Source organism: Vulpes vulpes, chromosome 11 (genome assembly GCF_048418805.1).
Source record: "Vulpes vulpes isolate BD-2025 chromosome 11, VulVul3, whole genome shotgun sequence".
NCBI lineage: Eukaryota > Metazoa > Chordata > Mammalia > Carnivora > Canidae > Vulpes > Vulpes vulpes.
Genome location: NC_132790.1, coordinates 57,367,112 through 57,438,845, shown reverse-complemented (window position 1 = coordinate 57,438,845; position 71,734 = coordinate 57,367,112). Strand labels below are relative to the sequence as shown.

At 45.3% G+C, this 71,734-nt stretch overlaps 1 protein-coding gene across 1 annotated transcript; it reads left to right on the top strand.

The window, feature by feature from the left end:
- Positions 1 to 12,184: 12,184 nt before the first annotated feature.
- DCLK3 (doublecortin like kinase 3) lies at positions 12,185 to 68,785 on the top strand. The gene is made up of 5 exons (XM_072726404.1): positions 12,185 to 12,277; positions 35,166 to 37,039; positions 62,947 to 63,079; positions 65,787 to 65,954; positions 68,177 to 68,785. Exons 1-5 carry the CDS (start codon positions 12,211 to 12,213, stop codon positions 68,368 to 68,370), a joined length of 2,436 nt encoding a protein of 811 aa, XP_072582505.1. The 5' UTR covers positions 12,185 to 12,210; the 3' UTR covers positions 68,371 to 68,785.
- The last annotated feature ends 2,949 nt before the right edge of the window (positions 68,786 to 71,734 follow it).

Below are 71,734 nucleotides of genomic sequence, written 5' to 3'. Positions count from 1 at the left end.
CTTTAAAAAAGATTGCTTTAATTCTAGGAAATCATATAAATTAACATATGAAGGAATAAAAATCATATGATTGTTCTAGTAGACACAGAAAACAATTTACAAAAATTCAACATACTGAGGCACCAGGGTGGTTCAGTCAGTTGAGTAAGCATCTGCCTTCAGATCAGGTCATGATCCCAGGGTCTTGGGATTGAGCCCTGCATCAGGCTCCCCATGGAAGCCTGCTTCTCCCTCTCACTCTGCCTCCTCTTCACTCTGCTTGTGCTCACCCTCTCTCTCTCTTTCTCTGTGTCAAATAAATAAAAAAAAATATTTTTAAAAATTCAACATTCAAAATAAAAATAATTTTTATTTTTAAAAATAAAAAATATTTTTAAAAATTCAAATTATGAAAAGCTCTTAGTAAACTAGGAATAGACAGGAATTTCTTTAATCTAATAAATGCCATCAATTAAAACTATAGCAAATATCAGACTTAATGATGTAATAGAGAAAGTTTTCCCTTTAAGGTTAGAAATGAGTGGGGTAACTGTATAACTTCTCATCCAAACAGTGCACTTTACTTTTTAATAAAACCATAAGTTTATTTGGATTTCACCAATTTTTCCACCAATGTCCTTCTTCTGTTTCAGGATCCAACTCACAAACCTATGTCACTTTTAGTTGTCATGTCTCCTTGGTTTGCTCTTCCAATCTCTAATGGTTCCTCACTTTTTCCTTATGTTTCATGATCTAGAGATTTTTGAAGACCACCAGCCAGTTATCTTAAAGAATATTCATCAATTTGGCTTTCTCTGATGCTTTCTCATGGTTAGAGAAAGGTTATGGATTTCTGGGAACAAAATCACAGGGGTGGTGCACAATGTGGCTTTGTAGCTCCTCTCTTCAAGAAGTGAAGTCTATGTATCCTCTCAGGAATCTGAGCTGGTGTTGTGACTTGCTGTGGACAATAGAATGTGATGGAAATGATGTGATGTCTAGGTCTCAAAAAGTCTCACACACTTCCGCATGTTTCTTGAGACACTGAGCAGCTACTATATGTACAGACCTGAGCTAACCTGTTGCGTGACTAGAGACCACATGGAGCAGAGATAAGTAAGCAATGCCAGCCAAGGCCATCCTGGGCCAGATGGCCTTCAGCCAATGTATCAGCTGACTGTAGGTGTATCAGTGAGCCTAGCAGAGATAAGAGGAACTGCCCATTTGAACCCAGCATAAACTATTAACTCACAAAATCATGGGTTGAATAAGTGATTATAATTTTAAGCCACGAAGTTTTGGGGTTATTTGTTACACAACAAAACTAACTAATACACTCATTTCCCAGCCTATAACAGTGTGGTATAGTAAGCAAACATAGACTTTGGTGTCAGACAGTCCTTGGTTCAAATCCTGTTTTTGTTGCTTATTAGCTGTGTGGTCTTGGGGAGTCACTTCATCTGATTCATTTTTGAAGTGGGAAGAACAATTTCCACAAATAGGTTGTTGGGAGGAGTAAATAGGACAATTCATACAAAGCTAGCAACACAGAACTGAATACATAATAAATGCTCTATAACTGAGGTTCTGTCTAAGAATCAAGGTGTTAAGAATCTTCTTAAAGTTCAAGGTGTAGGAGGTGCCACCTTTCTGGGAACTAAGTCTTCTGTCACTGATGTGTGTCATTTGCTTTCGTTTTTCAAAGAAAACATCCTTTAAACCATACCTTGACTGTTTTCATTACCATTTATTTCCATTTGCACTTTTCAACTTCTGTTTTCCTAAAGATATTTCCTTGGTGATAACCTTGTTCTGCACCAGAGATCTCTGGAGATCTGAGGCACAGAGTTCTGTAGACACGAAGGAACAAAATCCCACCCATTCCTTTAAATGAAAGTTATCATGCTGCCAAGTGCTGTGAAATTATATAATTATCAGTTTTGCTTTGTTAGATAATTGTCCTTTTTAAATGCTTTCCAGAAAATAGCTTGAAAAAAAAAAAACTACATTATTCTACCTTCTCTGAAACTTAGGGATAATGTGAGGGGGTTTTGTCCAGTTTTCTTGGTGCTAAATGCCGCAAGAAATGATGTTATTAAAAGTGAACCAGAACAAAGTTAGGACACTTTTTTCCCCCAACCTTAATTTTTTTTCAGTGACACAGAAAAGGCTGTTTCATTTCTCTGGGTCTCATGTTCTCCACCCACTCTCACTGCAAGTGGGATGGTCTAAAGATTCATGGAAGACTTGCAGCATTCTTGAAATTTCAAACCAGGAAGATTCTATGCAGCTGATAAACTCAAGGACTGCATACAAAAGACAATAGATATCCAGACCCAGCCATGACTGCCTGGCTTTCATATTGCAAATATTTGCTGCAGCATGTATTTTTAACATGCTTATTGGGAATTTATTCTGCTTTTTACTTTAGACCACTCATGGGGATTTGGATCATACCACTCACTTACCAACTTTAGGTTAAAAAAAAAATCATCACAATTTTCAAATATGACAAAGCATGACATTAAAAAGTGAAGATGAACAGCAATAGTTTAGATCACCTAGAAGAAGAGAGTTGTTGTTTTTCTCACAAGGCTATCTCTATCTGCCAGCATAAACAAAAGGTCAGGCTCACGCTCTTTCTAGCTGTTTTCTTACCTAACTCCTTATCTCTACTAAATCACAGTTGTAGGCACTTGGGATACCGGTGGGTATTTGATAGCTCTGTTAGTTTATTTGGATATTGAAATTGGACTATCATGCAGAAATTGCATGTTGAAGACTAAACCTCAAAGTCTGTTTGGTTGATGGTGGTATTGCACTCGGAGCCCCGGAGGGTGGATGTTTGAACTTGGAAGAGATTCCTTCCTGAGTTCCTGTTCTGCTCTTGCTTGACTTGGCCCAGGAAAGATTTTTTTCTTCATGATCTGGTGCAGTGTTTGAATGTGGCCTTTAAACCTGCTCAATAATATGATTATGACTTTGCCCTGATGAGTAAAGAAAAAAGAAAGTGTTGAATAAAAATCCTACTCAGTGATGGATTCATTTGTGCCACAGATGAACCTCCCTCTGGAATTATGCTATGTCATCTTTGATATTTCCAATTGTGATATATTTATTAGTTTTGAGGTGAGACGTTCAGCCTCTCTAAGATTCTATGTATGTCACTGACACCACTTGGAATCATAGAAGAGATGTTTTTTATGTGATCAATGACATGAAGAAACTACTTTTATAATCTCATCTTTATCTCTGTAATTCTCTGTAACACTTCTTGAGTGGTCATCCTTGAGAGTGGGAAAAGCAGAATTGTTCTTAGTGTTCACTGCTTCTCACAGCATGCTGAGAGAGCAGACCCTGAGTTGCTGTACTTTGATCATGTTCATGATTTTAGCTGTCTCCTTCAATGTGATACCAGGGCCAACAGGCATGCTGTTGACCACTGACTCTCCTCTTTGTGTGGATTGGCTCTGAATGTTCCTTTTTTGTTTCCCATGTGGTTGAGGCCCCATCAGTCCTGATCCCAACACTTGTTTTCCAGTTTATAGCACAGCTGCCAAAATAATCTCTTCTCCCGGAGCGTGAGAGTCTTTGAGAATTTTTCCCTCATGTTTGTGTCAAGAGCTGGATTACATTTTGCAGCGTTTTTGTCCAAATCTAGGCTGAAGTAACTTCTATCACACACGCACACATAATGTAGATGGCTCTTTCATCTCGTATCCCATTCATTTTATGTGACCCCCTGTCTCGTCGTTCGATAAGAGACTTTTGCCAATAGCCCTTTAGGCATAATTCTGTCTTCCTTGTTGTGGCTGGATTTACAAGATATTCACTCTTGTTTTTGCTGTGAGGAGTACAGCATGGGGTGACACACCTTGCTCTTTTTTTTCAGCAATTAATTAACAATTTGTCAGTTTCACAGTGGGGCACAGAACATTCTGGTGAGAGCCGGAGAAACTGGCTAACCTATAACTATGGCTCTGTCGCTGTGTTTAGTTTGAAAATGATGAAAAGTGTAGATGACTTCCCTGCTATTTTTTTTCAATGGGGGTTCAAGATAGACTGCTTTTGAGCATTGGGGTTCAGTAGATTGATGACCTGGTGATGTTCAGATTTTACATCTTCACGGTTGAGCCTCCTACTTGCTTTTAAAAATAAATAGCAAAAAACCCCACTTGTGTGTGTGAAACTGCAAGCCAGGCCCTAGCATCATTCACTTGTCACAGTACAGCCATCACATTTGATGCTTCTACTGGAGTCTTCATTACTTACATTGAAAGCATTATTTAAAAAAAACATTATTTAGATTGGTGATGTTTAAAATACTTTTTTCTTTACCACACTTTTAGGCTTCTATGAAAGGCTTCATACAACTATGAAGAGTCAGTGGAAAGAAATAGAAATAATTATCTTTTTTTAAAAAAATTTTTTATTTATTTATGATAGGCACACAGTGAGAGAGAGAGAGAGGCAGAGACACAGTCAGAGGGAGAAGCAGGCTCCATGCACCGGGAGCCCGATGTGGGATTCGATCCCGGGTCTCCAGGATCGCGCCCCGGGCCAAAGGCAGGCACTAAACCGCTGCGCCACCCAGGGATCCCTAGAAATAATTATCTTAAGAACCCAGAGCTGCCCCTGGAAATTTAAGATGCTCTGTCAAGATTATAAAATAAACTTCCAATATTTTAAGCTCTAGACAAGAGACATTGCCTATGACCATATGAAAGAATAATAACACCCAAGTTAGCACAGTGTAGTGAATGTGTCTGACTTACCACAGTCTGATAGATTCCATGTCGATAGGACAATAGAATTATGTCTGCTGTAGTAGTGAATAGAGATTCAAAGATAATCTAGATAAAAGAAAAACTGTATCATCTTGAGAAATTGCATCAGATTTTGTGAGCCACTTCTCTGACATCATGCCAATAGTCTATACCCAATGGATACACTTCAAAGGTACGACCTAATTACTCAACACCACATCTTTTAGAAAAACAAAGTCGTGGAACTATCATAAGGATATACTTACTCTTATTATAATTATTTTTTGGTTAGATTGTGGATTGAGGGGGATTCTGAAGTGGGAGATCACAGCAATCTTATTTGAAATGTATCTTATTGTGGCATCAGTCACTTTTCATTGTTTTTGAGGATCTCTGTGTCCTCATTGCCTGGCATGGTGACATGATGACTGAACATATTGCCTCATAATTATTTACTGGATGAATAAGTAGATAAGTTCATCAGGCAGCAAGACATGGTGGAAGGAGCATGGACATTGGAGTCAGACAGACCTGGATTCCAATTTGACCTCTGCAACTGACAAGGCTGCTCTGTGACTTTGGGTGAGTTTCTTAAGCTTTCCAATTCTCAGCTTTGCTAAGTGTTTAAAAATAGGGGACAGCCTCAGAAAAATGGTAAGATGACCCATCTCACAGAGTTATGAGGTTTAAAAGAGGCATCCCTCTGTGGAAGCTCCTGATAGTTCAGAAATGTTTGTTTCTCCTCTTGTGTTGGACTTATCTCCTTGGTAGGGTTTTTTTTTTTTTAAGATTTTATTCATTTATTCATGAGAGACACAGAGGGAAAAGCAGGGGAACCTGATGTGGGACTCGATCCCAGGACCCTGGGATCAGGACCTGAGCCAAAGGCAGATAGATGCTCAGCCACTGAGCCACCCAAAGGCCTCTCCTTGGTAGGGATTTTGAGAATGTTTAGAGAGGGGGTAAATCTACTGAGTGGTTAGACACTGAAAGGGTTAGATTAAACCAGAATGACTCACTTGAACCTGAGAATGAGGAGCTTTAGTTTTTTTCTAGAAAAGTTTTCATCATTATTAAACATACAACAAATAGGTACACTTAGTGGTTTGATTTTCTCTGTTTCATCCAAGGACAGACCACAGAAATGTTTTGACAATACAGCAGGGGTCTGCAAACTTTTTCTGTAAAGAATGAGGTAACAAATATTTTTGGTTTTGTGGAATACACAGTCTTTGTCACAACTATGTAAAAGCTGCATAGGCAATATGTAAAGGAACAGATGTGACTGTATTCTGATAAAACTTTACTCACACACACACTGGCAGGGGGCCAGATTTGGCAGTGAGTTCCATACAGTATATGCAGATCTCTGCCCTAGAGCAGCAACCTTTCAGATAAATATAAGAACCTGGAAAGGTCTGTCCACTTTCTGTTTATCTTTGAGGATAGCACCCATATCCCAGGTAATCTCTTTTATATTTGACATCTAGATGAACAGGAAAAATTCATCTAAGGCCATCCTAGTCATTGATAAATTTATTTTAAAATTTTATATAAGAGGATCTTAGTTCCTGATTTAGGAATTCCTTTACAGCTTTCTCAGTTTCAGTATATCCCATACATAGGCATGAATCATATATATGTGTGTGTGTGTGTGTGTACATTTTGCAAATGTGCACGGACCTATGTACGTTTTTAACTTGTGTGCCTACATGTCTTATTCTGGAAACTTAGGACCAGATATCATTTACTATTTCTTCTTTTTTAAGGGCAAGTGTGGTAATTCAGTAGAGATTACACATATTTTTGTACTATGGTCTAGCTCTCTCAGACTTTTCTCAGTTCAGTTTTCTAGCTATTGTATCCAGTTATAGGCATAGTGTTTTGAGAAATACTGTTTGTTTCAAAAGTAACCCTGTATCCTATGATCCTTGAAATCTTGTCTTGAGTCTACTGCTCTACCATAAGGACTTGAGAATGTTTTCAACTTTCCATTTATTACTATTCTACATTTGAAAATTGATTAGTAGTTTTGCAAATGGGTTTATTGTGAGAGTACAGAAACAATGATCTGCGTCTTACATTTATAGCACTGAGTGCCATATTCTTGGGCATCAGGAGGGCCCAAATGGCAATTTTAGCAGGTGTTTGTATCCAAAAAAAGGGGTAACATTTTAGATATATTCCTTCAATCATGTCTACACATAGCTGACACAAAGTTATCTGAGCTAGCCTGAGAAGAGAGATTACATGCATGAAGGATATCCACAGGAAACCCTGTAATTTATCTTAGGCAGTAGTTTTGACTTCTTCACTTTTGACACCTTTCATTAGTGTTGACTCAAGCCAAACCTGACGAGTCTTTCAAGCCAGACTGAGGCATTTGGGCTGACTTTAAGTAGATAAGAATCACGGGCTGGATGGAATGCGCCAGTGACTGGGTCAGTTGTCAGCACTGGGGAGAGATCAGATTGGCCATGCTGCAGTCACTTCAAATACCCTACTTTCTTTTCTTTCTGCTGTTAGTGAGTATGAATGAGTTAGGGCTTGAATCATGGCTTGGCAATTTATTTACTGTGGGGAGGTGATGCTGGAAGGGCTGTGCGGGGGCAGACGGAGCAGTGTATGGAAAAACATGGCAGCCAAGACAAAGCAAGGAATGTGTGTGAGCTGGAGCCCAGAGTGTCCAGGAGGGAATGGCAGGAGATAAGGGATGACAGGTAGATAGGATGAGAGGTTGAAGAGCCTTGAAAATCATTCTAAGGGATTTAGAATTTAACTCTCAGGATACATGGAGTCATTGAGGGATTTTTAGTGGAGAAATTACATAACATAGAGAGAAATGTTGAGAAAGAGTTCCTTGAGTCCAGTAAGGCTGATGATCCGGGAATAAGTATGGAAAGGATATAGCAGTGCAAGGGAGGTCTTGTGGTGGTCTGGATGGGCTGTAATCAGAGTGTGAACAAGGCAATGGCAGGTTGACAGGGAGGAGGAGTGGGGGAGAGGAGAGGGTTGGGTGACTGGATGTGGAGTTGACATTCATTCCTGGGTTTATGGTGTGGGCAACTGAATTAAATGAGACCACAAATCCAGTAGGAGGAACAGATCGGGGGGGATGGATGATGAGTTTTGTTTTGGATATACTATGAGAGGTGCCTAAGAGAGGCCTTATAGGAGCTGTGTAATAGGCCACTGAGCTGATCTTGGGAGAGGTGAGATGAAATTGGTCTGAAATTAGAACTAAGGCATTGGAGGATGAGATGAGCCAGAATGAGTCTACCAAAGTCAGGAAGCACAGCCCTAAGATGTAGCAATTTAAGGCCTGAATGGAGGAAGAGAGATGCACAAAGGAGTAAAAATGAGAAGGTGGGGTAGAATGAAAAGCAACTGGTACCACAGAAGCCAGGAGAGGAGAGAATTTCAAGACTGGTCACATGCCATGATGCGATGAAATAAAACAAGGACTGTATCATGCTCACTGAGTCTGGCAGATAAGGTTGTTAGCAGCGCAATTAAAGCAGTGATGCAGAAAGATAGGAAACAAGTGCCATCACAGCAGGTCTGAGAAGCTGGGAAGAAGGGAGGGACTGGAGATGGGGAATTCACAGTAATCTGTCAAAAGGCTGACTTAGGGAGGGACGGAGAGACATGGGTGGGGAGGCACCTAGAAATGTCCTATCCATATAGTAGGGAGAAATGTAAAGCATCACTGGAGAAAGTACATTGCAGAGTTGTTAGAATAGAGTTGGTCTTAAGATTCTGAATTTTTCTTCTTTTCCTCTATCTCAATCTGGAGTCATCCTGGGCAATGCTGGGAAGTAGAGCAATTTCTCTTAAAAGCTTCATGATCCCTTTATGTAGGTCTTTCCAGAAAGCTTCTCTGGCAGTGGTATTCCACCTGGGCTTGACCTCCTGGAAATTTTCTAGCTGTTTCCTCAACAAAGCCTACCCGGTGTCCTGGATACGTCACTTAAGATTTCCCCTGCAATTATCAGTTTCTCCTCTAGGCTTAGAATATCCTAGGCACAGCCTCTGAGAGGCCCTCATCCCACCCATCAGGCCTCTACTTCCATTCTACTTCCTCTAGCTGCTTTCCCATGGAGCCATGGCTATTTGGACCAGGGTTGGACACCTACCCCAAAGCAGCTGATCCAGTGATTGGCCAATGATGAAAGTGGCCTGGCTAGAATAAATTAGTCGGACTGAGTATATTCTTTACTGGAGAAATCAGAGTCTCAGATGCATCAAATGCATGGAACATTTAAGAGTCATGTCATGAAGTAGTAGCCAATCTGCTTTTGGATGTTTGTGAGATTTCTTCAGATATCCTTCAACTATCCTGTGCTCTCCTGAGCTACTTGAGTGGATTTTGTTCACTCTCATCAGATTAGCTCTGATGCCTTGACTAGACCAATGGGAGTATTACTCTTTCTCTTTAGCTGTGCTCAGTGAGTTGCTTGTTAAGTGGTTCACTTCAAGCATGATGGTTCTTTTCTGTTTTGTATTTGACATAAGTAATTGCAAATGTATGTGATCAATACTTCTATTAATATGAAAATAAAGTGATTTCCTTTTTGAGTGAATTGATACAAATAATCACGTAGCAGCTAATAACAGCAAACTCCTGACTATGGTGATTTAGGCATGCAAGGATTACTCCCTTCAAAGGAAAGTCCAAAGTTGATAGTCAAGGGGTGGTATGGTAACTCTATGATGTTGTAAGAGACTCAGGCTTCTATTTTTTGAGCTCTGCAATTTTTAGGGCTTGGCTTCCATCTTCAAGGTGACGGACCACAAGACCCAAGATGGCTGCTGAAGCTCCAGCCCTCATCAACCATCATGTTAGCTAGCTTTTGCCATAATACTGAGAAACAAACCAGCCCCAAACTCAGTAGCTTACAACAATGGGTAGGTCTTTGTCTCACTCCTAGTTCTGCAAGTCTGGTAGGGTAGCTCTGCTTTACTCTGCAAGTTGGCTGAACTCAGCAGTAGGTCCACGTTTAGGTATGCTGCATGTTGTTTGACATTTTGCTTGGACCAGTAGCTACCCAGAGGGTTGGCAGGAGCATACAAGCGTTAAAGCAAATCACAGGAGTACATTCCAAGCCTCTATTCACATTATGTCTGGTAACATCTCATGGGCCAAAGCCAGGAAAATGGTCAAGTCTAAAATCAAGGCTTGGGAAGTACAGTCCATGTACCATAAAGGATGAATTGTCTAATTTAATTAAGGGATAAGGTGAAAAGTTGAAAATAGTAATCTAATCGACCAGAGACATTATGTGTAAAATCCTGGACAAAAGGAGGAGAAGGACAAAGGAATGTACCTATTAACCACGTCAGAGTCTGTAAAGAGCTTATTAGAAACTCCCACACAATACATCCTCTTCTATTTCATTGGCCAGAAACTTTCCATATGACCATTCCTAATTGCAAGGGAGCCCAGGAAATGTTTTCTTTATTCCAGGCTGCAGGGTGCTCAGCTCAACACTGGGGTCTGTTTTTAGGTCAGAAAAAGGGAAGACACATTTAGGCAACTAGTAACGTCAACAAGATGCATCATATTTTCCCCCTCACTGTTGCAAGGTCATCTGATAACTTCAGTTAAGATATTCATTACACTAGTTTAACGTGTATCTAATTACCATAAATGATTATCTAAGCAGTAATTTTCTTAAAGATTTTATTTATTTATTCATGAGAGATACACAGGGAGAGGCAGAGACACAGGCAGAGAGAGAAGCAGGCTCCCCACAGGGAGCCCAATGTGGGACTTGATCCCAGGACCCAGGGATCATGACCTGAGCCAAAGAGAGATGCACACCCACTGAGCCACTCAGGCGTCCCAATCTAAGCAGTAATTAAACACTGCTGGATTGTAGCTTTTGCAAGAAGGAAAATACAAGTCATCAGCATTCTCTTCCACAAGTGAAATGTTTTTCTCAAACTCAGTTTCAGTTTTATTTACTCCTAGAATATAAGTGATAGGGTCAGGAGGAGTGGCTGTTGAAGGCTTCTAAGAAGAAAATATTTAAGTAGCCGAAGGGCACTTAAGATAAATTTCCAAATAGGCTCTTCCTGATTCAGGCTTTTGCTTTGAAAGTCACCTTGTCAGTTTCCTGACTACCCAGCTTGAAGATAACCACTTTCTTCTTTCCTTACTTCCTTTTTCTCCATATCATTTGTAACCATACTTGATTATTTCATTATCTGCCTCCCTGCCACTAGAAGGTGAGTGACTTGGAGGCAGGTCATTTGTCATCTTGGTCACTATTGGTGAATGGGATTGCTCACTATAGTACCAGCTAGAAGCAGAAGTTTCTTTTTCACGCAATGGCTTAAGAGGCTGAATCTGAGGAGGAAAAGGCAGTCTGTTGAGGGTGGGCATTTAGAAGCCTGGAGAGATACCTGGTCCTAAGCTCATCCACGAGAGGTGGAAACAGCCTTCTTTTAGACTTGTTCTGTGTGAGAAAGAAAGACAGATGCTGCCATGTGGGTCCTGGCCCGGTACTCTTAGCTCAGCCCCAGTGTTCTGTTGAACCTGAACAATTTCACAGAACACCCACATTGGACAAGAGGGCTCGGTGATCTGATGGATTAGGGCAAAATCAAGAGCACTTCTGTAATTTTGTCAGTGGCCACTTGGAGAGGTGTGTGTATGGGTGGTCCCCTGCCTTCACCGTCTCTCCCAGAAGAGGCCTGGGAACAGGTGCTTGAGGATGTGGGTCCCCTGGGCCTGGTCCCCTGACCGCAGCCCTGGGATGTCTGCACATACGAGGACTGAGCGGGTGGTACTCGTTAGGAGTGTAACAATACGGGGCGTCATCGAGCAGCCCTTGGATGAAGCCTGAGGGCTGTTTTGCAGCCTGTGCCTTAGAAGCCAAGGCTGTGGTCAGAGCGTGGGCAGGTCTCTGAATCTGGGGTCCCAGGATGTAGGTGGCTGCAGCACCCGGGGTCAGCGTGCCAGAGCAGCGGGAAGGCTGGGACGGAGGGACCGGCCGGGAGGCGCGAGGGCTGCGGGGTCCCGACCCGTCCTGGGTTGGCCACCTACAGAGCGCGTGGGCGAGGCGCACGTCCCCCGCAGGGTCCCGCCGGGCTCCAGGGCGCGCAGGGCGGGAACGAGCGCGGGGAGGCTGGGCCCGGGGGCCGCCCGGGGGCCCCCATGGGGCGGGCGCCGGGAGCGGGGTGGGGGCGCGCGCGGGGCGGGCGCGCAGAGCGAGGCTGCGGCGCCGCGCGGTTGCTAAGCCCGGCGCCCCCGGAGACGTTGCCGGTGGCTGTCGCCGGGCGCGGCGCGGGCCGGGAGGCGGGAGTGAGAGGAGAGGGGGCGGGCGCGGGCGCGGGCGCGGGCGCGGGCGGTGGCTGCTCCGTCGGCCCCGCCTCCCCGCGCCAGCCCGGCCGTCGGCCGTCGAGCCGCGGCCCCGCGCAGCCACCGCCCGCCCCGGGCGCCGGAGCCCGCCGCCCAGCCATGCCCGCCGCCGCGCCCACCCCGCGCCCGCCGCCGCCGCCCGCCCGGCCCGCGCCGCCCGCCCCGGGTAAGTGGACTCTCGGGGACGCCGAGACCCTGCTCCGTGCGGGTGGCGCCGCCGAGCCAGCCCCGCGGGGGTGCCCGAGCTCTGGGTGTGTGCGCGCGCGCGCGTCTAGACCCGCTGGGGCTCGCTTGCCTGGGGCCCGGGATAACGCTGTCGCGGCTGCTTCCTCGCCCTTGCCAGCGGGGGGACCTTCCTGGGGAGCGCGTGGGCGTTCTTCGAGGTGCCCTGGGGCTGCGGAAGCGTGCAGGCCCCCGGCGGGCAGCTGGGCGCACTGAGCATCTCAGGGTGCCAAGTGCTTTGCCTGGGGTTCACCACCTTCCATCCTTTTCATAACCTGGAAGGAAGGCAGCATTATCCCCATTTCTCAGATTAGCAACAGCCGTGCCCGCAACTCTTGCCCCAGGTCAAATGGCTTGGTAGCGGTAGAGCTGGGATTTGAACCCAAGTCTCCGGAGCTCTCCCACCGAGCAGAAAGGAAGCTCCTTAGAACTAGATAAACACACAGGAGAACTAAAGACCGGCAGGATAAAGGCTACAGGCGGGGCATTTGGGAATTAGCAGGAAAAAAATGAGTTCTGTGAAATCTCCCACCACTTAATTTCAAATCTAGGACCACATTTACACTGCCTTCCACATCTGGCTCTGGGGCCAAGTGTTGGGAGGTGGAGAGAAGACAGTACCAGCGCTGGGCAGAGGAGACTGGGGGCACCTTCTCAGAGGATCTGCCTGCTGGGAGCGGGGGGAGAGAAGTTGTGGAGGGAACTCACTTGTTATTCATCCCCAACATTAGTCATCTCTCCATCTCACCCCTCCCCGCTGATTCTGTTTCCTTCCTTTACTCTGTGCATTGTCCAAGATGACAGTGATCAAAATAAGCTGGTTCTATTGCCATCACTGTATTTCACGAAGCATCTTGGCATACGGTGGTCCTGTGCTTCGGTGACTGTCTTAGGAGCTATGAGGTCAGTCTGGGTTACTGCTAGGAGGGGTGGTCTAGTGGGCTGGTGTTGAGCTGACAACCACCATCACAACCAGTAAGGCATGTGGAGCCGTAGCCAACCACTGTGCTTTCCTTAAGGGGCTAAGTAGTAAGAAACCCAGCCCTTGAGAAGTCAGAAAGGGAAGACATGTTCAGTTTGCTCGGCAGCCCAACTTTGGAAAAGCACTTCATTAAAAAAAAAAAAAAAAAATATATATATATATATATATGTATATATATATACACATATATATATAAAAATTTATTTATATATAAATATATAAATAAATATATATAAAAATATTTATTTATTTATTTATTCATGAGAGACACACACACACATAGAGGCAGAGACACAGGCAGAGGGAGAAGCAGGCTCCCTGCAAGCAGCCCGATGTGGGACTCGATCCTGGATCTCAGGATCACGCCCTGAGCCAAAGGCAGATACTCAACTGCTGAGCCACCCAGATGTCCCTGGAAAAGCATTTCAACTTAATATTCAGATTGCTTTGGGTGGTGCCATAAAATGCTCCACTGGAGAAGGAACAGAGAGGCAGAAAATAATTGCTGAAAGATGCTCTGTAACTCACTTCATTTGGCTTGAAAAGATCTTTCTGAGCCATATTCTTTGATGGTGAGCTAAAAAAGTGTGAGAAGGGAGAGTCTCAGCATGAGAACCCCATGAAGCCCTCAGAATAACTGAGATGAAGTCTTAGTTTATTGTGGCCAGGCTGCGGGCAAAGCTTGGAGAGAGCGATGCTGGACTGTTGAGCTTCAGTGCTAGGCTCATTGTATGTGGGACACACAGTTTCCCCACCTTTTCCTTTGGTGGCCTCCTGTTAAATGTCTAAATTTGGGCCTTCGGGTGGTGAAGCAGAGCCCCTTTTGAAGATGCATATGTGGAGGTGTTCTTTGGAAAGGATGTTTTGTTAACTGCCTACTAATATAGGTCAGGAGAGGGAAATGCAGGGGAAGAGGAATGGTGCGGAAGAAGACATTCGTAATTCGTACTGGGAGTCAGGGAGTGGAGTTCTATCTGGGGAAGTCTGCGGCTTCCTGGTGACCTGGGGACAAGGCACTGAACTTCCCTGGGAATGTCAGCATCTTCAACTTTCTCTCTTTAAGAGTAATTGTCAAGCTGATCTCACAGGGTTGATGATCAAAGGGGAAATATTTTCTTTGACTCATCAATTATTGATTGAGCAAGTCCATAAAATCCCAACCCAGGGAGAAGGGGCAGTCTCTTGGGGACAGTGGTGTATGTGGAGGCTTCATGGTATAGGCAGTTAGTGATGGGATAGAGAGAAGCACCAGTTCAGTGGCTTATGAGGAGACAGGGGGGTCTCTGGGGGTGCTTGGGCTGGTCTGGAAAGCTGACTTTTACAGAACTTTGCAAATGGCAGGGTGCCTTATTGTGTGTAGTTATGGGGGGTGGGTAGAGCTCTTGACTCCATCAGAACTGCCTCCAAATACTTCCAATCTGTGTGATCCTCAGCAGAGTACCCACTACTCTGAGCCTCAGCTTTATCATTGGTAAAATGGGCATGATCAAATTATTCTGGGGATTTAGTGATGTAAGGCACTCAGCAGATATGATTACAAATGGAAAGTATTATTATTAAAGTTACCTTTTAGGCTGAAGAGATTCTATTTGGGTGCCTTGAGCCAGTGCTTCTCAGATATTCTCAGGCACGTGACTCATCTGGGGATCTTGGTAATGTGCAGATTCTGATCCAGGAGGTCTGGGGTGGGTCTGAGATTCTGCTTTTCTCACTAGCTTCTAAGTTCTGTAAGTGTTACTTGTTTGGAGACCACACTTGAGAGTACTAGGGCCTAGTACCCTAGTATTAGGCCCCTCTTAGGGCTAAAGAGCACTGTGCTTGGGGAGATGCTGGGGAGGGTTGGGGCCTCCTGGGCAGATCTGGTCTGGTTCTGGGGCAGAGACAGCTGGGACTTATTCCTTGCAGGGGTAATGGATATAACTTCCTTCAAGTGCCTTAGGCCAGCCCCCTGGAGGAAGATCTTCCTGGTCAAACAACCAAATGATGCCTACACCACCTGCATGCTGGTCTTGAAGGTGTAGAGATGAGTAAGCCACTGACCCTGTCACAATGTGGTTGTGGGTAGGATGGGGACAGACATGTAAATGTATGATTTTTACATGGTTAAGACAGGCATTCTGTACAGTTTGTGGGTAATGGTGATGGGGGTCAAAGGGAAGGAAGAGGAAGGAAGGCTTCTTGCTGGTACTAATATCTGATCTGAGTTTGGAAGGATGAATCATGGTGGTGGGTGAGGGAGGAGAGCAGAAGAGTAAGAACGCTGGCATTCTAGGATTAAGGAACAGCATGTGCAAAGGTAGGGTGTCATGAAACAGCTTGGTGCATTCAGGTCATTGAACTAAGAGTTGTCTGGAGCAGGAGTATGATGAGAAGGGCTTGGGCAGGGAGGCTGAGCTCTGTTTCCAAAGATGTGTTTGTCAGGATGAGCTAAGCTCTGTTGCAGTAACAAATTAACTGCACCGGCCTCATAGCTTAACCCAACCAAGTTTATGTGTCACTCACACTCTGTGTCCCTCACAGTTCAGGAGAGGGCCATGCTGGCAGGCATGCGGGCAGTCCCATCCTGTAGACACACCACTGGGAAAATGTGGCCTATGTAGTCACCAGTGCAGGAGGAGATCATGGGGAGAGCTGCTCTCTGGCTCCTCTCTGCTGGCTTCACTCTGGAACTGATGCATTGCTGCTCATGCCCGCAGTCCATTGGTCAGAACTCACTGTGAGGGGGCTGGGGAAGGGGGGGGTGGCGTGTGTGGATGGAAAGTTCGGAGAACATCACTGTCTCTCCTACATATGCCTTGGTATGGACCTTAAGCCTCAGTCTGAAGGCCAGAGTTTTTCAAATGGGAGTAATATGTGAATTCCTTTGAAGGAAACAAAATGTTGTAGATTCCTAGTGGTGGCTTACATTATTTTTATTATAATGCAGTTCAAACACGGAGTAGCGTGAAATAGGTTTATACTCTATGCTCAGAGCTCTCATCTGACTATAAAACCCAAACAGATATATACATAAAATAGCAACACAGCTACAAATCGGGAAATTCAGATTAACTTGATGAATTTTTGTGTGATGGATGAAGTTATTTTAGCTACCATGAAATCACTGTTTCTGATTCTAAAAACAACTGTTCAGGTCTTGCGAATTTGGTATGCTATGTGCTGTGCCACATGGGTTGTCTGATGGCTCAGTTCTCATTAGTGCTCTCTGTGGTAAGTCTGATTCGTTATTTTCTTATTAGCTGTGACAGTTAAAATATTTCTTGTTGCCAACTGTATCATAAATGTAGGAATACACGTGGTGAAATGATGTGGCAGCACTTGGTCATAGCATGATCCAGAATATGTTTCTGTTGATTTTCTGTGGATAATCTTTAAAAAAAAACAACTTATGATGGAAATGCAAGCACCAAGTTAAACAAACATAATGTGAGAGAACATGCAAATCCCCTGGAATGTGTCTGAGGATCCTCCAGAATTTAAGAAGCAGGTCAGGGGACACCTGGATGGCTCAGTTGTTGAGTATCTGCCTTCAGCTCAGGGAGTGATCTTAGAGTCCCGGGATCGAGTCCCACGTTAGGCTCCCTGCATGGAGCCTGCTTTTCCCTCCACCTGTGTCTCTGCCTCTCTCTCTCTGTGTCCCTCATGAATAAATAAATAAATTTTTTTTTTTTTTTTTTAAAATAAGCAGGTGGAAAAACCGCTGGAGTGTTTAATGAAGGAGGCAGATGACCAGCTTCATGTCTCAGAGACATCGCTTGCCCAGGTGTGGGTAGGTGGATGGTAGGGAGGAAGGCCCGAGACAGGTGGTTCAGGTCCCATGTGCCAAGGAAGTAAGTAGTGAAGGGAATGGAGAGGAGGTGTCTGATTTGAGAGCTATTTGGGAGGGGGAATCCACAAGATTTGGAGGTGGACTGACTGTGTGGGAGGTGGAAGTAGGGAAGAAGAGTCAGAGATGGCTCCTTGCCATGGGGTCAGGGTGGCTGGCCACTGACCAGGGTGAGGACCACATGTGTCCAGGAGGAGCACAGAAGAGCTCCAGGCCAGAGCTGTGCCGCCCATATTCATCATCCCATCTTTCTTGACTCACTTGAGCTTTCCTGAACCGATTTCTGAGGAACTGCAGCCTCTTGTGGGGTCTCTTTTTCCTCTCCAGGACTTTTAATTAGTGCTCATTTGGATGATGTGATTGGCGTTGTTAGCCTTTCTGTTGTGCCTCCTGCTTCTGACCCGCTGGAGTAGGTTCTGTGTGGCCTAATTAGGTACATACTTTTTGTCTTCTACGTGTTTCAAGAGAGTGAAAAATATTTGAGAAAATCGTGGATGGTTCTGAGACAGAAGCTGTCATACCATATAAGGTGAGATTAGTTATCTGCCTTCAGTTTTTAAGAGCACCAACTCTGTTTTTGGACGGAGATACTCAAAATTCTCTTAGGAGAGAACAGGCGTGGTGCAGGTTAAATGATCCCAAGGTAGTTACATAACAAGGAAAATGGAAACTCTGCACTTGGGGGAAGCCGAGGGCACCCAAACAGACACACAAAAATGTCACAAACTGAGGGCAAATTTCTGTGGTGGCCAGAGTGAGATCTTGTATTAATTCAAGTTACTGGCATGAAATAATTTAAAACATAACTTGATGTTTTCTTTTTGTATGAATTATTAACCTAACATTCCCTGCTGGAAGCCCCAGGAGCAAACTGCTGGAAGTGGCTTCCATTCTGTTTGTTCTCATTCATGACAAACTGCTACTTGTCTCTTGGCCTCGGCACAGCCATTACCTTCATGGCAGAGTTTCTGAGGTCCTCCAGGGGACTCGCACCCCACTGCATCTCTCTGGAATCTGTGATAAATGGTCTGGAAGCAAGTGCTGACCTGTCATCCCCTAGAGACCACATGCTCCCGGTGGACAGGCGCTGTGTCTTTTCATCTTGGAATCCCCCCAGACTAATAAAGCATTTTTCCTAAGAGTTGTCCACATACCCAAGAGCTAGTCCAGGGCACCTTTAAGAACTATTGTTAGGCCTCGGGGCTGGTTGGAGGAGCAGATGTCCTAGCAACACCGGCCTGGTTTTTGGAATGTCTCTTCTAGGAATGAACTGGGTGAAGCTGGTTGTTCAATTTACTTCAGATGCTGTGTTGATTTTAGATTGGTTATAGCCAGATCCTTGGGTCTCTACATCTGTGGCAGACAATTTGTGCTCCCCAGATACCCATGTGCTCCCCTCTTTTAGCAGATGCGATCAGACCTGCCCTTAGTTCTTGTTCTTATGGTTCCCCTGCAATCCACTGAAACCCTGTGTGAGGGCTTTCTCTGACTGTAGGGGAATGGTCTACCCATTCTAGGAGAATTCAGAAGTTCTAGGGAGTTAATGCCCCTGGGAGCCACCCTCACCCCCTAATGGAGTGCAACAGGTGGATAAATATCACGGTTACCTTGCCCCTGTGAGACAGCCATTGGGCATATTCTGTTCATTTTCCCAGAGGTTCCTCTCTGAGCGGAGCCCATAGCAGCAACCAGCTCTTCGCCTATGCTGCTTTACTGCCGCATTTCTTCACCCTCCTCCAGCACTTCCCAGGATCGCCTCCTAACTCAACTCAGATCCTTACCCCAGGCTCTCTCTTGGGAGAGTCCAACCCAAGACCTTTTTGGGTTTACTGGGGCCACTGGACTATGGTTGGAAGTGCTGTGTGTCCCTTCTCTTACAGAACAGGTAAGAGCCAGGGCACTGCCCTTGTGTCCGTCCCACTTGGAGTCTCTGAGATGGAGGAGGGCTGCTTAATCCACATGGAATTCGTATGGGCAAGAACTCTTCTTGTGGTAGCTGCTAAGCTTGACATGTATCGGTTGAGGCCCCTACCTACGGCCATGTGGCACCAGCACTGTCCCTTGGGGGTGCCAACACTGAAGTCAATCTACCTTCCATTTCCCCATCCTGAACTGATGCGTGAGACCTCGGGATCTTAATACTTGTGACCTCCTTTAATGCTTCCAATGTCCAAACTCGTTCTTGCTCTGGTGGTTTGATTAATATTCAAGTACAGTTTATTTATGTGTTTCTGTAGCTTTTGAATAATCTGGAATCTAGATTCATTTTCCTTCCAATTTATTAACCAATTGTTTCAATATTGAATAAAAATGATTCTTATCTTGCTGATTACTTTGTAATGATTTTGTATCACACGTTAAATTCTCATGCGAAGTGGTATCTCTTTTGGGGCTACTATTTTGTCTTTTCCTAAAATCCAGCTATTCTTGTGTAAGTACCAAGATCTTAAAATTGTAGCTCCATAATATATTTTACTATCTTCATTACTCATTCTTGTCTCCTGTCCTCCTTCAAAAATTGCATTGGTACTTAAATGGCATCAGACCTACAAATTATAATTGGGAAGAATGGATTTTTTTTTTTAAATTGAGAGAGAGTATGTGCAACTGGGGTGGGGAGGGTAGTGAGAGGGAGAATCCCAAGCAGACTTGATGCCCAGCACGGAGCCCAATGTGGAGCTTGATCTTGTGACCCTCAGATCATGACCTGAGCTGAAATCAAGAGTCAGACACTTAACCAACTGAGTCACTCAGGCATCCTGGAAGAACTGATATGTTTAATTGACTAATACTTTACATTCTGGAATGGAAAGTCATTTAAATTTGCTTGTCAGTGTCTCTAACTGGCACTAGACATCACTAGCCCCAACATCATAGTCTTTCCTTAGATAATTGACTCTTGTTAGTAATAACATGCTTATATTGTGAATCTGGATAAAAAGATAATGTCAGAGGGCACCAGCTCTTCAGTGATGCTAAAGATAGGCCTAGTATGTCAGTTATTAATGTAGAACAAAATAAAAGGGCACAACAGTCCTGGTCAGGGTTTCACCTTGTGTTTGAGTTAAGAAAACCAAAATCATTGGACATACTCATTTGAATAGGACAAAGAGACAGAAAGCAATTAAGTGCATTCTATTGAAGCTCCTTTTTCTTTTTGGAACTTGGAGTGAACCTGTGCGCAAGGGTTTGCAGACTTCCCCAGTAATGTAATTTTGAGGAAGCTCCTGAGTTAAGGGTTTAAGTCTGCAGTGCGCTGGCTATTTGAACTTTGGAGTGCTTTCTCCTTAATGCCATTAGTATCAATTTGGAATTCAAAGGACTTGATCATTTTCTATAAGAATGGCACAGCTGAAGGTGTCTTACTGGTTTTGAAGATGGTATTTTCCAGGGATGTCCCATCGTGTGAAAGGGAAATGGGTCCACAGTCATATTAAAGGAGAAATAAAGAGTAAATGAAAAAAAAATCTGAGAACCAGTTGAGAGAACCCCATGGTTCCCATGTTCCCAGGAACATTTGTTAGTTATCTGCTCCCCACCCCCCACCCCAGTTGCTTTGTCTACATTATAAAGCGAAGACAGCAGAGGCTGCCTCGTTCTCTTTTTTAGCTTGCTTTCTTCGGAAGTAGGTGTCTTTGTTAAGCTGTTTTCTTAGGAAAGTGGAGTGTTGGTGGAGAGGTGGAGAGGGGATGGGTAGGGAGACAGACTGATATTTATCTTTATCTTACCCCGCTCCTTCCCCGTGCCCCCTGCCCCAAATATTTGCATGACCATAAACACTGTGTGGTATGTGGGCTTTTAAGTAGTCTTAAGTGAGGATGTTAACAAAGAAAAAACATACGTGATGGGTTTTTATTCTATTGGGAGGAAAAAGTGGAGTTTTAAATACCTGCCCATCCTAGGAGGAAAAAAAAGGAAAGTTTTATATTCTCCATTCTGCCTTGAATAACTGTCAAAAATTCTCAGCAGTTCCTGGCTAGCCGGCTGCCTCCATCTGGAGGCTGGCATTGTGTTTTCTTAACCTACAATTAACTACCATCCGCTCAAAATTCAACCAGTAACACTTATATCCTTTCGTGGCTTTTTAAGGAACTTTTTCTAGAAGGTTCTTACAGTTCTTTTAATACCCTTGCAAGTATCAGTTTTTTTTTCAAATTTATTTACGCATGAGAGGCACAAGCAGAGGGAGAAGCAGGCTCCCTGTGGGGAGCCCGATGTAGGACTGGATCCCGGGACTCCAGGATCACACCCTGAGCTGAACTCAGATGCTCAACCACTGAGTCACCCAGGCATCCCGAAAAGTATCAATTTTTAGTGTAAAGGTTACAAAATTCGAGACTGGGAAATCACTGATGATCACTATAAATTACTTTTTCATTCACTCTTTCATTCTTTCATTTATTTAGTGAGGGTCTCCTATGCCACTCGTCTGAGGCAGGGTAATCTTAGTTAGTTTAAACTGAAATTGCAAATAGCCCCTGGTGGCTACTGTATTAGCTAGTACAGAGCTGGTGGGCTGGATGACGGTGGTTAGAGCATCGGGTACATATTGTAACACCAGTAATGGTAAACTAGGAGGGAAACAGCTACAGCGTTGGTGAGTGAGGGAGATGGAGTGGTTGAGGGCCTTCATGGAAAGCTGCTTGGATAAATGATTATCAGGTGATCAATTGCAGACTAGACCAAAAGTAGGAAGGATGGTGTGTATGTGAGAGAAATAGTTTGAAGGCACTCTAGGCATTTCTGGGTAATTAATTACGTTTTGTTTTTAATGAAACATGAAGGATGGGATGTCTTCTGTGAAAGACTTTGAAAAAAACATGCCACTAAATGCTCAGTGCGCATTCTTATTTTGAGATTTAAAGCCCTTTCATCCTTTTAGGCAATGATGTGGGTCCATGTTCCCTAGAAATAGCACCTGAGCAGGGGATTCTTGTGTATGTGATTTTGAGGGGAGAGCTGTCGGGAGCAGGGGACACAGCTAAGCAAGGATGTGGTCTCAGCTGGAGATGACCTCAGCCTGAGCCCACAGGAGTTCTGGAGCATTTACTGCATGTGGGCCCCCCTAAGCGAGGGACTGACTGGTCCTTGGTACCCTTCCCTTTCCCTATCAGTTACTGATTGTGGGCTGTGCTTGCGAAGGTGGAGGTGGGTATGTAAGCTCCTGGGTGGGGGACTCCAGTCAACAGAGGGTAATTCTGGAGACTAGAGTAGCGGTGGCCCTTTCACAGCCAACGTTCATAAAAGCTGGGGACCATTGCCTGGTAAGGGGATTGAGTTGGACACCGGCATCCATGACTGTTCTGGCCCTATGGGATATGGATGGCTGAGTAGCTTTAGATGGACTTGGGGGCAGAAACATGGAAAGTGCAGGATTGCTTTAGTCATCCTGGAACTTCCTGATGTTGTGGACTCAAGCGATAGGTTGCTTTCATTAACATTATTATGGATCTGTTGGATTCTTTCACGCAATACCTGTTTATTGCCAACCTGCCACCTGCCTGGCATTAGGTCTGTATGCTTGGAGTCTTGCCAAACAAGGTCTATTTATTTATTTATTTTTTATTGAGATTTTATTTATTTATTAATGAGAGACACACAGGGAGAGGCAGGCAGAGGGAGAAGCAGGCTCCATGCAAGGTCCATTTACTTAGTAGATGCCATCCCTGCCAATGATATATTTTTGGCAAATGCCAGGAGAGTGCATTGCAAGGGTTCCCAAAGAGGCTTAACCATAGAAACTGCAAGGTTTACTCCTATCAAGGCTCTGAAGGCACCGAGCTTTGCTAAAACATTTATAAATGATGCTCTCAAAAGACCTACATGCAGCAGTTGGGCTCTTTGAGGGAACTGTATACATTTCTGCCCACTGAGGCTGGCTTCTTCTTTTTAAAAAAGAGTTCTTTATTTTATTGACAGAGAGTGAAGGTGTGTGCATGCTTACATGAGCGGGAGGGCAGGAGAGGAAGAGAATCTCAAGCTGACCCGCCTGCTGAGCATAGAGCCCAGTGGAGGCTCTATCCCATGACCCCAAGAGTGAGATGCCCAACCGGCTGAAGCCATCCAGCTTCTTAGTATCCACCAAAGCAGAGTTGCTTTGGTGCTACTATTGTAAGTGTGATTTAACGATGATGTACCAAGTACTTACATGTGCAGGTGACCTTATGCCTGTCATCTTGTTGCAGCCTTCACAGCCATCCTGTGAGGCCAGGCTGGTGGTGGCCATGCAGGCTCCCATGGCAGCAAGGACCACTGGTACTCTGCCAGCAGAGGTGAAGGCAAGGTCTCTCTTGACTCTGGCACTCAGGGTGGTACTGGGGCCACTGCCAGAGCTTTATGGTGCCTGTTGCAGCCAGGGTCTTGGCCTGGTGACTTCCCTACTTTTCGATTAGAGGAAAACCAAACTCAGTTTGAGCAGTTTTAATTCCCTACAGGAAGAAAAGTTTATTTCTTAATCTGCTTTATACTAACATCACTCTTTGTTTGGAATCTTAATACACTTTGGGGAGTTGTGTTTTTAGATCATCCTGTCTACGGGGATATCAGGGAAAAGCTCACTTGTTTATTGCCAGCTGCAGGAACACTGTGTGACTTCATTTTGCCCAGTTGGGATGCTGGCTGCCTTAACAATTAGGGCAGAGCTAAACTGAGGCTGTTTTGCTTAGGTCCTGTTGAGTTGGCGTCCTGCTCTGTTTCCTCTCGTTGATCCCACGAGCTTTGCTTTATTCCATGGTTACAAATGACACCCCTAAATTTGTCTAAAGCCACTGATTGTATTAGTTCTTACTAACTGGCTGTGTGGCATTGGGCCCGTTGCTTACCCTCTCTTGTCTACGTTTGTATCTGAAAACAGGGTGTTGGGCTACTGGCCTATCAGCTCTAACATACAAAGAGTTTCACCCACACAATCTCTGCTCTCACAGCTTCCTTAGGATTCCCTTTGCCTCCTTCTTAGAATGGATCCAAGGCATTACTTTTGTTTACAAAGGATGCATATTTCCACGCAAGCAATTTCTGAGAATTTTTTACCAGTAAACCTAATCAGTCAAGTAATGATTATGTCTTCCATATTTATGGAAAGTTATTCCTCCATCTGATGCACCCAAACCTCAGGTAAAGAGCACAGTGGAGCCACTCAGGCTATTCATTTCTTCCAGAGAGATCTTTGGTAATATGCATCTTTCATGGAATCCATCCATTTTATTAAGTTGTCTTATTCATTGGCGTAAAATAATTAATAGTATTCCCTTATCATTATTTTATGTAAAAGGCCCCTGTATTTTTCAAATATGTCATCACTCCTGAATATGAGGGAAAACTGTGTGTTTTGGGGGAAGCATTTCCTCTTAAGTCGCCTTACCTGTTTGCTATTTAATTGTATGTTGTACAAGAGGTCAAAATGATTTAAATAGTGCTTTTTAAGGAATCTGCAGGGTCTGTGCCTCCTTTGTCCTGTATGATACTGCTTAGTGGAGGTGTTCACCAGCCTCACAGATGAGCAGCTGACAAACGAGGCGTCAGAGTCCACAGGGATATGCACGTTCAGATGGTTCAGATATTTTCAGTGTCTCCCATCAATCCAAGATCCATCCAAACCAAAGCATGAAGACGTAGAAATGGGACAGATGTGCTTAGTCTCTTTAGAAAAAAGAAGATGGAGTTTGTCCTTAGAATTATTTATGCAGGGATGCCTGGATGGCTCAATAGTTGAGTGTCTGCCTTTGGCTCAGATCATGATCCTGGGGTCCTGGGATTAAGTCCCCCATCAGGCTCCCGGTGGGGAGCCTGCTTCTCCCTCTGCCTCTCTCTGTGTCTTTCACGAATAAATAAATAAAATATATAAAAAACGAATTATTTCTGCAGCCTCACCTATAGAAATGGACTGTGGTGTAGCTCTACCTGGCCCAGTGTGTTTAAATGTTGTTAGGACACAGGCCAGTGGGGACTGGTGGTCTGAAGAAGGCCCCTGGGTGCCATAACCAGCCAGAGAAAGGAGATATGAGGTCTTGGAGGTATTAAGTCAGCTGGAGACTATACTTTCCCCTTCCAAACGAAAATACCCAGAGAGCCTCCCTGAACAGCACCGAGAAAAGCAAAATTCAGCCCAAATCAAGTTTCTTGAGTTGCAACAGACAATTGGGATGAAAAATCCAGGTCATAGACAGCAACAGTCTGGGAGCCATGCTCCATTGGAATTTTACTGAGTGAGAGGTGACACCCCAGGGATGAGATCGTGGGTGAGTTGGAGCATGTTGGGAGGAAACATTAAACCCAAGGGTGAGACGGGAAGATAAGCTGTCCCCAGGGGAAGCTTCATCAGCATTGGATGTTGCAAAGAAGGACAACAGGAGTGACAGGGTGGCATCTGATGAGGTTCAGCAAACATGGAGTCAAAGGGGAAAAGAGGAGCATAAAAGCTTTCTGTGATGAAATAATTTGAAAGCAGGAAAAGGGTTCATCTAGAGGAAAAGCTGTTGGGAGAAATGGTTATTCTTGTGGTCCCTGGAATGTCTGAGGCCTCACCAGCCATGGGAGCAAATGAGACCACGTTAATATTAATGCTTAGTGTGGAGTTCCCCTGGCGCCACCTGGTTACACAGGACCTCAGTGTTCTCTGAGTCCCCAGGACAGGATGTCACCTGTGCTTGGGTACACTGTGGCTCTTTTTCTTTCTCCAGTGGTTAAGTCACTCCTCACTCCCCCACCCCTGCTGTCTGTGCGTCCCCAAGGCTGCACTTTGTTTGCCCTCTTCTGCTGTGTGGCAGAAGGCAGGGCTGCTGCCTTTGCTTCCTCTAGGGCCTCATCACCTGGATCCTAGAGCCTTACACAGGCTTTTGAAACACAGCTTCTTTAGTGTCCCTCATTGACTCTGTGCTCCAAGGATCAGGAGGGCGGGTGCAGATGTCATTCCACTCACTGCCTCTTTTGTCACTATCTCTTATCCTCTTACCTCCTCCCAGGAGTCTGATGCCTGTGCATGAAACACCTCCTTCTTTCCCCTTTTCTCACTCCGTTGCATGCTCATTTGGCAGCTGGCGCATGTAGACTCCAGAGAAATAAACCCACCCCTGGGCCAGAGCTGCTCCTGGATCCCACTTTGGATCTGGTTGGGTCATGCTGCCATGCTTTCAGGGTTAATCAAATGGATATACACTAGTCCAAGGACTTTGTAATCTCTCCCGTCATGGTCTGCATATTTTGGTCCTGCTAGCCATTTTGATGATGCAAGAGGTAGTCTGTAGCAGTGATTCTTCTTTTTTTTGGTTAAGATTTTATTTATTTATTTGACAGAGAGAGAGAGAGAGAGCACAAGCAGGGGGAGCGGCAGGCAGAAGGAGAGGGAGAAGCATGCTCCCCAGTGAGGAAGGAACCCCATGTGGGGCTCAATCTCAGGACCGTGGGGTCATGACCTGAGCTGAAGGCACCTGCTTAACTGACTGAGCCACCCAGGCACCCCTGTAGCAGTGCTTCTTAAACTTGATATGCATCAGACCACCTTAGGATTTTGTTAAAATGCAGAACCTGATCCTGGAGATCTGGGCTGGGGCCTGAAATTCTGCATTTCCACGAAGCTCCCAGGTGAGTCCAGCGCTGCTGGCCCACTTTGGGTGGTCAAAGTGGTCACTCCTCCCTTCATTTCTGTGTGCTGTACTTAAATGAAAACTCTGGCAAGGAAATCCTGACTGGACTTTGTTTCACTGTACTGGTGATGTCATGTCTTAATTACATACCATATGTTCATTACTCACATTATGAAAATAAAGGTTCTGTTGGTTATGTACTACTTTAAAGAATTGGTTTATGGGCCACTTTGAATTTGCTCATAGGTGACCAGCATTCCCGGAAGGATACTCTGGAGCTTGTCTCTGTATCTGTATGTCAGAAGGTGTGGTCCATGAGCCATCAACATAGGTGCCACTTGGAACCTTGTCAGAGATGCAGAATCTTAGGACCTACCCTAGACCTTGACTGGCTGAATTAGTTCTTGCACGTGAACACAGTCCCCAGATGGTGTGTGTATGTACGCTAACATGTGAGAAGTCCTGCCCTATGGGACACAGTACATCAGGGATGGGAGCTGCTGGCTTAGCCAGTTTAATTGGACAACAAAGGAGGCACATTAGCGACAGTGGGGAAAAGTTCATCCCTTGGTCACTGGTCCTCTTTGTTATCCCTTGGTCACTGGTCCTCTTTGTTGTGGGGTGTCTTGGGATGTTTGGGGAGAGAGGAAAGTGCTTTCTGCTTGCATGGACCATGAAGGTTCTTCAGACAAAATAAAACCAGCAGAAGAGGAAGTGAGAAGTGTGATATGGTGATGAGGTGGGTATCGTGTGCAGGATGGGATCGGAGTGCAGGGAAATGCAAGGGCAAGGGGAGGAGCATTACCAAAGAGGTTGGGGTGAGCTTTGAAATTGAGGAGATATATAAGCTTGTTCACTTAAAAACCTTCCTGGGGCACCTGGGTGGCTCAGTGGTTGAGTCTCTGCCTTTGGCCCAGGTCGTGATCTTGGGGTCCTGGGATTGAGTTCCACATTGGGCTCCCTGCAGGGAGCCTGCTTCTCCCTCTGCCTATGTCTCTACCTCTCTCTCTAACTAATTACAATTCCAAAGTAGCTAGGACAATAAAGTTCTTTTTGTTGTTGTTTTGTTTAAACAACAGAAATACATTGTCTCCTGGTTACGGAGGCTAGAGGTCTGAAATCTGAAACTGGCAATGTTGGTTCCTTTTGATGGCATGAGAAAAGGAGCTGCTGTAGGCCTCTCTTCCTGGCTTGTAGATGACCGTCTTCATGTTCACACAGCATTCTCCCTGTACAATTGTCTGTGTCTAAACCTAACCTCCTTATAAGGATACCAGTCATGTTGGAGTATAGCCTATTCCATGGACCTCATTTGAACTTGACTGCCTCTGTGAAAACCCTGTCAAAATCCTATCACATTCTGAGAGACTGGGGATTAGGACTTCAGGTTACTTTAAGGGCCGGGGGAACACAATTCCACCCATAACAAGGTTGTATAGGCAATTGTTAGTTTTGCCTGGTCAGTATCCATTGAGCTTTCTTCTTTTTCTTCATTGGTTTTTTTTGTTTGTTTGTTAACTAAATACAGTTGACACACAATGTTACATTAGTTTTGGGTATACAACATAATGATTCAAGTAATCTATATGTTTTGCTGTGCTCACTACAAGTGTAGCTCCCATCTGTCACTATATATCACTATGACAATATCATTGACTATATTCCCTCTGCTATGCCTTTCATATCTATGACTTATTCATTCCACAACGGGAAGCATGTACCTCCCCCTCACACTGCCTCATTTTGCCCATCACCCTTAACCCCTCCCTTCTGGCAACTACCTGTTATCTGAATTAATGGGTCTGATTCTGCTTTGTGTTTACTTGGCAAATTCCATCTTTAAATCAGTGAGTAGCTTAGGCAGAAAGTATCAGGCATCTGTTAGGAGGGCTATAACAAGGACTGGCAAATAGCCTTCACTCAGAGATCATACAAGGTTCTTGTGCCAATACGCTGGGAGGCGTATAGGAAAATTGGCATGAGTAGGCTAGCAGATTAAAAGACAACCCTGACCAGAAGCACCTTTGAGATGACAGCTGGAATTACTCTGTTAATTACTCTGTTTCTGATGTCTCAGTTTATGTGCTGTTGGTAATAAAGATCAAGTAGTGACAGCATTAATTAGAGACTGAAGTGTTATCAGCAATGATGGCCAATAAATAGCAGGACGGGTTCATCTTATTACCTTACTTTTATTAAGTTCTCTAGCTTTGATCAATATGTACGTTGACCAGGCTTGCAAGTTACAAAACAGTAGCATTTTTGAGGCTTAGTGACTAGAGGCTGCATTCCAATTTTTTATTCATTTAGAAAACCCTCCTTGGGATGTTTGCATAATCAAATGTAAGTTCACAAATGTTTCTCCTGCCTCATCATCTGCATATGAACAAAATGAGTTTGTTCCCAAACAGCCCCTGGAAAAAGCCCAGGACAAACGATTACTCAGTGAAAGGGAAAATAATTCCAGCCTGTCCTTCTCCATCTTCTACAAAAGAATGGAAGTGAACAGTCTTTCAGCACTGTGTCCTGGGGCTGCACGTGATCAATCTGGTGAAACCACTCAGAAATATGAGGTTGATAAAAGGGAAAGTATTTTAGGAGGAGTGTCCCTGCCAGGAAAGGGGGTTATAGGAATTTTTTTGTTGTTGTATTGCATATTACCAGATGTTTTGAAATACCAATTTTTAAAAATATTTTATGTATTTATTCATGAGAGACAGAGACAGAGAGAGAGAGAGAGAGAGAGAGAGAGAGAGAGGCGCAGAGACATAGGTAGAGGGAGAAGCAGGCTCCATGCAGGGAGCCCAATGTGGGACTCGATCCTGGGACTCCAGGATCATGACCCGGGCGAAGGCAGGCTGGAATCACCTGAGCCACCCAGGTGTCCCTGAAATACCAATTTCTGTCTTTTTCAGTACTCATAATTTGTAAATGCTTAACAAGTGATTATGTATTACTTATGCATGATGTATTACTTAATCACACCTGTGAAATCCCATTTCTTTTTCTCATGTGTCCTTATAGCTCTCTAGGAACCAAGGTGAGAATTCCAAAGTTAGTGCTGACCTCTGACATAGTTTTTCTTTTCTTTTTCATTTTTTAGGATTTATTTATTCATGAGGGGAGCGGGCAGAGACACAAACAGAGGGAGAAGCAGACTCCCTGAAAGGATCTGGATGTGGGACTCAATTCTGGACCCAGGGATCACGCCCTGAGCCAAAGGCAGACGCTCAACTGCTGAGCCACCCAGGCGTCTCAGACATAGTTTTTCTTTGTTAGACATATGGGTTAGGATTTAAAAATGACTAGGAAGAGGTATACTCTTTTTGTTCTGATTTAAAAAGGCAAGTAGAAGATTAATTTTAGCAGGGTACTTTCTGTTTTTCAATTCTTGATCCTACACTCCATGATTAGCAGCCTAATCAAAGTATTATTAAATGGTCACACAGGAAACTGGATTGATGTGACTTCCCAGCATTGTGGTAGGTAGCCTGGTCAGCATGATAAGGTGTAGATCTGACCTTTGTAGAATCAGGTTATGTTAGCTCATCTGAATCATGGCAGCAGATATGAGATAGGATTGCCAGGGGCCAGAGCCGTTAGAGGTAATCAGAGCAAAACGCCTGTGTAGTTCCTGCCTGTCCTGGCTCGCACCAGTTAGAGAATCCTAGGATTGGTGAGCAGGAAGTTGATTTATCCTTCCAGCATTGCTGTATGCTTCGATTTGCTGGAGTGTTCCTCTTATGATCCTGTCCTTACAGGTTTTCTATTTCAATCACTGCATGGATGACAAATTCACCTGCTGAGTCACATTTAGCATCGTTTCCTCTTTGCTCTCGAGATGTACAATGGATTTGGGGGAAATACAAGGTTACAAGACCTGTTTTCTTTCAGAGAGGGAAGAAAATAAACACATGCCAGCCACCTTCAGCACAAGTGAGGTATCGTGGGTAGCAGGTGTGGAGACTGAGAGATTCTATAATTCTCCTAGGGTCACATGGCTAGAACCAGGGTTTAACTGAGGTCTCTGACCTTGTGTTCGGTGTTCTTTGCACGCCTCTAAAATGATGCTATCACAAACTCTGAAAAAATGTACTGCTCTCCCCTACTTGCATCAGCCCCTCTTTATAAACGCTGCTTTGGCAGATTTCCTTGTAGTAAATGGGTATCTGTGATGATGCTTTCTTCCACCTCTCTTATTTAATCTCCTTGGGAGGTCTGGGGTGTGATGTTTACCAAAGTTGAGAGGAGTAACACTCAGTTGTCTACAAGGAAAGCTGGCAGACCGAGACTTGGTACTTGTGTTGGATGTTAGGGTTGGAGTCTGGTTCCCCAAGTCTGCAGTGCCTGTTATTGTTATTAGGGTGCAATAGGGGGGATTTACACAATCCATGATGTCTGTCTTCGGGGGAGCTTATGTACAGTTGAGAGGGAGAATATTTACACCTGTGAAGATGAATTAACAATGAACTGAGATATACCAAAGGGAAGACCAGAGGTCCGGCAGCCAAGTGCCAGTATTGGGTCTCAAGCATTCGTGTGAAGTGTTGGTTTAAGGAACAGAGCTTCAGAAGAAGAGCTGACTGTGAAAATGATGTCAGGGAAGGTTTGGCAGTGGATGTGGGTCCCAGGTCTTACAAGATGGTGAGGCTTGGGTGGGTGTAAGGAGTGAGGGGTATGTGGGTTGGGTTGGGAGGGGGCTACTTTATTATGGAGGTTCTTACATATTGAGCTGAGGAGTTTCGGTTTGGCTCCCCAGGAAGATAATAAGGAGCCACGGTAGGTTCTTGAGCAGAGGGGTGGCTCAACGAAAGCAGTGTTTATTCTGCTGTGTGTGTATGTTAGGGGGTTAGATTGGCTCTGGGGTGAAGCCCTATAAACTTTTGTATTTAGGGTGCATGAAGCAAAAGCAGCGGTATTGCCAAGTTAAGGTCAATTTATATGTTGTAGGAACTTAAAAAGTTAAGGCCAATTCATATGTTGTAGGAACTTAAAAAACCTGAGTGCTACAAGAGCATCTTTTTCTGTGTCACTTTCTGGGAAAATGCAGACTTGGTGACTGAGGACTGGGAATTAGTGTGTTTACTTTTCACTATCTTGGCACCTGGGTGGCTCAGCTGGTTAAGCATCTGCCTGACCTGAGCAGATCCCTGGGTCCTGGGATTGAATCCCGCATCAAGTTCCCTGCTGGGCAGGGAGCCTGCTTCTCCCTCTTCCTCTGCCTACTTGTGCGTGCTCTCTCATTCTCTCTCTCTCTTCCCCCTCCCTCCGTCAAATAAATAAATAAAATCTTAGATTTTTCCCCTACTATCTGTACCTTCTTTAACTATTTGTGGTTGATGTAGGGACAGAGTGGGGATTATTATCCTATATCATTTTAGGTTGAGCCACATGAAATTTCCATTTATTTTTGCAGGTCAAAATGGACATACCAACAATTTCACATGATTCCATTTAATCAATTTTGTAAATTGTTGGAGATAAGTAGACACAGGCTGGTCTTTGGCTTTCTGGTTGGCTTGATGGGGGTAGGCACCAGGACACTGCTGCTTAGAGTTAGCCTAAATGCACACTGTGCTGTTGTCCTCAGGAGGTGAGGACTCTTGCTGGAGACTGAGACCCAAAGGTTGTGCTATATTCTTCCTCTCCCTAGTGATTGCTCTCTCTGCTTAAAGACCAGGCTTTCAGAGTCTCCTGATTTTATTCTCTCACTTTTAAAGATGAAAACTTTCCTCTGGACTAAGGATTTTTAAGGTGGGGAGGAGGAGGGCTTGCACCTTGCAGTTGTATTTTCCTAGTACTCCCCAGTAGTCTGAGGCAGACATTTGAATGAGTTTGTGATTGTCTGTGCAGTGGACTGAGCGTGCCTGATGGTGGTGGAACAGAGCTACTCTGTCTTCACATCCTTTGTGCCTGTGCCCTGGAATAGGGGCCACTCTGGTGGAGTCTCTCCTGGGTTTAGGGGTAGGGTGTTCCCAGTTTACTCTCCTAACCACCAGGAATCAGGGCTGGATCTGCGGTCAGGTCTGCTGAATCTGGCTGGGCACTGTAATCCCCAGAGTCTGACCCTCCCGCACCTAACTCTGGGTACCACAAGGCCAAGTCCTCTATCATCATACCCAAATCCATAGTTTCACTGTGACCTTGAGGCCACAGGTCCCATCACAACTCACCTCACTCATCCTTGGTCACCATTCAATGTGTGAGCACTACTAGTGTCTGTCCTGTTTTATGAGTATGCTTATACGGTTCCTTGGCATCCCGTGTTGGACCCCTCTCTGGGACCGTCCTGAACCCCCTTCCATTGCTAAATTCTTCCTGCAGCCCTAATGTATTCATCAAATCCTCTCTGGTCCTTCTCATTTTCCCCTGAAAAATTCCTCTCCTTTCCCTTCCTTGGAACAGCGAATTCTTTTCCATTGACTTAGCCTGACCAGTATAGCAGGTCCTACTCTGTGAGAAGTGCCACAAGGGAAACAAATGACAATACCAGTCCCCTTGTACACACACATTGGTAGGTCATCCTCCTTGTTATCCTTCCTTAACTGTCCCTGTGAGAAAACACAGACTAGTATTACTGCTGTAGATCTTTCTTTCTTTCAACTCTCTCAGACAAAAATGGAGGCAGATTAGAGATTATGAGAAGGAAAGGAATAACAGATGTCTGTAAATAGTTGAACTGTAAATGAGAGTGCTAAGCTCATAAATTTATGGCATGTGAGATCAGTAGCAGCCACTACTTGTCATCTAATCTGACACCTGTCTCTAGATGGAAATCATCTCAGAACAGATTGTATGTTATAATTAAAAAACAAAAAACATTCTGTGTAAATATGTTGGGCCAAATTGCGCATCCTGGCACAACTGGGGTTCTTGCTACGATTCAAATGCACATAAAAATAATTATCTTTAACCTCTTTTTAAAGGAAGCCTAAATGCAGATTCCTACAGGGAGGGTAGGACAGATGGATCCTGTGGGGGTTGCGGGGGTAACGTAAGTAATCTGCAGGCGACCCTCATGGTTTAACTTAGTGACACATTCTGTCATTTTCCTGTTTCTTGACCTGTACCGAAATGGAAATTGAATCACTTTTGCCTGAACTGCTTTATTCTGGCTGGGCACAGTTGATCAGGAAATACATCTTGTTTTATTCATTTATGCAGTTTATTAGGAAATACATTGATAATGAGTGAATTTTCATTATAAGAGTCCTGAACATTAATATGACCTTGGTTTCTTTCTTTCCTTTTTTTTTAAATATTGGGAAGACAAACCATTTGGAGAAGAAAGTTTCTGTACCTACAGTTAAAACTTCATTCAACTTCCTTTTGTTTTCTTTCTTTCTTTCTTTTTCTTCTTTTCTTTTTTTTTTTTTTTTGCAACCCACTCAGAAATACCTGCCATGTTATGCTGGTCCATGAGTTCTTCTGACGCCAAGTGAATTTTGCCTTACCAGTATATTACTAGCAAAATGATAATTATCATACAAAAGAGATATTGAGACTGTAAGGACAGTGTTGATAACTGCAATTACTGTGCCCTTACTGGATCCCATACATTCCTTGAAGTGAACTGTAATTATTTTCCCATTTGCTCTTCACAAAAGCCCTGGAAGGAAGGTGTTTTCATTCCTACTTCCTAAATGAAAAAAACAGAAACATGAGTAATTTGCCCACATTCACGCAAGTAGTCAGTGACCACGTCAGGATTCAAATCCAGATCTGTCTCAGAGTCTGTGGTCTTCACCTTTTCACATCATCACCTCACCTTGAATTGAAAGTCAAGCTTAGAAAACTCTTGGCAAAGAGGTGGGTGAGATTTGGGTTTTTAAAAAATTCCAGAATGTTCTGACCTCCTGTTGGTATTTCCTGAGTGGTAAAGCTTGGAACTTTTTTTTTTTTTTAAAGATTTTATTTATTTATTCATGAGAGATACAGAGAGAGAGGCAGAGACAAAGGCAGAGGGAGAAGCAGGCTCCTTGCAGGGAGCCCAATGCAGGACTCGATCCCAGGACCCCAGGATCACACCCTGAGCCAAAGGCAGATGCTCAACCACTGAGCCACTGAGGTGCCCCAAGCTTGGACCTTTTATCTCAGTTGTGTGTCCTTGAAAGATAGCTCACTTTGGGGTAGCAGAAGCTGCATTCCCAGGACTAGGCCTCACCTAGTGACTCCCAAGCTCCCAAGGTGTAGCCCATACTGGGGGCCCCTACAAGGCATGGAGGAGCCACTCAGGCACAATGTTGACTCAGTCCTGCATTCCCCATGTCTTACAGGGGAGACTGAGGATTAGACCCATGGTGCACAGGCTCCATGGTTTCAGGCAGATCCTCAAACATCACACTTATAAACCACAATAGAATCAGTGACCTTTAGTAAAGTTTTGGTGAAGCCTCTTTGAACCCATGACAACTGACACCATGTTGTCATTTTCTTCTTGCAGGACATCGAGGCCTATGTGACCATCCTCTAAAATCTTTAAGCTCGAGAATCACCGAGCGGAAGCTGCAGGGCACGTGGCTGCCTGCTGGCCGAGGGAATCTGGAGAAACCTCTCCTGGGGCCACGCGGCTCTGTTGTGCCTGTGTTCAGCCCCCAGAATGGCCTGCACTCGGTGCATGTTGAGAGTAGCACGCCGAAGCCCAGGGTGGTGACCGTGGTGAAGCTGGGTGGGCACCCGCTCCGGAAGATCACCCTGCTCCTCAACAGACGGTCCGTGCAGAACTTTGAGCAGCTCTTGGCGGACATCTCCGAGTCCTTGGGCTTTCCCAGATGGAAGAACGATCGTGTGAGAAAACTCTTTAACCTCAAGGGCAGGGAGATCAGGAGTGTCTCTGACTTCTTCAGGGAAGGGGATGCCTTCATAGCCATGGGCAAAGAACCGCTGACCCTGAAGAACATTCAGGTAGCTATGGAAGAACTGTACCCCAGCAAAGCCCGGGCCCTGACACTGACCCAGCACAGCCGAGCCCCCTCCCCAAGGCTGAGAAGCAGGCTTCATAGCAAGGCTCTGAGAGGGGGTCACCACTGTGGGGAGATGGAGGCTGCCAAGAGTTGTGGTGAGGCTGCCCTGTCCAAGGCGGCCATCAGACATCAGGAGGCCCCGGTGGAGCCAGGTCTGGGGGACAGGGCGAGGCCCCAGAAGAAGTGGGGTGGGGGCAAGTGGGAGTCTGAGCTGGGTGGCAGGCCACCCAGGGAAGCCACCCTGGAGAGACCTGCCAGTGGAGAGAAACACCTGGACGTGGAGATTGAAAGGACCTCGGGTGAAATCATCCGATGTGACAAGTGCAAGAGAGAAAGGGAGCTTCAGCAGGGCCTGCAGAGGGAGCGGCTGTCCCTGGGGCCCAGCGAGCTGGACCTGGGGAAGTGCCACCGGGACGCCGCCGCCGCCGCCGAGAAGCTGGGGAGGGCCCGGAGCTGCAGGCGGTCCCCCGAGGCCAACCCTGCGGCCGGGGAGGGAGGGTGGCAGGGCGAGGGCCCCAGGAGCAGCCCCAGGAACCCCACTCAGGAGCTGCGGAGGCCCGCGAGGAACCCCGACGCGGGGGACGAGGAGGACAGAGACCCCGAGGGTCAGGGAGGTCACGCCCCGGCGGCCAAGGCCAAGAGGGAGCAGGGGCAAGCCCCGCCGGCCCGGGAGGGGGCGCTGCGAGACGCCAGGAGGGAGGCCCGGGAGGCCCGGGAGGCCCCGAGCTCCTGCCGGAGCCGGCGGGGGGCCTGGCGGTCCCGGGGGCAGCCGGCCGAGCCCGCCGAGCGGGAGCAGGAGCGGGAGCGGGAGCGGGAGCGGGAGCAGGAGCAGGAGCAGGAGCGGGGCGCCGGCCCCGACCGCGACCCCGAGGGGAGGCCGCCCCCCCGCGGGGACAGGGAGCCTCGCGGCGCCCGGAGGCGGCGGCCCTTGGGCCTCGGGGCGGTGGCCACGGACGTGCACCGGCGCTACGAGGCGGGCCGCGTGCTGGGCGACGGCAACTTCGCGGTGGTCCGGCAGTGCCGGCACCGCCAGACGCGGCAGGCCTACGCCATGAAGATCATCGACAAGGCCAAGCTGCGGGGCAAGGAGGACATGGTGGACAGCGAGATCCTCATCACCCGCAGCCTGTCGCACCCCAACATCGTCCAGCTGCACGAGGTCTACGAGACCGAGGGCGAGGTCTACCTGATCCTGGAGTACGTGCGCGGCGGGGACCTCTTCGACGCCATCACCGAGAGCGTGCGGTTCGCCGAGCGCGAGGCGGCGCTCCTGCTGCTGGACCTGTGCCGCGCGCTGGCGCACCTGCACGACCAGGGCATCGTGCACCGGGACCTCAAGCCCGAGAACCTGCTGGTAAGCGCTGAGGCCCGCCGCGGGCGCCGCTCCAGGCGGTCAGCCCGCCCTCCCGCACTCCCGCCCGGCCTTCGCGCCCCTCCGCCGCGCCCCTCCCGACCGTGTCCAGACCGGGCTGGGCCCGAGCTCCGGAGGTGGGTCGGTGTCCATGCAGGTATTGGAAAGGAGACCTCCCGATGCGAGCGGAGCAGAAAACGCCTCTTCGTTCCCGGGAGACACGCGCGTTCGCCTGGACGGTGACCAGCGGACGTGATTCCTTGTGCCTTGGCCCATCCTCTGGCCTCGTGCCAGCGGCAGCCTCCCCTGTGGGCTCTGTCTCACCCTCCCACGGACCCCGCCCCCCCCCCCCCCCCCCACGGCCTTTGGCAGAGAACCTCTTGTCAAGGGTATTCAAAAGGCTCAGCCTTGCAGGGGCCCCTGGGTGAGGGGTGTAGGAGGCTGGCTCTGGAGTCACATAACCTGGCTTTCTTAGTTGCTTGCCGTAGGATACCTGTGTCACCTCTCTGGGCCTTTGTTTCCTCGTCTGTAAAAGAGAAATAGCAATAGTACTTGTCCGGCAGCGTCGAAGGAGGATGTCTGGGAGCTGGCCTGGCATTCACAGCTCAGCTGTGGCCTTTTCCTGGTAGACAGAAACAGTCTCACAGAACACCAACAGCAGATCAGGACACTCTGTGACCATGACGGATCAAGACAAAAGCAAGACCCCTTTATAATCACGTCCAAATGCAGATAAAACCAAGATTGTTCAGGGCACCTGGGTGGCTCAGTGGTTCAGCCTCTGCCTTTGGCTTGGGTCCTGATCCCAAGGTTCTGGGATAGAGTCCCACATCAGGCTCCCTGGGGGGAGCCTGCTTCTCCCTCTGCCTCTCTCTGTGTCTCTCATGAATAAATACATAAAAATATAAAACAAAAACAAAAACAAACTAAGATTGTCCAAACCACAAATATGGGCACACATCCCCTTTTGGCTACTATGAGTGACTGCCTCACTTCATTCCTCTTGCCTTCTTGGTAAGAGTTACTAAGACACCTAGTCTTAGAGTTACCCTCACTTTCTGACAGTATTTGGAGCAAAACCCTGTTTTCTTGAACCCTCCCCCCAAAATCACCTGACAACCCAAATCTTAAATTTTTTAAAAGATTTTTTTTTTAATTTATTCATTTGAGAAAGCAAGTGAATGAGAGCACAAGCAGTGGGGACAGTCAGAGGGAGAGGGAGAAGCAGACTCTCCACTGAGCAGGGAAGCCTGATACTGGGGCTCAATCCCAGGACTCCAGGATCATGACCTGAGCCGAAGGAAGCTGCTTAACCGACTGAGCCACCACCCCAGTGCCCCTCAAATCCTACAGTCCTTTGAACACTTCTTATTTGGATGCCCTGATCCCAGGGGTGTGCATTCTCTCATGTTGCAGTGAGTCAGTAAACCCAGTGTTTCTGAACTGCAGGTGTGTTCCTGGTGGTGTGTGTGAGGACCGCATGCTTCACACGGTCACCCTCTGGCACCTTTATCCCACTTTCTTCATAGCCCTGATCACCACCAGATTCATTCTCCATTTATTCTTCTGTTTTATTTGTCCTCTTACTGGAAAGACAGTTCTGCAATAGCAGGCACTTTGTTTTATTCAGACTTTACCCTGAAACCTAGAACAATTCTGTCATATGGTGGGTCTTCTTTAAATAGTAGTTGGATGAATGAATGAATTCAGATCATAGCAGGCTGCCTGCAAGACGGCAAACATGGCATCAGCGGTGGCCACCATCATTATTAGCACTTTAGAAATGATTCTGAAGTTAAGGTGGATATCACGAGCAGGAATCCAAAGCCAGATTTCTGCAGCTAGAGCAACAGTGAATGGGGAAGATGATCTCCAGGAGCCACATTTTCTTTTTCTTTTTGGCAGGGCTTTAGCTTGTTTTCTTAAATTTCATGCCTATAGACGCAGGTGGGGAATATTCATCTGTCTGTAAGCTGCTCCCACAAGCAAACAGAAATACCGAGTACATCAAAATTAATCTGGTGAAATGAGGTCTATGTTCACCACTATGTCGAGCAACCTTGTTTTTGCCCAAATTTGTAGAACTGAAGAAGCCATTTGCCTCGGTTCCTGAGAGGTCTGAATTATCATAAGACGTCTCCCTTTGAAAAAATTTCCTTTCTGCATTAGCTGAGTGTTCTCATCCTTTCTTCACCTGCTTTTTTATTGTTTCTGGCTTTTGGGTCCGAGCCCACGTGTTCTCCATGTGTGATGCACTGTGCACTGTTTGTTAGGGACACATTGGAATGAACCTTTGATATTTCAGTGAATTGTCTAACCAGAAGAGGTTCTGATTAGAGGCCTCGGTGGGTTCTCCTGAACTGAACATTTTGGGCATGTGCCTAAATAAAGCATTATAACGGTTATACAGGTTCTTAAGTATGTGGAATGAGATCATGTATCCTCTAGGATTGTTTTCTTTGGGGGACAGTCATCTAAGTTTGCATTTTCTCAACAAGGTCCCAGAATCAATAGGTTGAGCCTGTGTATCTCGGGCCGTAGAGGCTCTCACTGTGTTAAGGGACTTGTCAGCAGTTTTTATTTTTTTAATTTTTTTATTTTTTTTTCTTACCTTGTAAAAAGGTATATTTTTATTCTTTTTTTTTAAATTAATTTTTATTGGTGTTCAATTTACCAACATCCAGAAAAGCACCCAGTGCTCATCCCGTCAAGTGTCCACCTCAGTGCCCGTCACCCATTCCCCTCCAACACCCGCCCTCCTCCCCCCTTCCACCACCCCTAGTTCGTTTCCCCGAGTTAGGAGTCTTTATGTTCTGTCTCCCTTCCTGATATTTCCCACACATTTCTTCTCCCTTCCTTTATATTCCCTTTCACTATTTATATTCCCCAAATGAATGAGAACATACACTGCTTGTCCTTCTCCGATTGACTTATTTCACTCAGCATAATACCCTCCAGTTCCATCCACGTTGAAGCAAATGGTGGGTGTTTGTCGTTTCTAATTGCTGAGTAATATTCCATTGTATACATAAATCACATCTTCTTTATCCATTCATCTTTCGATGGACACCGAGGCTCCTTCCACAGTTTGGCTATTGTGGCCATTGCTGCTAGAAACATCGGGGTGCAGGTGTCCCGACGTTTCATTGCATCTGAATCTTTGGGGTAAATCCCCAACAGTGCAATTGCTGGGTCGTAGGGCAGGTCTATTTTTAACTCTTTGAGGAACCTCCACACAGTTTTCCAGAGTGGCTGCACCAGTTCACATTCCCACCAACAGTGCAAGAGGGTTCCCTTTTCTCCGCATCCTCTCCAACATTTGTTGTTTCCTGCCTTGTTAATGGAGAAAGCACCGGTTTAGATTTCATAGAGAAGTTTAGTTGAAGAATTAGGAAAACTGCAAGGAATATGTTTAGTATGGACAAGCTGACTCCCTTTGAGTGGGCATTTGACAACTCTGCATGGATTTGAATGTCAGTACATGTTTTTAGTGCCCTTAAGGGCACTGAAGTGTGTGTGCGTGTGTGCGCGTGTGTTCTGAGAGAGAGAGAGAAAGGCACAGCTGCAGAGGAGCTATAATTTTTCACCCTACATCTATGAGTTATATATTGGTGTTGATTATAACTTATATTTAGATCCTTTTCTCTTTTCTGATTTCAAAGAAAGCCTACTTTTTTTTTTTTTGAAATAAAACCTTTTTTTTTTTTTTGTGGTGGTAATGGCTCCTTTCAGAAGCTACAAAATGCGACATATTTGAGCCATCTTTTGTGAAATAGGTTAATATCTTTTTTGTCCCATGAATAGTTTGTCAGCTTGCATTTATCAAAAGGAACAGGTCTGTCACATTTATAAGCCACATTTGTCAGGAGTTCTGGGTAAGTAAAGTTCAACCTGTTATGTCAAAAGTCTAACTGCTCTTTAAGGTCAGTGTTTTTTGGCTTTTCAGACAGAGTTCTGGATAGTATTCGGTTTGGCAGTGGGCTCCATTGTCTGTGCTTAGAAGATTGGCATCTTTCAACTTGCTGGTCTGACAAACACCTCACAAATTTGCTTGGTCTTCTAAGACTTACTTTTCCTAAATGTCACCTTGGTGACCACTGCCCCTCAATTAATGTTCTTCTATGTCCTTCAGCAGATGGCCACTGTCTGTATTAAGACCTGACTTTGCTAAACTTAAGAAAGTGATTTCCCATTAGAACTAATTTCTGGTTACATGAGTGATTATAACTGTTGCTTCTTTTAGAGACTTTCTGAATGTGCTGAGAGCTCCTTATGAACATGGCAAGTTTATCATGTTATTTTAATCAACAGAATTATTCCTGTCTAATAATTGGGCCCCAGGGCACAATTTCAGGCCTATATTACTGAGTTTATCTATTTCTACTGATCACATTTCCTGATAAGATGCCAGTGCTCTTCTTCCCTTTGGGTTATTTCGACTCCTGAGATCTCGCAAAAGAAGTTTTAATTATGGGAATTTCCAGCTTGCAGAAATGTTAATTGCTTCTTCTGCCAGTATGTGCTCCCTTGGTGGAGCTGGAATGTGCTGTGTGGTAATGCCTGGGCCCTGGGAGGACAGGAGGGGACAGACAGGAGCTAGAGAGGTGAGGATGATGAGAGCAGCAGCCCGCACAGGGTGGGAAGTGGACATCACCAGGCTACATATGAGCAACAGCTTTACCTATAGCAAAAAAGGCTGAGCGAGTGGGTGGGGGAAAACACTGAAGAGAAGTCAGACAGGAGCAAGGTCATTTGAGACCATCTGTCCCAGAAGAAGGGGAAGAGAAGAGGCAGGTTCCTGCTCTGGAAACAGGCTGCAAGGAGGAGGATAGGCAGCAGTGAAGTGCTTGGAAAAGAGACTGTTGGAATCCAGGGGAAGTGGTGATGGCGAGCTGTGGAGACAGGTCACAGCTCATCAAGAATAACGGTTGTATTCTTTCTGGCCTCTCACAGGTTCTGGGAAGGGACAGACTTTTCTAGGTTTTTAACTGCTGAATGCAACTAGGACAGGGCAGTGACCAGCATCCCCAAGGGTGGTGAGGAAAAGCTGGAAGGCTAAAAAATGGCCAGGCGCACTCCTTGCCCATTCTTCCTTGAAAACAAACCTATCCAATAATTTTGTTCATTTTAATTCTCTAAGTTATTTTCTTCGCTTCTACTTGGATGTATAGGAAGGACTTAATGATTCATGCTGTGAGCGGTTCTGCGGTGCACTCTTCTCCCCGACCAGCATGACTTCTCTTTTTCCAGCTCCAGTTTCAATTTTCTTTCCCCTTAGCATCTAAGGCAGAGGTGTCCAGGTCCTCTCCTTGGCGGTCCAAGTATTCACGAATGTATTTATATACCAATTGCATTTGGTATATATTTAATTGCAATTACATTCTTTTTTTAAAAAAAATTTTTTTTAAATTTATTTATGATATGCCCAGAGAGAGAGAGAGAGAGAGAGAGGCAGAGGAAGAAGCAGGCTCCATGCAGGGAGCCCGATGTGGGATTCGATCCCGGGTCTCCAGGATCGCGCCCTGGGCCAAAGGCAGGCGCCAAACCGTTGCGCCACCCAGGGATCCCCCATGCAATTACATTCTTAATTGCAATTAAAAAGTTCATGACTATGAAGCATATCTTGTTGAGGTATGCTTAATAAAATCAAGAAATGGAGATTTCAGCAATAACATAAAGTCACTAAAGAAAAAGTGCATTGATAAAGCCTTTAGGTCATTGGTCAATATTGATCAAGTTTGTGAGAAGATAAGTTCATAAGGGATCATCTCAAGAACCCCAGGGTGAATTCTAGCAGGAGACATCAGAGTTACGATTTCAGGTTTATGTCAGTGAGAGTGGCTGTTGGTCTCCATTTCAACACTTTCCAGGAAAATAGAAAGCATCCATATAGTCCGTGAACCCACATATTGTTTAAGGCTTGACCACATAGCCAGAAGTTTCAGTGAATTTCGTAAAGTTTTCAAAATTCTGGATACTGGGTCATTTTGATAACTGAGGTTTTCTTCTGTTTATTCCTTTTGAAAGAGACACCTACAAGGGTGGATGTCTGATTACTCACTGTAGACAGTCTGCAGTAAATTATCAGCAACAGAGACCACGTTAAAGCATGATTCAGAAGGTTGTTGAATGTTGTTCAATCTCTTCTAAAATTGTGACTTCATTCCCCCAAAGAGTCCTGAAGCTCAGGTCCTTTATAAAGGTAAATAACTGCGATCTGCCTTTGTCCTCTTAATACTTGTGTTCATGTGCATTGCTGCTGCTCTAAGAGAATTATTTCTAGTGAGGCATTTGAGGATATAAGATTGTCTTAAAAATCGTTGTTTTCAAAATGCCCTTAATCTGAGGAAGCAAATTGGTAGATTCCTTCCACAACTGTCCAGGGTCGAAGATCTAGTTGTCTCATTGCATTAATAGGAAACCTCTCACTCTGTTTCAGCTTCTTCCAGATGTCCTACATGTTAAGGTTTATGTGAGGATATGGAGAAGAAGGATGGAAGGAAGAACGGAAAGATGGAAAGAAGGAAGAAAGATAGGTAGAAGGGGGAACACTCAGCCGTGGGTCTCATTTCTCCCACTCTCTCATGTATTCAACTTTGCCAACATGACTGTCCTGTTTTGATGGGCCTTCTGGCTAAGGACAGGAGAACTGGGCATTCTCTGTGGATGCGGATACATTGTTGATCCCTCCCCAACCTTTAGTTTCTAACTAGCATTTTGGGAAAGGAGACTTCATTGTTCTGCATTGAAACAAAACTCTTAAAATCCCTTTCAGTCAGTCAGAATATATGGAATTGGGTTAAAGGGTTATTTGTTTAAGAATCTCTTGTGGGCAGCAAACCCAGGCATTTGATCCCAGGTGCCTTTCCAAGATGGTAAATTTCCCCTATAGGAACCGTCTCTGATGTTTTGACCTCGTCAGATAGATCGCAGGGCACCACTGGAGGCCCATGAATAAGTAATGGTGACCATAACAACAATAATTCTGTTGGTAATAACTTTGGCTTTCCTGGGTAGGACCTTGACCTTGGGAATTTTGATAAATTACGTGCATGGCCATATTGTGGTGGGCTTGGTGTTTTATGTCAGCTCATTGTCTTTCTGGGAAGGAGTTGGAAACAGAAATATAAAAATGTGTGCCTGTGGAGATGCTGCCTGTATGTTTGCATCTAGGGGAGTGGGATGTATTGTAAGGGGTGAGGAGAGGATTAGGAGAGGGAGAGGACACCCTTACTGGGAGGGGACCCCCTTAAGGACCATTGTTATAGCTGAGCTACCTTCCAGCTGCAGTGGAAGGTGACTAACAGTGGGGTAAATCAGCACTTCTCAAACCACCATATGTGCAGGAGTCACGGGATCTTAGAAGATGCAGATGCTGATTTAGTGGGTGTGGGAGGGGCCTGAGAGGCTGCATTTGTAATAAGCTCCCAGGTGGTGTTGATGATCTGCAGAGTAAACCTGGAGCAAGTGCTCAAACAGTCCAGACATCCAGTTGTGTCACATGACAGGAAGCCTGGAGCATCTAGTTGTGTCACGTGACAAGAAGCCTGGAGACAGGTGGTCACAGGGATGGTTAATGGAGCAGGTCAAAGATCTCAAGGCAGTGTTTGCCAATTCCCAGTTTTGCCAGGGCCCCCAAATATTTACCACTCTCCAAGGATTACATCAATGGCAGGAAAAAGAGGAGGTTGACTCTTCCTAGTGTTCTCCATTTTTCAAATGTAGGAAAATCTGGCTCAGGAGCTCCTCAGCACACCTCCTGTTCTCTCTCATTGGCCAGGATGGGTCAGGCGGCCTCCCTTGGGAAAGGGGACTGAATGGTCACAGGGATCGACTTTGCCCAGACTTGACTGGCATCCCGGCTGGGCCTGCCTTTCGTGATGCAAGTTGCCCTGTGGCCGGATGGTGTCTGGGTTCTGCTGGCAAGCAGTGAACTCATGGGAAGGTATGGGCAGTGGCTGCCATACAACTCAAAGTGGGTCTGAGAACCTGCTGTGCTGGATGGTGCACCTACCCTGTGCTTCTCTGCCTCTGGCTCTACAGACTTCTGTGTCTTATAGGGCCGGCAGGACAGGTAGGGAGGTGATGCCCGAGCCATGTGCGGGCCTGATGGTTGGGCCCTGCTGGCCTGTTTATTTTCATGTGCCAGCCCATTAGGAAAGGTGCTTTATGTGTTTATGTGCCAGATGGCCTTGTGGTTAGTAAGGTTTTTGGCCACTATACTTTTCCACTCTGTTGCTTCTACTTTGGCCTGTATGTTGGCCTCACCGTGGCCTCTTAACCAGGCACAGTGGATGGGGCATGAGTAGCTTTCAAAATACACAATTTCCTAGAATAGGACACTTTTAAGGTGTTCACTTGTGCTTTCTCTTGGGGACTTGGCCTGGTTATCAGGCCTTTTGGTACCCTTCCTTTTAAGGAAGTTTTGGGTGAGGAAATAGAAGCCGCTAGCTGTTTCTTGAGGTCACTGAAGACTGTATTCCTGGAGAGGGTGTTCAGAGGGGCCCATCCCTCAGCATAGGGCCTGGTCAGGGCCATTTCTGGGGTGGCCCTTGCCACGTCCTCATTCTTCTCCCCATCTCCATTGTGGGGTCACAGGGATACTTCTGAATCCTCTTGCAGGGAATCTGGGGGACTGCTTGTTGTAGGGCAAATCTGGGAGACTACAGCTTTCAGGAAGCTGTAGATAACACGTGCCCGCCAGGTGTCTGTAATTTTTCTGGATCTCTTGGGGGCCCCCAGCTTCATAGAAAAAGTTGGACCTCCTTATCCTATGGGACAAAACATCTCTCAAATGCTTTCTCTTCCTCTTGGCCTGCTTTTGTTTACCCTGCCCTGGTGGGGAGATAGCAACCCCCTTATTCTGCACACAGACCTCCAGTCCTCTTGCTCTGATGCCTGCTGTCTCCTCGTCCAGCTGTGGCTGCCTCTGGGATAGCCAAGCCCTCCGAGCTTGGCTTCCATGTGCGTGGGGCTGGAGTCTCTGATAGGGAAAGAGAAGGGTCCCCTCCCTGTACCTTGCTGTAGGGAGGCTTATTCTAGGGCTGGGCTGAGAATGACCTTCTGGTTTCAGGCACCCTCTTCCCCTGCTTTATCTGTTTTCAAATTTAGACTTGATGTGTCTGTTTGTCTCTTACCTGTGGATCAGTCCTCACTCACATTCACTGGCCTGGGGGGTGGGGAGCGAGTGAAAGCTGTTTAGCTTTAGGTACTTAGGTGTGGCTGCAAAATGGTAATGCTTCTTGTAGAATTTGACGTCAAAGTTTGGTTTTCAGAAATGTCAAGGACTCAAGGTGGTGAAGAATAGAATGGGGGAGACTGAAAGAATCCTCACTTCCCTTTACTTAAGTAATTAAAGGGACCGGATTATAACCTTGCTAGGGAACACGGTGCTCGCCATAGATGCAGCGCTGCTCTAGACCCTTCACTCCTGCTGCCTGCTGTATATACCTGCTGCAGTAAATGCGCTCACCTCCCTTTACAAGAGAGGAAACTAAGGCCCAGAGAAGTTGAGTAACTTGCTCAGAGTCACACAGCAAATGAGGAGAAGTGGGATTTGAATCCAGGCCCATCCAAGCTCCTGGGCACTCTACTAGACGGCTGCCTGGCTGGTCTTAACTTTTTTTTCTGTCCCTAACTGCTAAGGCTGAGATGAAAGAGATCCTTTATTGCTGCATGGTTTCAAATCCTGGTAGGTTGTAGCATAACAGAAAGTTAGGTCTGCGTGGGAAGTCTAGAGACCTCTCCCTATTGTGGGTGATAAAGTATTCTCAGAAAAAGTCAAGATGGAGGTCATCTGGCTCTTCTAGTATAAGCAGAGCTAGAACAAAGGTCCAGGTAATTTCAGTCTGACTTCTGAGCTCTTTTGCAAGGTACAGGTTGACAGTTCAGTTGCTTGACTTTGGATTCAATGATTTCCTCAGAAGGTCTGATGCGGAATGTGGACTCTGGTCCTTTGGGAGTGGGGGAACCGGATGAGTTCCAGTATCAGGGAGACTGAGAAGCTGGTGAGGAGGAGCACACTCTTTGGGTTTCTACACAGAGAGATAGGAAAGTATGGAAACCACACGTTAGTCCAAGCATTGGCTTGGAAGCATTCTGCTAGTTACCTCAATTGTCTCTTTTACCAGGGGGTAATCACTTTAGTCTGGACCTCATGATTGTGGCTCTATTTCTATTGTTCTATAGCAGGATTCTCAACTGTGGCACTATTGGCATTTGGGCAGGATGACTCTGCTGTGGGGCCTGTCCTGAACATCTACCCACGAGATGCCACTAGTACCCGAGTTGTGATAACCAAAAATGTCTCCGGATACTGTCCGGTATCTCTGGGGTGGTGGTGGTAGACTGTCCCTGCTGGAGAATCACTACCTATATTTGTTGCACTGCCACAGTGACGATTTGCTCTGTGCTCTCCCCTGATTAGAGCCCACCACCCATTAGAGCACCCGCAAACTTCGTCATGTAACTTTAGCACTTAGCACATAGAATAGTTGGTCACACCTCAAACTCAGGATGTCGAAGCTGAGTTTCACACGGAACCTGTGCCTCTCCCAGACTTCTCCAACCCAGCTCACTGCTCCATCATCACCTACACTGATGTGCTATCGCCCAACTAAGAAAACAAACCTCGTTTTCTCCACGTCCCCCTTCAGCTAGTACCCCACATTTATGAACTACACATATATGCACACTCTGAAAGAGGTATCTGTATGCATTGTTTGCAGTTTCCCAACTTCCATCCCATCCCGAACTTCAACAGGGCTCTCATCCCCATACTGTGCTGTCACAAAGATGGGGCTGCCACTGGTCCAGCTCCTTGTGGCAGGGGCCTGAGTCACCCTGGAGCCCCTGTCCTCACCCATTCGAGACTTCCCTTTGCCCTTAGGATGACTTCTCTCCACTTCCACTCCACCACCCAAGACCAAGCCACCATCATCTCCTGCTCGGACTGTGGCAGTGGCCTCCTCACTGGTCCTCCCTCCTCCTCTAAATGCCATCTTCCTCACAGGAGCCTGAGTGATCCTCCAAATGTAAATGGGACCTCAGAGCAATCACTGGCTTTCTGCCATACTGAGAATAAAAGCCAAATTCATTTCCCTGGCCTCCAAGGTGCTGCATGATGTGGCCTCTGGCCTCTTCTCAGAGCTCCACTCCAGCCACTTACCACCTCATTCACTCCACTCCTGCATCTACTTGCTGTTCCTACATTGGACCAAACATGTCCCTGGACCTTGGCACTTGCTATTTCCTCCACCTGAAAAGCTTTCTCCTCAGATTTGAATATGGGTCACCCTTGACTTTTTTCAAGTATTACTTTCTCAGTGAATCCTGCCTTAACTACCCCATTTAAAATAGCAACTCCTGCCAACTGTCAATTCTAGCACTGTCCAGTAGAACTTTCTGTGATGGTGGAAATGTCCTATCCCTGAACTGCCCAGTACAATAGCCACTACAAGATCAACACTTAAAATATACCTTGGGTGTCTGAGGAACTGAATTTTAAATTTTATTTAAAATAAATAGCCGCATGTGGTTATTGTAAACTATACCAGACAACACAGCCTTTATTTCACTTTTTCTTTTTCACACACTTATCACTGCAGGACATTACATATTCATTTGAATATTATTTATTAATAGAAAGAAGGCTTTATAAGAACAAGGATTTTATCTGTTCCATTCACTGTTCCTGGTACCTAGAACAATACCTGGCACATGGTAGGCATCTAAATATTTGTTGGATGAATATCAGATGTTAATTAAGTAGAAAAGTGTTGGGAAGAAGGCCTGTCATAGGTCCCAGGGAAGACTTTGTTTCCAACAATGTTTTCAAACATTTTGTGTTATGGTATCTTTTGCTATTAAAATATAAATTGATTTGGGGCATTGGTATTGTAGTGTGAGCTGGTTTCTAAGATCATAAAGTCCTCATAGCTGGTTGGAAGGAAAAGGCCAGAAGGACCGTGAAGTAAGGAATAAGTAGAAAAAAAGAAGAAAAGTGGGCCTAATCACATCTGAATTTTCCTTACCTTAGCTGCTTGCTGTTTGGTCTATACTCTGCTGCCATCTGCTGCTCAGAGATGAACATTGCAAGATCATGTTTATTTTTATTAAATATTTTATTTATTTATTCATGAGAGACTCAGAGAGAGAGGCAGAGACATAGGCAGAGGGAGAAGCAGGCTCCATGCTGGGAACCCAACGTGGACTCCATCCTGGGTCTCCATGACCACGTCCTGGGCTGAAGGTGGCGCTAAACCACTGAGCCACCCAGACTGCCCCGCCAAGATCATGTTTAAATTGAGGTACCGTTGAGGGAGAGGAGTTTAATTGTTCAGTAAAATAGATTCCTTTTGAAGCTTTGAGACCCTTTGGGTGCTCAATAATATAGAGCTCCTGGATTCAAATCAGGGAACTTTGGTGTGACTGGGAAAGGGGGTGTTGGATGCAGATGGATCAGCAGTCCTAACAGTGCCGTGGGAATCCATCTCTAACACCCTTGCGGTTGGAGGGCAGCTGAAAACAGAGCCCCAGAAGGAAGATGGCCTGGAACAGTGAGTTTCGATGGACCAGAAGATAGAGAAATGGAAATGTGGGTGAAGAAAATTGAGATGTGTACAGTGGAGCTGCGGGTGTGCCCTCAGCCAAACCTGGCCCACGAAGGTGTAGGGGAGGACAGAAACCTTTTTGTCTCCATCCCCTTGGGTTCTTTGGTAGGCCCCAGAAAGTAAATCTACAAAAGACAGACCAACAAGAGAAAGTGCAGTGGGCAGCACACACACATGGCAGGAACTCTATGATGAGTGACCCAAACGGGTAGTTAGAATTTGGGGCTTATAGAGCATCTTAAAAGAACAATACATTTTTAGAGAAGAGACAAGATAAAGGAAAAGTGTCTTTAGGCTTTTAGGGGCAGCAAATTGTGGAGAGTAAAGTCATGGGAGAATGAGTGGAAGGTAAGAGTTGTTGAATAAGTTTTGCTCTGCAGATTCTTCTCTCAGTGCATCTCTGCCTGGCCAGAGGGTCTGGTGATTTCCAGTGGTCTGCGCTTCCTGGTACAGGGAGGGCACTTTCCTCACTAGAAACGTTATGTCCTGCTTTTAAGTAGAAAGAAGAAGGGCAGATAGTACTTCCTGCATCTGCTATTTCTCAAGTGTCAGCTTAAAAGACTCAATATGTCAAAGTGGCATAATTTGGGGTGGCATGTTCTGATCCCCTACGAGGCTTTCTGAGGAAGGGGCATCACAGTGGGACTCTGAATGGTGTCTTTGGCTGTCTTTATGGCAACCCAGTGCCCCGTCCACTGAGAGACCTAAGGTCCACTGTCCTGATTGAGTCACACGTGGCGTATAGCGTTCATTTCTGAGCATTCTTTGTTCAAAGAGGCATCGATGAAATGGGGATCACCCAGAACTTGATCGTGCACGCAAAGCACCCAGGGGTCTTGTCGACATGCAGGTTTTGGTTCAGTGGATCTGAGCAGTCTAGATCTCTAACCAGCTCACAAGGGATGACCATGCTGTTGGTTCAGACAGTGAACTTAGTGTAGGAAGGATCGAGAAAGGGCTGATGATCAGGAGAGTAGGTCGTATAAAGATGAGTTGGAGGATCCTCAGATGTGAAGTTAGAGAAACTGGAGGTGACATGGGGATCATGATACTTGTTTCTCTTTGGGACGGGTGTGTCTTTCTTCAGTACCATCCCAGAGGGCAGACTTAGACAACAGGGCAGGGTAGGAGGTAGAATTTGGGTTCAACATAGTGGTGAACCTCCTCCCAAGTGAAACTGGCCATAAAATGGGATGAACCACCAGATAAAGTTGTGGAATCTCTTCCATGTTGAGAATTCAATCAGGGGTAAACAGTCCTTGGTGGGAGGCTGTCTTACACAAGTTCCTGTCTGGGTGGAAAAGCCGATGGTTTTGGAAGTCCCACAGATGCTAGGGGGAAGAGTTATCCCGGGAGGATGTCACTCACTTGATTTCAAGATTAAGATAGGAATTGCTCTGAGGCCAAGCATAGGAAGTGCCTGTTGATACAAAACAAAACAATGAAGCTCACACAGATGGGGCAGGACCTTAAATGTCATTAAGCTGCTCACGTGGGTAAAATAGATGAGAGGCCTCAAGTCACCCTGACAGCTCTGAAGGTTGGGACATCCCTACTGAGAGCAAAAGCTGGAGAAGGAGAAATAAAAAACACCAGTGGTCTCGAGCCCCTTTCTGGAAGGGACAAATGACTCCCAGATCTTAACCACCCCTGGGGCTCCGTGTCTGCTCTGTGCTGTGAGGATGATCCCGAGACACAAGGGGTGTCCGTGGGGATGCTGTGGAGGATGCTGAGGGATGCTGTGGGGATGGGGCGCTGTGAGGGTGCTGTGGGGATGCTGTGGGGGATGCTGAGAGGATACGGTGCTGAGGGATGCTGTGAGGATGCTGTGGGGGTGCTGTGGGGGATGCTGTGATGGGGATGATGGGGATGCTGAGAGGATACGGTGCTGAGGGATGCTGTGAGGATGCTGTGGGGGTGCTGTGGGGGATGCCGAGGGGATGGAGGTGCTGTGGGGGATGCTGAGGGGATGGAGGTGCTGTGGGGGATGCTGAGGGGATGGGGTGCTGTGGGAATGCTTAGGGGATGGGGTGCTATGGGGGTACTGTGAGAGATGCTGAGGGGGTGGGGTGCTGTGGGGGATGCTGTGGTGGATGCTGAGGGGATGGGGTGCTGTGGGGGATGCTGTGGGGGATGCTGAGGGGATGGAGGTGCTGTGGGGAATGCTTAGGGGATGGGGTGCTATGGGGTACTGTGAGAGATGCTGAGGGGATGGGGTGCTGTGGGGGTGATATGGGGATGCTGTGGGGGATGCTGAGGGGATGGGGTGCTGTAGGGGTGCTGTGGGGTGCTGTGGGGGTTGCTGAGGGATGCTGTGGGGGATGCTGAGGGATGGGGATGATGTGGGGGTGCTGTGGGGTGCTGTGGGGAATGCTGAGGGGATGCGGTGCTGTGGGGTGCTGTGGGAATGCTGTGGGGGGTGCTGAGGGGATGCTGTGGGGGTGCTGAGGGGATGGGGTGCTGTGGGGTGCTGTGGGAATGCTGTGGGGGATGCTGTGGGGGTGTTGTGGGGGATGCTGAGGGGTGCTGTGGGGGTCGCTGAGGGATGCTGTGGGGGATGCTGAGGGGATGGGGATGCTGTGGGGGTGCTGTGGGGTGCTGTGGGGATGGGGATGATGTGCGGGTGCTGTGGGGGTGCTGAGGGGATGGGGTGCTGTGGGGCTGCTGTGGGGGATGCTGAGGGGATGGGGTGCTGTGGGGGTGCTGTGGTGCTGCCGTGGGGGATGCTGTGGGTGTGCTGTGGGGCTGCTGTGGGGAATGCTGAGGGGATGGGGTGCTGTGGGGATGGGGGTGCTGTGGGAATGCTGTGGGGCTGTTGTGGAGGATGCTGAGGGGATGGGGTGCTGTGGTGCTGCCGTGAGGGGTGCTGAGGGGATGGGGTGCTGTGGGGGTGCTGTGGTGCTGCCGTGGGGGATGCTGAGGGGATGGGGTGCTGTGGGGATGCTGTGGGGGTGCTGTGGGGATACTGTGAGGGATGCTGTGCGGGTGCTGTGGGAGGTGGTGGGGGTGGGGGTGCTGTGCGCATGCTGTGGAGGTGCTGTGGAGATGCTGTGGGGATGATTCCAAAACACAAGGAGCAAACATGAAACCGTAAAGAGACAAGGAGCAGTGCAGGGTGTTACAGAAAGGCCACAGAACGATGTAAAACACGGATTTGGTATTTGAAAATGTATGCATCAGCATCTGGACATTTAACCTAATCATATGCTGGTTCTTGGGTGGAGCCGGGCTTTGGAGCTGGGGGGTTTCTCTGAGGAAAGGAGTAGTTTGTTCTCATGGGGGTACATATTTTATTTTGGTGCATCAAAGCAGCCAGATGCTTTGATTGCTGATCACTTGGTTGGGAATATTTACCAATATTTGCGGGGGCATATTTTTTCAACAATTACCCGGCAAATGTGATTAATGTAGATGATCCAGCTGTAAACTCTGGGCACCACACTATTTTTTGCCCTTCCCTTCCAAACTTGATTTTCTAGTCTGAGTTATTCTAATCTTACCTCCCTGTTGCCTTCTGGGCTGTATCTGTCTCTCTATGCAGACCAAAGCTGAATTGCACTTTCGTTTGCCTCTGTGACTCTCCCTTCAGTTAGGTTAATTGAGGAGACCTCAATGGGGTTGCCCTGCGGTAAGACACATTCTGCTTCCTGAGATGTTAAGCTCACTGGTAAGATGCAAAGCAAGTTCAGAGAACTTACTTTTGTCTGGGGAAACCGGGTAGTTGGCTGCCTGTCCCGTATTTTTGGGTGTTGCTGTGCCCATGGCTCTGTAGGGCACAGGGAGAGCCAGTCTTTCTGTTGCCCCCGCCCCCCGCCCCAGCATGGTGGAGGCATTGGGAACCTTTGTCCCCATTCCAGTAGAGATGTAAGAGCATGTGCCTGCAGAGAGCTGATCATTTCTCCCATAGCTCTGGTGGTCCCAAGGAGCCTCTCCCCTGGGATGATCTCCGCCAGGCTTGTCTCTGTTTTGCCATAGCTCAGGAATTGACTGCTCAGCTCACCTTTGCCCTGAGCATCCAGCTTCTCTGATGAGGTGTAGGGCAGGTCAGAGTTGTGAGGCGGTGGAGTTGGACAGCAGAGGATGGACCAGGGCCCCATCTGGCTAGAAGGCCTTTGGTCTGGACGAGGAAGGTAGCAAGGACAACTTCCCATACTCCTCATTTTGCCTGAAGTCAGTCCTGCTCTTCAGAGGTTACAGAGGCTAAAACACTTAAGGTTTACTTAACAAACACGTGGTGCTTCTTAGGTGCCAGGTACTGTTTATCACACCTTACAAATGTTAATTCATTAAGTTCTCATCACCCATATCATTCACATCTCCCTTTACAGGTGAGGAAGTGGAGGCAGAAGTGAGCTGGAGTCTGCACCTGGCAGTTGGGCTTTAGAGTCTGTGCATATCTTCCTGCAAAGGGTTATTTCAGTGCAGGACATGAGGAAGCCACCCAGAGGCCCCCACCAATCCCCCTTCCTGGCAGAACCAGAGGCAGGGGGACCTGAGGCAGACCTCTGCCAGGAGGAGGCAGAGCCAGTCATCTTGACCTTGATTTCACCAATTTGTTACAAACAGGCCATTTGCCATGAATTCCTCAGGTGGTGCTGGGTCCAGGAAGAATCTCTCTGGGGGTGGTGGTGGTGGTGGTGGTGGTGGTGGCGGCTGTGTTCCCGGGGGGGGCACTTCTGCTGTGTGGCCAGGATTCCCAGAGCACTAGCTGGCTGGCTGGATTTCAAGATAGCAATAGGGGCTGTAATTTTTTTTAAGTGAAAAATAAAAGTTTTGTTGAGAACTTGCCTTGGAAAAACTCCCAAGTATAAATTTACTTAGTCTTATATATAACAAAATTTATGTTTTAATTAAAACTCTGCATTAATTTTTTCCTCCCAGTTTTATTGAGGTATAATTGACAAAATTGTAATATATTTAAAGTGTACACCATGATGATCCAATACACGTATACATTATGGAAGGTTTTCCATAATCAAGTTAATTTCCACATTCATCAACTCATAGAGTTGCCTTGTATTTTGTGGCTTCTTTTTCCCTTTCCTTTCCTTTCCTTTCCTTTCCTTTCCTTTCCTTTCCTTTCCTTTCCTTTCCTCTTTCTTTCCTTTCCTCTTTCTTTCTTTCTTTCTTTCTTTCTTTCTTTCTTTCTTTCTTTCTTTCTTTCTTTCTTTCTTTCTTTCTTTCTTTGATGTTTAAGATCTACTCTCTTAGCAAATTTCAAGTATACAATGCAGAATTATTAACTACAATCACCATGCTGTACTTTGGATTCCCAGAACGTATTTGTCTTACAACTGAATGTTGGTGCCCTTAGACCACCAGCTTTCCCAGGGCCCCTTCCTCTGATCCCTGGCAACCAGCATTCTACTCTTTGTTTCTGGGAGGTGGACTTTTTCTGTTTGTTTTTTAAGATCCTACTATTTTCTCTACCCTCTGTGGATAAATTCCCCTCTGGGCCTGAGACCTTGACAGTCCCCGGGCAGGATGTGCTGTGCTTCACTTCCTGCCTCCTGGAAACGAGGGACTGTGCAAATCCTTTGACTTGTGCCTTTATTTCTTGACTGTCAAGGTGAGACTGTTTTGGGGAAGGCAGCTGTTCTGAGTCTTAACACTCTTTGACGTTTGGAGGCCGGACCTCTCATGGGCCACCCTTCTACCTTACTTGAAGACAATTGGAGTTTTGATGTGCCCAATTATTTAGCCTTTCCCCAGAGAAAACCAATTCATCTTTCACTTACTGCAAAAAATGCTAGATTTTCCCCCTCACTGTTTGTTTTTATGTGAAATATATCTTTACTTTTATCATATCTTGCATGGTGGTCTAAATTCCTGCTTGGCTCACTTCTTGAGATTCATTTCTTTTAGGTGAAGACCCACCTCTTCGTAACACATCATCTAGCATGCAGATACCTTGAGGATGAAGCAGGACAGGACACATTAACCAGGCAGTGGGAATTAGCTTACCAGTGATCAGAAAGCCAGTCGCTAGGATTTATTTGAAAGAATGATAATCAGGTGGGATCTATTTTGATGAGGACAAAGGAGAACAGTGCTTCTCTGTATTCATTTCAGAGGGAGGGTAGCTGTCTTTTCTGTGCTCTAAAAATGACGGATTTTTCCCCTTTTCTAAAACCTGGTGGAAGTGAGGTCTAAAGAATCAGAGCTAACTTCTTTCACCTTCATGCAAAAGTATTAATAGAACCCAATCTGTCAGTTCTCATATATAGGAATAAATCCCAGTTAAGTAGCATTAATTCTGTATTATGTGCAAACAAGGACAACCACCTCATCCTGGTTTGCCTAAGACCGTCCTAGTTTTTTACTTTTATTTTTAAGATTTATTTATTTATTTGAGAGAGGGGGAGGCACAGAGGGAGACAGAGTGAGAGAGAGAATAGCAAGCAGACTCCCTGATGAACACAGATCCTGATATAGGGCTCGATCTCATGACCCTTCAGTTGTGACCTGAGCTGAAGTCAAGAGTTGCATGCTTGCCTGATTGAGCCACCCAAGTGTCCCAGAGATTGTTCTAGTTTTATTTTTTTTAACTTAAATTCAGTTAGCCAACATGTAGTACATCATTAGTTTCAGATGTAGAGTTCAATAATTCATCAGTTGCGTATAACACCTAGTACTCATCATCATGTACCCTCCTCCGTAATACCCATCACCCTATTACCCCATCCTCCCCTCCTCCCCTCCAGCAACCCTCAGTTTGTTTCCTGTAATTAAGAGTCTTATGGTTTTTATCCCTTTCTAATGATTTCCCATTCAGTTTTCCCTTCCTTCCCCTATGATCCTCTGGGACTATATGATAATTGCCTTTCTGTGATTGACTTATTTTACTCAGCATAATACTCTCCGGGTTTATCCATGTCAATGTAAATGGTAAGTATTCATCCTTTCTGAAGCAATACTCCATTGTATATGTATACCACACCTTCTTTATCCATTCATCTGTTGATGGACATCTGGGCTCTTTCCACAGTTTGGCTGTTGTGGACATTGCTGCTATGAACATTGGAGTGCCCATTTGGATCAATACATTTATATCATTGGGGTAAATACTTAGCAGTGCAATTGCTGGGTTGTAGGGTAGCTCTATTTTTAACTTCTTGAGGAACCTCCACACTGTTTTCCAGAATGGCTGTACCAGTTTGTATTCCCACCAACAGTGCAAGAGGGTTCCCCTTTCTCTGCATTCTTGCCAACATTTGTTGTTTCCTGTCTTGTTAATTTTAGCCATTCTCACTGGTGTGAGTTGGATCTCATGGTTTTGATTTGTATTTCCCTGATACCAAGTGATGTGGAGCATTTTTTCATGTGTTTGTAGGCCATTTGTATGTCTTCTTTGGAGAAGTGTCTGTTCATGGCTTCTTTCCATTTCTTAACTGGATTATTTGTTTTTTTTTTTGTATGTGTGTGTGTGTGTTGAGTTTGATAAGTTCTTCATAGATCTTAGATACTAGCCCTTTTCTGATAGATCATTTGTTAAATATCTCTCTCATCCTATAGGCTGCCTTTTGGCTTTGCTGACTAGTTCCTTTGCTGGGCAGAAGATTTTATCTTGATAAAGTTCCAATAGTTTATTTTTGCTTTTGTTTCCCTTGCCTTTGGAGATGTGTCTAGCAAGAAGTTGCTGCAGCTGAGGTTGAAGAGGTTGCTGCCCATGTTCTCCTCTAGGATTTTGATGGATTCTTGTCTCACATTTAGGACTTTCATCCATTTTGAGTTTATTTCTGTGTGTATGGTGTAAGAAAGTGGTCTAGTTCATTTTTTGCATGTGACTGTCCAATTTTCCCAACACCATTTATTGAAGAGACTGTCCTTTTTCCATTGGATATTCTTTCCTGCTCTGCCCATAGAGTTGAGGATCCACTTTTGGGTTCTCTATTCTGTTCCATTGATTTATGTGTCTGTTTTTGTGCCACTACCATACTGTCTTGATGATTTCAGCTTTGTAATATAGCTTGAATTCCAGCATTGTGATACCACCAGCTTTGGTTTTCTTTTTCAACATTCCTTTGGCTATCCAGGGTCTTTTCTGGTTTCATACACATTTTGGGATTATTTATTCCAGCTCTGTGAATAATGTTAATGGTATTTTGATAGGGCTTACATTGAATGTATAAATTGCTCTGGGTAGCATAGACATTTTCACGATATTTATTCTTCCAATCCATGAGCATTGGATGTTTTTCCATTTCTTTGTGTCTTCCTCAATTTCTTTCATAAGTGTTCTGTAGTTTTTAGAGTACAGATCCCTTACCTCTTTGGTTAGGTATCTTATAGTTTTTGGTGAAATTGTAAATGAGATTAATTCCTTGATTTCACTTTCTTTTGTCTCATTGTTAGTGCATAGAATTGCAACTACAATTTTGGGATTTTATATCCCACCAGATTACTGAATTCCTATATGAATTTTAGCAATTTTGGGGTGGAGTCTTTGGGTTTTCCACATAGAATATCATGTCATCTTTGAAGAGTGAGAGTTTGACTTCTTTGCCAATTTGAATGCCTTTTATTTCTTTTTATTGTCTGATTGCTGGGGCTAGGACTTCTGTGCTGTTGAACAATAGTGGTGATGGTTGTTCACTGTCCCTGTCGTGTTCCTGACAGGGGAAAAGCTCTCAGTTTTTCCCCACTGAAGATGATATTTGCTGTGGGCTTTTCGTAGATGGCTCTTATGATATTGAAGTATGTTCCCTCTATCCCTACACTGTGGAGAGTTTTAATCAAGAAAGGATGATGTATTTTGTCAAAGGCTTTTTCTGCATCAGTTGAAAGGATCATATAGTTCTTTTCCTTTATTTTATTAATGTAATGTATCACATTGATTGATTTACAAATGTTGAACAATACTTGCATCCCAGGGGTAAATACCACTTGGTAGTGGTGAATAATCCTTTTAATTACTGTTGGATCCTATTGGCTAGTATCTTGGTGAGAATTTTGGCATCCATGTTCATCAGGGATATTGGTCTGTAATTCTCCTTTTTGGTGGGGTCTTTGTCTGGTTTTGGGATCAAGGTAATGCTGGCCTAGTAGAAAGAGTTTGGAAGTTTTCCTTCCATTTCTATTTTTGAAACTGCTTCAGAAGAATAGGTATCAATTCTTCTTTAAATGTTTGGTTGAATTCCCTTGTAAGCAATCCAGGTCTGGATTCTTGTTTATTGGAAGATTTTTGATGACTGCTTCAATTTCCTTACTGGTTATGGGTCTGTTCAGATTTTCTGTTTCTTTCTGTTTCAGTTTTGGTAGTCTATAAGTTTCCAGGAATGCATCCATTTCTTCTTCTTACCTAATTTGTTGGCCTATAGTTGCTCATAATATGCTCTTAAAATTGGTTGTATTTCCTTGGTGTTGGTCATGATCTCTCTTCTTTCATTCATGATTTTATTAATTTGTGTTCTTTCTCTTTTCTTTTTATAAGTCTGGCTAGGGGTTTATTGAACTTATTCTTTCAAAGAACCAGCTTCTAGTTTCATTAATCTTTTCTACTGGTCTTTTGGTTTCTATTTCATTGATTTCTGCTCTAATCTTTATTATTTCTGTTCTCCTCCTGTGTTTAGGCTTTATTTTCTGTCTTTCTCCAGCTCCTTTAGGTGTAAGGTTAGCTTGTGTATTTGAGACTTTTCTAATTATTTGAGAAAGGCTTGTATTGCTATGTATTTCCCTCTTAGGACCACCTTTGCTGCATCCCAAAGGTTTTGAACAGCTGTGTGTTTTCATTTTCATTCATTTCTATGAATTTTTAAAAATCCTTCTTTAATTTCTTAGTTGACCCATTCATTCTTAATAGGATCCTCTTTAACCTCCAAGTGTTTGCAGTCCTTTCAAATTTCCTCTTGTGATTAGTTCAAGTTTCAAAGCATCGTGACCTGAAAATATGCAGGGTATAATCCCAATCTTTTGGTACTGATTGAGACCTTATTTGTGACCCAGTATGTGATATATTCTGGAAAATGTTCCATGTGCACTTGAGAAGAATGTGTGTTTTTTTGCTTTAGGTTGGAATGCTCTGTATATATCTGTGAAGTTCATCTGATCTATTGTATCTTTCAAAGAACTTGTTTCCTTATTGATCTTCTGCTTAGATGATCTGTCCATTGCTGTGAGTGGGATGTTAAAGCCCTCTATTATTATTGTATTATTATCAATGTGTTTCTTTAATTTTGTTATTAATTGGTTTATATAATTGGCTGCTCCCAAGTTAGGAGCTTAACTATTTATAATTGTTAGATCTTCTTGTTGGATAGATCCTTTAAGTATGACATAGTGTCCTTCTTCATCTCTTATTAAAGTCTTTGGTTTAAAATCTAATTTGTCTGGTATGAGGATTGCTACCCCAGCTTTCTTTTGTTGTCCATTAGTATAATGAATGGTTCTCCATCCCCTCACTTTCAATCTGGAGGTGTCTTTGGGTCTAAAATGAGTCTCTTATAGACAGCATAACAGTGGGTCTTGCTTTTTTAGCCAATCTGATACCCTGTGTCTTTTGATTAGGCATTTAGCCTGTTTACATCAGAATAACTATTGAAAGATAGGAATTTGGTACCATTGTATTACCTGTAAAATCAATGTTTCTGTATATTATCTCTGTTTCTTTCTGGTCTATGTTACTTTTGGGCTCCCTCTTTGTTTACAGGATCCCCTTTAATATTTCTTGTAGGGTGGTTCAGTGATCACAAATTCTTTTAATTTCTCTCTGTCCTGGGAACTCTTTATCTAACCTTCCATTCTGAATGAAAGTCTTGCTGGATAAAGTATTCTTGGCTACATGTTTTTCTAATTTAGTACCCTGAATATATCATGCAGCCCTTTCTGGCCTGCCAGGTCTCTGTGGATAGGTGTGCTGCCAGTCTAATATTCCAGTAAGGATCTCTTGTCTTGGGCTGCTTTTAGGACTTTCTCTTTGTCTCTGAAATTTGCAAGCTTCACTATTATATGTCAGGGTGTTGATCTATTTTTATTGATTTTGAGGGGGGTTTTCTGTGCCTCCGGGACTTGAATGCCTGTTTCCTTCCCCAGATTAGGGAAGTTCTTAGCTATGATCTGCTCAAATATACCTTTTGTCTGTTTATCTGTCTGTCTCCCTTTCTTTCTACTTCCTCTGGGAACCCAGTACTTCTAATACTGTTTCACTTTATGGTATCACTGTTTTTTCGAAGTGTCCCCTCATGGTCCATTAGTTGTTTTTCTCTCTTTTCATCAGCTTCCTTTCTTTCTATCATTTTGTCTTCTATGTTACTGACTCTTCTGCTTCATTTACCCTAGCTGTTAGAGTATCCATTTTAGACTACATCTCAGTTAAAGCATTTTTAACTTAAGCCTGATTAGATTTTATGTCTACACTAAGAGATTCTCTAGTGTCTTTTGTCCTTTTTTTCAAGCCCAGCTAGTAATTTTATAGTTGCTACTCTGAATTCAATTTCTGACATTTTACTTGTATCTTTATCAATTAGATCCATGGTGGAGAGTATTACCTCTGGTTCTTTCTTTTGAATTTCTTTTGAATTAGATCTATGGTGGAGAGTATTACCTCTGGTTCTTTCTTTTGAATTTCTCCTTCTAGTCATTTTGTCTGGAGAAGAATAGATGAATGAGAATAAAATAAAAAATATCAATCCCAACCCAAGTGAAATATATACCAGACAAATCCAAAGAGGTCAGAAACCAAAAAAGAAAAGATAAAAAAAAAAAAGGAAAAAAGAGAGAATGTAATCTCACAGGTGGACAGAACAGGGTGATCCACTTAGTCCTGGCTGTATTTTGGTCTGTTAGAAGACACTAAGTCCCAAAGTTGTAAAGAAAAAACTTATATACAAAAAAAAAAAAAATAAAATTGAATACTGTGAAAGGAAGCCACTGTGAAAATATATCTCTAAAATTTAAGGGTAAAACTGAAAATTAAAAAAAGACTTAAAAACAGAATTGATAAAATAAGAAACTAGATGAAAAGGAAAAAAGAAGAAAGAAAAAGAAAACTTTAAAATGAAAGGCTATAAAGACTCAAAAAAAACCCCCTTGAGTTCTATATACTATTTTCCCCTAGCTCTGGAGATTTGCAGTCCTGTGTGCTCCATAAACTTGGTAATCACCTGATGTTCCTGCTAGTCTTCTTGGGGAGGGCCCTGCTGCACTGATTCTCAGGTCTCTTTGCCCTGGTGGTGTAGCACCACCCCTTGCCAGGGGGCCCGGCTCAGTGGAAGCTGCTTCAGAATGCTCTGTGGCTTTTGTTTCCTCAAGGCTTTTCCTGTTGCTTTAGAGGATGAAAGAAAAGTAAAAATGTCCAAATCTCCAGCCCTGGAGCTGAATGATCACTGCCCCTACTCTTCAGTAAACCCTCAGGGAAAAGCAGTCTACAAACTCCTGCAGTGCACACCTGCACCGATCCTCCCAGGGGAGGGAGGGGGTCTCACCATGGCCTGCGCTTGCTGAGCCCCTGCTAGGAGACTGGTGGCCCTATCATGCTGTGGTTCCTGGTTTATGGCACTGCCAGTTGAGAGCCCACTCCTGGGCTCACCGATTGCAGCCAGCTTCCCTGCTCTGATGTTTGGGAGCTCTGCTGACTCAGATACCCCTGGTCTTTCTGTGACCTCAAGAATCCTGAGACCACACTGTCCCACCTAGGATTCTGCCTCCACTTTGCAACCTGAGCACCTTTCAGGCAAGGAAGTCCCACACCAGAGGCAAGTCTTGGATTTGGAATTAAACACTTCTGGTCTGTGGGGTCTTGATGCCTACCCCCTGCCTTCAAAGTTAGTATTTCTCCACTACTTGTTTACTTTCCCCTTCTAATTCCTAGTTCTTTCCCTTTTTTTCTTCTGCCCAGATTTCACATTACTCAGAGACATTTTCTAGTCCTTGCTAATGCTAGTCAGTGCTCAAAATATCATTGATCCTTGTTCTCAGTGGTGCCCAATAGAAGTTTCTATGATGATGGAAATGTTCTGTATTTGCACTATTCAATATGGTAGCCATTTTTTATCAATGGCTCTTGAGCACTTGAAATGTCACTAGTGCATCTGAGAAGCTAAATTTTAATTTGATTTAAATTTTGATAGCCATCTGTGGCAATATGGTGCTACCACAGTAAATAACACAGTAAATCTAGCTCATTGGTTTTTTTACTTGAAAATGTGAGTATCCATCACTGAAATCAAGTTGGGTTTATCAACTATAAGCTTGAGTAGGTTTATCATTTGTTTATCCACCTTACATGTTTATTGTCTCATTAATTTTTCTTCTTTGTTCTCATCACAATTTGGGTGACTTGGAGATTTTGTTTTCTTCCAGGTTCAGCGAAATGAGGACAAATCTACCACCTTGAAACTGGCTGATTTTGGCCTTGCAAAGCATGTGGTGAGACCTATATTTACTGTGTGTGGGACTCCAACTTATGTAGCTCCTGAAATTCTTTCTGAGAAAGGTACGTAGTATACATTGCTCCATGGGACTCTGGCTCATTTACTAACAAATATCTTATTTTTAATATTTAATGTTTTGTATTTTTCAATGTGGAGCAATAAAAAGTCTCAGATTTGGCACTAGGCTTGCAGTTGGATTTTAATGGGAATATTTGAAGCAGATCTTGACCAAAGCATGTGGACTTTTTCCTCATCTGGGCTGCTTATAGAGGAAGGATGGGAGTGTGTGTGTGTGTGTGTGTGTGTGCGCGCGCGCGCAGGACAGTGAGATAAAAGATGATGGAGAATTAGCCAGGGAACTCAAGCAAGCAAGGCCATTTGTGCCACTGAGCCAAGGCTACCTCTAATGGGAGAAATTTGAAGCAGTTCTTATGGTAATTTACTTAAAAATACCTCCACCAGCTTTGCATTTTGAGGAAGAAGGTGTCTCATTTAAACCCCATGAGTAATATTTATTACCAGTTTGCATATTGTATAAGGATCCAATGGATTGTTTTTGTTTATTTTTAAAATGATTTTATTTATTTATTTATTCATAAAAAACACACAGAGAGAGGCAGAGACATAGGCAAAGGGAGAAGCAGACTTCCTGTACAGAGCCTGATATGGGACTCGATCCCAGGACCCCAGGATCATGACCTGAGCCAAAGGCAGATGCTCAATAACTGAGCCACCCAGGTGCCCCCCTAATGGACTGTTTTAGTGACACATTTTGTAAAGTACATAAAACGGAAACTATTATTATTATTACATGGCTCCAAATATATGAATGATTGCTTAGTCACAGTGCCACTTTGGGAGAAATCAGTTTAGGCACCATATGTAAAATGGGATAGTTCTGGATGGGTTGTGGGGCTGGTGGGGAGAAGGGAGAGAGTTTCCCAGCAGTAGGAGCATCAGGGAAGGTAAGATGGGGAGATGGGAATTTGCCTGGAGGTTGGGGGTAGAGCCATTGAGAAGACTGGTCTCAGTGTTGCAGAGGGAAATTTAGTTGGCTGACTAGGTTGAGTCTGGATTCCCTACACCTGAGGAGGCTGAGCAGAGGAATTTGGATTCAGTGTGGACTGGGTAAGAGAAGAAGGAAAGCAAATAGTCTATCTGAATGCTGAGGGAAACCACAGCATTGGTGCTAATACCAATTATGCTAAGGTGTCAGAAAGCTCTTTTGGTAGATGGGGTGGGTGGCTTAAAATTTTAAACACCCTGATTTGGTAGAGATATGAGGATGGACCCACAGAGTTGTCCAGATGGCAGGGAGATGAAGCCCTGTGCTGAGCATGTGCTTGTGAGATGCCTCAACTCAGAAATGGCAGCCCAGGTGGGTGAGATAATGAGCTCCTAGTGACGCAGCAGGGCAGCCAGGGACAGACTCTGGAGGGAGGTCCACAGTTGGGGGATGAGAGAAGGAAGGATGGGTTAGCAGGGGACAAGTCATCAGGGGCAGAAAGAAGACGAGGAAAATACGGTGTCATAAAAGTCAAGGGGCAAATATCAAGATGGGAAGCCCAGCTAAGCCAGACCCTCTCGAGAGTGAACGGTAGTATAGCACTGGAAAGAGGTCAGCAATGATTTGTTTGTAATATTTTTCTGCTAACTTGACAGCATTGCTCTGGGGCTTAATGATGAATATCTAACTTCCATATTGCAGCTGCTGAGTGGTTTCCTTTTCTGAAGGTAAAAAGTTACAATGTGTTTGAAGATGTCTATATTGCTGCTGTAGGGTTTTGTGAGGATGACTGGGCAGTATGTATCAAAGGCCTTTACTGCATTTAATTTCTGAAAAATCGTTTCAAGAATATAGTCAGAGACATCACAAATATTTAACAGATAAGGATGTTCATCATAGAATTATAGTATGAAGAGTTAGGAAACACATTATAACACAGAGGATTCATCTATAAAGGGAATACTGACAGCTATTAGAAATCATATTTTTTAAAGAATTTTTATACTCTTATAGGAAATTTTTATGTAGGAAATGCTATACTATATTAAGTGAGTAAAATGTCCAATGTGATCCTAATTTTGTTACAGGAAGTATAAAAGTGTGTGTGTGTGTGTGTGTGTGTGTGTGTGTTTATGTGCTCATGGGGGATATAGCTAGTAATGTCAGTCTTTTTATAATCATAGGAGAGAGCCAGTAAAAATATTTTTTAAATGTGAGAAGACAATGAATGAATAGGATGGAGAGGCTGCTAATGTAGATCAGGGTTCCTTGAACACTCTCTGGTGAAGTTTTTAAAATTTCTAATATAGTGCAGACACACACAAAACTCTATCACACATGACTGGGTCACTCACCGTTCCTGCCACGTGTGACTTACCATATATGTTCGATGACCCCTGAACTCTGATGTATTCTGTGTTCAGCGAGATGTGTCCTTGATCATGCAGCTGGCGGTCATGGCCATGCCAAATTGCTATGAATTTCCAAATATTTACTTTCAGATTCTATGCTTATTTTATCCCAGACCAGTGATAAAGGATTACAAACTGGCAGTTGTTGGAGGACCAGACTTCAAGCAACACTGCTGTGGGCCCCATGTTTGTGGGTGTTGGGAGCAAAGCCCACCCATGTGTTTGGAAGTGGCTCATGCTTACTGAAAACTGTGGTCCTCTGTGACCTAGAACTACAACCCCCTACATTTGTCTCCTTCCATCTGATCCAGCCTGGTCTCAATTTCGTTTGTGTCTCTGCATGTCATACAGGTTACGGGCTGGAAGTGGATATGTGGGCTGCAGGCGTGATCCTGTATATCCTACTCTGTGGCTTCCCCCCCTTCCGCAGCCCAGAGAGGGACCAGGATGAGCTCTTTAACATCATCCAGCTGGGTCACTTCGAATTCCTGGCCCCTTACTGGGACAATATTTCTGACGGTGAGATGGGCTTCCCCAAGCTGGAGACGAGGGGATGATAGAGCTGGAGCCCATCCTGGGTTCTGATGGCAAAGTGGGTTTTAGGTCAGCTGTGTGATAAGACGTGCAGGGGGCCCACCTCAGAACTGGGCATGGAGGTGGGCTGTCCACTTGGGCTTCATCCTTTGTTAACTGTGAGCCTCATGTAGGTTTATTTGCATAGCACACTGGGAAACATGACTTGCTTTAGATTAAATGAAAAGGTCTGACCGCTGGTTGCAGTCATTAGATACTTTTCCTTAAGGCAATTAAGGGAGTTCAGACCTGAAGAATATCAGAAATATAAACCTTCATTTGGAAAGATCACAGTCATCACGTATGTAGAAGTACTGTGGATTGAAAAGACGGGGAATGCATACCTTACTCATGAACAGCCAGGGGTTGTGTAGAGGTATGTTTGGAGCCCAGAGGCTCTGGAAGGTAGGGGGTGAAGATATTAGTTATTTTCAGTGGAGCAGAGGCATGTGGGGTCTTCCTCCTTTTTGTACCTTTCAAATGCAATCTTTCCTCCCTTTGCTACTGATTTGATGCTACCACCCACTGCCCTTGTAAAATTGGGAACTAGATATTCTGGGGTTTTGAGACTTTGAGTCTTCAGCTTGAAAAGTAGAATAGGAGTGATAACTTTATTTTCTCCCATTTTCCCCTAACCATATCATCTAAGATTAGTTGTCAAACTACCTTCATCCCCAGCCTCAGTCTCCTTACTTGGGGTTGGGAGGTGAGGGTAGGAGAAAGCTTCATTTTTCCCCCCTTAAATAAGGTAGAGAGAGGAGTGGTGTGATACAGGTAGAGTGAGAGTCTTGAGCTGATCAAGCCAATGGTGACTTGGGAATTGAAAGTTTGAAAATCATTTTAGAAAGCTCTGTGCATCATTGCCCTTAGATTTGGGTATGGTGGCCCCTGCCCTGAGCCCCATGCATTACAGGGCCCTGTTTGGTCACACCTACCCCACAGAGTGAGGAGACTCTCGGGCCAAGGAGAGGTGCCCTCCAGAACCCAGCTCCCCCCTTCTAGATCACTTCAGCAAAACCCCAAAGGTGCAGGCCCATTTCTAAGACTGGGGAGACCTCCTTTCCTAGACACTTCCCGTTGGGCCCTAAGGGAGCCAAGGAGCTTCTTTTCAGAGGGGTAGAGAGAGCTTGGACATGTTTGTGGGGTGTCTAGTTGTCCACACATGTACATGTGAGTCTGAAAATTCCCAGTGTAAACCTGACATGCTCCCCGCTGGGTCTTTTGAGGATCTTGATGGAGTGAGGCTGGTCAGGGTGGGCGCCAGCACCTTTTGTGGGCAGAACTCACTCAACTTGAAGTGGGCAGGGGTAGGAGAAATCCTGTGGCTTCCATGCTCAAGAGGTGGCTGGGCAGTGGTGTAGAGGTGGGGCTGATTGGTGGGTGAGCAGCTGATCTTGAGCAAGAGTCATCCCCCAATCAAGGTGGAGAAAAGTGAGTGCTTTTGTTCTCACGTGATTGAAAAGGAGGCTCAGGGAGCTGGCCACAGAGAGCCAGCAAGCACAGAGAAATCTTTTCTCTTCCTCGCCTGCCACCTGGCCCACCAGTTGCCACCCCATCTCTCTAGAATCACTCACGATCTTGGGCAGGAAATGAAATTCATTTTGAATTTGTGCTATTTTTTACTTAGGTTTCTTTCACATGTTTCTCAATTTTGTCAGTGTGAAGGCATATTTACCAACTTAGGGAGGGGATTGAACAGATTTTATTTAACAGCCTGATGATCGATTTCAAAATTTAAGATCTGTAGGCAGACGGCATGTGGCCTCCATTTGTTCTCCTGCATGAGGCTGTGGGTGTCAGGGGCGGGCCTGGGCCCGTGACTCTAGAAATGAACGGACATCCTCTAGACCTGAGCTGTCCCAATGCAGTAACCCGTGGCCGCTCTTGGGTCTTGCAATTTAAACGTAAACTAGTTGAAAGTAAATGCAATACAAATCCCGTTCCTCAGTCTCAGTGGCCGTATTTCAGAGGCTCATTGGGCAGTACAGATACAGATGTGGAGGGTCCCCAGCATCGCAGATAGGTCTGTGGGACAGCGTGGCTCCGGTGTAGCCCGTGGTGCTCACACGGAGGTTTGTGTTGTCATTTCATGCATGGGGATTGGGGCGGGGCAAATTCAGAGCCACCTGCATTCATTTCGTTTCCTCTTCTTTCTTGCACTCTAACAGCTGCCAAAGATTTGGTGAGCCGGTTGCTGGTGGTGGACCCCAAGAAGCGCTACACCGCTCACCAGGTCCTCCAGCACCCCTGGATTGAAACTGCAGGAAAGACAAGCATGGTGAACCTACAAAAGGAGATGCCCTCCAGCAATGAGGGCCACGTCCGGAGCCAGCACAAGCGGCCTGCAGAGCAAGCCTTGTAGCCACCACCTCGGGTACCTATGCAGCCCCCTTCTTCCCCACAGATGGTGAACAAGACAGAAATCCAGGAGACAGACAAGGAGGAGGGCTTCGGCACATAATTGGAGAATCAGGGGAAGGCGAGAGATGCTTAGGATATTTTAAAGCATATTTTAAAAAATAAACTTGAGTCTTAATGTTAAATGTTGTAACATATTTTTAGATTTGTATATTTGAAGACTTTAATACCTTTTTTTGGGGGGCAGGGCAGTCAGTGAGGACTTTTTGGTAATAATGCTGGGTTTTGCTTCTTCCTCATAATTAAGTTTATGGTGTACTACACGAGTGGTGCTTACCAGGATCTAAACTCCCCCTGTGAGATTAACAAAGTGAATTGTGGTCTTTCTGTACTAATAAAACATGCTCTGATGAACAGAAGTGGGCTGTATTCTGATGACTTCTTAATGCTGGTGTTGGGAGCCAGGGAGGTATAGTTTAGACACGCTTCTTCCTAGAACGAATATGACTACGTATAAATGTCATGCTGAACACTTAATGAACTGGCAGGACCCGTTTATTTGGGATGTGCTGGTCTTGCTGTCCAGCATTTACTGAAAATCCATTCTGGTGCAGTTGGGAAAATGGAAAGAAGAAGTTAGTGATGTATTCTTGCCCCTACAGTACCCCTCTCTACTGTTTATCAGCCGATTATCTCTGAGCCGGAGTCATCTCCACATGAAGTTAGGCACTCAGGCTGTGGCTGTGTTAACATTTTCAGATTTCCAGGGAGCCATTTAGTGCATTGATATGTCAGCAATGCGGTAAGTGGATTACACTCAGGCTCTAAGTTGCTTAGAGAATTCAGGCACGTTCCTACCTGCAGGGCAGACACACAGGGGGCTCAGGATGCATGTTCTCTGATTCATTCCAGATTTCTGTATGGAAATGTTGGTCTTTTCAGATATTCGGGGGTATGCATGAGCTGAAAGCAAAACAGAATCCTGATATTTCCCAAAGTGACCTTTCTGGGTTATATATGCAATCCAGCCAGTGGGACACAGCCAGTCCTCAAGTGTGGGCTTCTCACCCTGCCTCCTCCTCCCTAATGCTGTTCGAGTCATCTGGGTGGAGGAGCACATCAGGACACTGGGAACAGTGAGAGTGTTTAGGGTAGGGAATCCCTTAAATGGGTGTTGGAATGTGCAAAAGTGCACTGGAGTTTCTGAAGTAATCTAGCAACAGTAACTGCAGGAAATGGCTTCCAATCCTAGGTGGGGAGCCAAAGGAAGAGGCTGGAAATTTGGAGGAAAAACCCTTTGTAGTGGATGCTGAAGGTACTACCCTGATTCCCCCTTGAAGACTAAAGGAATAGGTTGCAGGGCTGGCAGCTCTCAGCAGTAACTATGGGCATCACTGTCAGCTGAAAGAGTCGCCTCACCCAGGATCACACCTCCCTCCTGGGGCAAGCTGTGCTCAGTGACTGGTCCACACAGGGAAGGAAAGCTTAGCGTCCTTACCCTCAATGGGGCTAACGCTGAAGGGCCATCCAGCCTTAGTTAGCATCGCAGCATCTGCCTTGCCTGGTCTTGCTTCTTTCTGTTCTCAGAGGTGACCAGCTTGAGACCACTCCCTAATAAAACTTCTGCATGCTAATCTCCATGTCACAGTGGGCCTCGCAGGAGACAGAGCCTGTGACACCCCCCCTCCCTGCCTCGGAAACTTGGGACTGCTGCAAAGTGGTGCCAGCTGATGCTTTCACCTCAGGGGCTCTGAGGAGGGTGCTGGGGTACAAATACCTGAGGAGAGGGTGCCACCCAGCAGGCAGTACCATGGACTCTTGTCCCGCAAACATGGAGAGAGGCTGGAAGCTAGGACCAGTTGCTACTGGAACGTCACCAAAGGCACTAAATCCAAATGAGAGTTTTCAGTCCACATTAGCATCATTTGATTCTCTTGACCACTCTCTCTGAGCCATTTCCCCTGGTGACCTCTGGAATGCCATGCTTTTCTGCTCTTCTTCCTGCATCTCTGTCTTCTCCTTTGAGTCTCCCATTATAGATAGTTGATAAACTATCTTTCAGTTGCTAAAGGTTGTTTCATCATTAGTCACTAGGGAAATGCAAATTAAAACCTCAAGGAAATAATACTATACACCTACTAGAATGGCTACAAGGAAAAGACTGACCATATCAAGTGTTGGTGAGGAGTTGGAAGAACTGGAATCTTGTGTATTGCAGCTGAGGATGTTCAGTGGTCCTCTCCCCCTGGAGAGCAGTTTGGCAGTTCCTTTAAAAGCGAACCACATGCCAACTGTATGGTCCAGCCATTCCACCCCTAGATAGTTATGAGAGAGATCACAGTATGTGTCCATACAAAGACTTTTACACAGATATTCATGGGTGCTATGCTTGTGGTAGCTCAGAAGTGGAAGCAGTCTGAAAGTGCACACATTGGTGATGTATAAACAAATTGTGGTGCACCTGTACATTGAATACTATTCAGCAATAATAAGGAATGAACTCAATACAAGTGGCAACCTGGACAAAATGAAAAAAATTAAAAGTAATTAGAGTGAAGGAAAGAAGCCAGACGAAAGCAGATTATATTCTGTGTGATCCCATTTATATACAATTCTAGAAGATGAGAACTAATCCTAGCTACAGAGCAGATCAGGGGTTGCCTGAGGATGGGAGGGAGGAGCTACAAAGGAACACCAGGCAACTTTGGAGGTGAGGGATATGCTCATTCTCTTGAATGTAATAATGGATCTGTGGGTATATACATGTCCACACTTATCAAGCTGTACACTCTCAATATGTGCTGTTTATTGTGTGTCACTTACACATCAATAAAGCTGTCAAAAAATATAGTTGCAGTTCCTTCAAGACTAATCCCAGACCCCCTTCCTCCCCCACCCCCCATACTCTCCCTTGGCAGTTTTACCTGCACCTGCCATCAATTTGCAGATGATCCTCTACCTCCCTGCTCCCAGTATATTTCCAATCCAGGCTTCTCCTCTTGGCTCAGAATGTCTGTCCAACTAGCCATGTGGGCATAAATTCCTCCAGACCAGAATGTGTAATCATCACCCCACACCTGGTTCTCCTCCACTGCTCCCTATTGCATGGAACAGGTCTATGGAGCAAGTTCAAAACACAAGCATCATCCTTGATACCTCTGTCTCCCACCTCAAATCCAGACCAACTCCATTAGATTTATTTCCTTAGTTTCCCGCCTGATGGACACTAAGGTTGTTTCTTGCTAATTCTGTATTGCTACAAACATGCTGTGTTCACCATTATAAATACATCTCCCATCTCCTTGTGCACATATGGAAGAGTTTCTTTTAGACTAGAAGAACTTCACTTATAGGGCATTGCCAACTTG

Excerpts from the sequence above, each read along its gene's own strand:
- DCLK3 (XM_072726404.1), top strand. The coding sequence starts at position 12,211 with ATGCCCGCCGCCGCGCCCACCCCGCGCCCGCCGCCGCCGCCCGCCCGG. Across the intron at positions 12,278-35,165 it reads GCCCGCGCCGCCCGCCCCGG|GACATCGAGGCCTATGTGAC; the intron begins GTAAGTGGACTC and ends TTCTTCTTGCAG. Across the intron at positions 63,080-65,786 it reads TGAAATTCTTTCTGAGAAAG|GTTACGGGCTGGAAGTGGAT; the intron begins GTACGTAGTATA and ends CATGTCATACAG.